Source organism: Agelaius tricolor, unplaced genomic scaffold (assembly GCF_023055355.1).
Source record: "Agelaius tricolor isolate 1412-34295 unplaced genomic scaffold, bAgeTri1.0.p SCAF_16, whole genome shotgun sequence".
Classification (NCBI taxonomy): domain Eukaryota; kingdom Metazoa; phylum Chordata; class Aves; order Passeriformes; family Icteridae; genus Agelaius; species Agelaius tricolor.
The window spans coordinates 12,271,954-12,343,291 of NW_027269276.1; the positions used below are offsets into that span (position 1 = coordinate 12,271,954).

The 71,338-nt window shown below is 49.6% G+C and overlaps 1 protein-coding gene across 1 annotated transcript; it reads right to left on the minus strand.

Annotated features, from left to right (window-relative positions):
* Positions 1-3,853: 3,853 nt before the first annotated feature.
* Positions 3,854-26,555, minus strand: ONECUT1 (one cut homeobox 1). The gene is made up of 2 exons (XM_071441564.1): positions 25,070-26,555; positions 3,854-11,896 (listed from the first exon to the last, which is right to left on the minus strand). Exons 1-2 carry the CDS (start codon positions 26,148-26,150, stop codon positions 11,604-11,606), a joined length of 1,374 nt encoding a protein of 457 aa, XP_071297665.1. The 5' UTR covers positions 26,151-26,555; the 3' UTR covers positions 3,854-11,603.
* Positions 26,556-71,338: the final 44,783 nt, after the last annotated feature.

A 71,338-nucleotide genomic window follows, 5' to 3' on the forward strand; every position in this document is an offset into this window, starting at 1 on the left:
GTGTTCAGAGAATGCCGGCATCAACACATCATAATGAGTAACTAATGATGTCTGTGGCCTAACGAGGTGATTAAAGCAGTATCCTTTGATCTATGTCACTGACTTGATTTAATGCCAGCCTGAGATTGAATCTCCCTGCACCACTGGGGAGATTCAAGTAATTTGAGTAATTCACTCGGCCTGTCCCTGCATCGCCAGGGCTGTTTGTGATGAACACAGTCACTGCTGTGGCTCAGTCACCCCGGGCAGCACACACTGCCAGGGAGGAGGCCACTGCTCCTGCCTGCTGCCAGCCCCTTGCAGGAGCCTCACACAACCCCCTGCCATGGCCACGGGTCTTCTTCACAGTGCTCTCACTCCACTGGCAGGCTTTGGAAGCATCCTCCACCAAGCAAAGCTCAAGCAAGATGCTCTGCTACCCTTCACCCAAGCACACCATGCAGGAGTTCCACTGTGCTGAAACACAGGGCACAGGGCTTGGTGCCAGGCACGTGCTGAGCATCCCGTTCAAGCCCCTGTGCTTGTCCAGCAGGACAAAAGCTCAGGTACCTGTTCTCTGGGACAGCAAACACTGTGCCAAGAGCCCAGACCCCAGAGGCACAAAACCTTTGACCAGGTTCACAACGTGGTGTGGCCTGGCTGCCAGCCCATAGCCTGTTCCCAACAGTGAAACTCCTGCTCACCCTTCCCAGGGCAGGGGATTGCTAACCCTGTCACACACAGCACAGCAGCTCTTCAAGCAGCCCCTCCTGCCTGTGCAGGCAGACCTTGGCTGAGCAGGGTTGCCCTGGGGAGACAGCTGTAAAGTGTGGGGTTGTATTTTCTTCATGAGGCTGCCAGAACAAAAGCATGGCCACCTTCAGCCAGGCCAAGGGTTCATTTCTGTGATATGGGGACAGCTGGGTGCCCAGGACAGAGCACACAGGCTGGGTTGGCATTCCTTGGTACTCCCTCTGCTGCCAACCACTTCCAGCTGATATTCTGGGCAGTGTGTGGTTTATGTATTAGCAGCCACTGTGGGTTCATCTCCACTAGGTGCTGATACTTTGCATTGCAGTACTTCTTGCTAATGAAGCCAATAACAGGGATTAATTTTCCCTCCCAATCATCTTTAACCTTAAGTGATAATTAGTACTGAAATCATAGCTGAGACTCAAATTCTGGGCACCTCCCTTGGGCAGGAAATTGCTTTGCTTGATGAATAGACCCTTTTTTACAAAGGGCTTTTTCCTGTACATAAATAACTGTGCTGGCTCCTAGATGCACGGGTGTGATACTGCCATCTCCATCCAAACAGGGATTGTCACCAGGGAGAATAATGTCCCCCCTGCCCTGGCACAGGGGCTGGGCACTGTGCAGCCTCCTCTCCCCCAGCAGTGCCCTAAAAGGAAGAAAACTGCTCAGGATTTGTGCAGGTCCTGTCCCAGTCTTCAGCAGCCCCAGCACCACCACCCTCCACCCCTGCTGGCCCCCCATCCCTGCTGCAGAGCCAGGCCCAGCTGCAGGCCCCAGCAGCAGCAGCACATCCCTCCAGCTCTGTCCCCTGCCTCATTACCCACCTCCCCTCCACGGCCCTGCTGGAGGCTTTTAGCATTTATTGGTAATTTATAACATTGACAGCAGCACTGCCTCATCACACACAGGGCACCTGAGCCATGGCCCAGAGCTTCCTCCCCCACACACATAAACACAAAACCCTAAAGAGCTCAAACCTGAACACAAAGCAGCCCATTCCCCCCCACAAATACACCAGCTCTCCCCTTACCAGGCACAGCTCCTCTGGCTGGGCAGGAGGGTCCAGCTCAGGCAGCCTTTATTGCCCTGGGTTAGCCACACAACCAGGCTGCAGCTGTTCACCACCCCTGCTGCCCCAGCTGCCGCCAAGGTGGGTGAAGGCAAGGTCCAGCTGCTGCTGCTGCCACCCCCCTGAAAGAGTCTGGGTGCAACAGAGGCAAGAGCAACCCCTCTCCCTGTCCTGGGTTTGCACTGCTCCGCTCCCCTTGCCTTCTGCCCGTGCTCAGAAAATAAAACTTGTGAAGCTCATTTGGGTGTTTGTGTTGTGGGCTTCTGTGAAAAGCCCAGCTTGCTCCCCTGAGCATGCTGGCATAAGTGGTGCACACACCAGAGTTAAATATAGCTCCTACATAAAGTTCTAACTTGATGAAGTAACTGGGAAGCTGTGCAGGCTCCTGGGCACCCCAGCTGGCCCTGCCTGTGACTGGCCTGTCCCTACAATGTGGGCTGGGGGCCAGGGGTGCCCCAGGATATGGGGTGGGTGCACCCCAGGGACACGCTCCTGGGCAGAGATTGGTGACCAAAGTGACTCATGTGAGAAGGAAACAAGGGACAGGAGGTGTGGAGAGAGGTCACAGCAAGGGGACCTGCTGTGGCTGTGACAGGCTCTGCCCACATGCTGCCCATTGCTGTCCCTGGCCCATGGGATGAGAACCTGGAAACATTCCCCATGTCTGCCTGATGTGCTTCAACCCTTGTGGCATCTCTGGATTTTTTTTTTTTTTTTTTTTTTTTGGAAAAAGCATTTTCTGTGTCCCCTTCTCTGCCAAGTGAGGGTGAGCACAGCTGGAGCCCTCACCTTGCACTGTGGCCCTGGCCAGCACCATCCCATGGAGACAGTGACCGAGCCAGCTGGGTTATCCCAGTATGAGCTGCAGATGAACAAATCCCAGAGGCACTCCTGCTGGCTTGGAGGACATTTCTGGCCTCCTATATCCCCTTTGCCTTTGTGCTTGCCCTGGACAGGGATTCCTGGTGATGCTTTGGTTTCTGACCTGCTCTTGGGATGCCAAGCCCAGGGGAGGCCTCTGAAGGGATGCGCTCAGTGCCTCTCAGCTTAGCAGTAAAAAGAAATTTTTACATCAGGGCACAGGCTGCAGGCATTCCAGAGATAAAATATTGTCAGCAGAGCCCAGGCCATCCATCAGAATAAATGTAGCTGATGCCATGATTTATGGGACAACGATGAAGGTTTAATCCTCCTCTCAGCAGTGCAACCTGATTTGCCACAAAACCCTGTTAAATTTTGTGGCACACGCTTCATCACTTCATTAGGAGATAGAGAGAAAATGGTTCAATGCATTCCTGAATCTTTTATGGCTGGGACTCTCCTCCCACCACTCCCGAGTGATGGGTAATCTTTCTGATCAGATCCCCAGGAAAAGACCCCGTGGGATTACAGAGAGCGAAGGCATTAACAACAGTGACAGGAAAGGAATACAATATCCCTTTAAACAATTAAATATTGATCCTGCAGGCCTGGGGTGGACTCCATCACACAAAGGAAACACCTCTGTGAATTAGTTTGGTGACATCCATACCCTTAGATGATATAAAGGAAACCAAGATTATTTGCTTCACTTATTTTTCTTAATGTTTTTCCCCCTCAATTAGAGAAATGCATCTGGTATGAGCCTCACTCGCCTCTCAGAGACTTGGCACTCATCCTTCCAGAGCCCACCATGACGGGATGGGATGGGATGGGATGGGATGGGATGGGATGGGATGGGATGGGATGGGATGGGGTGGGATGGGATGGGATGGCATGGGGTGGGATGTAATGGGATGGGGTGGGATGTAATGGGATGGGGAGTGCCTGCTGGGGGCAGGGGCTGCACAGCTGTGTGGATGGAGGGAAGAAGACAGTGCAGGGAAGCCTTAGGTGCCCTTCCATGTGCCCTCCCCTCTCCCCCCAGCCCGGGGATGTCCCTCCCCGGCCCCACCGAAGCTGCCCCTCCCAGGGGAGACCTGGGGCTGCCCCTGGGGCTCCCCTGCTCCCCTCGGCTCAGCCCGGTGCCTGTGGCTGCACACGGAGAAACAAAAGAAGGCAAGAAATGTCTAAATTTAAAGTGCTGGAAAATCCAACCTTTTATTTACTACATTTTTGTGACTACATAAACGCTGAAACATTGTAACGCTGAAACATTGTAACACTGAAAAGCATGATGACATCATCACTTGCTTTTTTCTTTTTTTTTTTACTTTTTCTCTTTTTTTTTGTTTCTTTTTTTTTTTTTTTTTTTTGCTTAGCAAACACAGCAGATGATATTGCACGGCATAAAGTGAGAACAGTAGCAAAGCTTAAAAAAAGTAACTTAAGGAAATCTTAACGCAGTACAGGAGATACTCATACCCAACCCAGGGCAATGCCTAGCGCACTGCACTTGTCATCGCTACACACAAAAATACAGAAGAAGCGCTTGACTAAGAGAGAGAGTGAGGAAATATCAGCAATCAACCGTAATTAGGTACAATAATCACTTAGTCTGAAATGCAGATGCAACGCATAAACTACTGCTGCTTCCTAATGGGCGAACTAAAGATGGCAGCAAAGGGCTTTAGCAAAATCTTCGCTTCGTATTCGTTATTTTTCTTTTTTTTTTTTTTTTAATTTCCTTTTTTCTTTTTTCTTTTTTTTTTCCCGTTTTTTTTTTTGGTTTTTTTTTTTTTTTTTTTGGTTTTGTTCCGTTGCTCTGGAAGAATTCCCGCTTGCTCTGGGAAGGTTTCCTAGCCCTGCGGAGCTGGGACCGGTGATTGTCTCAGGCGCCCTCTCTGCGGCGGGGGCCGGGCGGGGCGGGCGGGGGTCCCCGGGCAAGGCAAGGCACAGGCAGGGCTGTACCCCGCGTTCCCCGCCGCAGAGCTAACGCGGCCCCACGCTGAGGGTGCGGGGAGTGCAGTGGATGCAGAACATTCCGTGAAAAACCAAACTAGCGGGACGGGGCAGGAAAGCGCGGCTGCCCGAGCACGGCGCGTCCAGTGCTCGTGGCTCATGCTGATTCACAGACTGTAATGCTGCGCCTCCCCCTCCCCGTGAAGCACAATCATTGCACAGCATTAGCTCCTGTATTAAAAGCAGACACTGAGCTAATGCCTGCCAACAGATCATTTAATGATCCTTCATTTCAGAGCATCTTTATTGCCCCATTTCAACACTTGAAGTATAAAAATGTACCTAGAAAGTGTAACTTCCACCAAAAGCTCAGACCCTGCCCTCGTCCTTCCCTCCCTCAAGCCCTTCACTATCCCCTCAGAGGAAAACGAGCTACACCTGGGGCTCAGTTACTGCACGGGACAGGAAATATTTACAGCCAGCACAAACCGTGTCCGTACACAACGTTTACTTGAACCAGAATCTAGTCTTTATGCAAAATAAACCACAAGTGAGTGGCATCCTATTCTCTGTGCCATGATGCCATCATCAGCTTTGCAGAAGTATCATTGTCATTACCCTTCCTTTATTTTTTGGTTTTCAACTCTGAGCTGCCTTGTCCTCCCTGGAGCTGTGGGGCTGCTGGGGCAGCTCTGTTCCCTGTGCACTCCCTCACAGCTGGGGCAACCCCTGGGCCTGGCAGAAGCTGCAGCTTCCCTGGGGACCCAGCTGTGCCCCAGGGACCCCATCCCACCCCATTGCAGCCCTGCCTGGGGACCAGGTGGCCTGGGGTGGCCCTGAGCCCCCCAGAGCATCCCCATCCCATTCCTGCAGCCCTGCCTGGGGACCAGGTGGCCTGGGGTGGCCTGGGGTGGCCCTGAGCCCCCCAGAGCCTCCCCATCCCATTCCTGCAGCCCTGCCTGGGGACCAGGTGGCCTGGGGTGGCCCGAGGTGGCCTGGGGTGGCCCTGAGCCCCCCAGAGCATCCCCATCCCATTCCTGCAGCCCTGCCTGGGGACCAGGTGGCCTGGGGTGGCCCGAGGTGGCCCTGAGCCCGCGCTGTCGCGGCGCCCGCCGCAAAGGCCTTTCCATGAGCAAGGTTTCCAGATTCAAGTCAGCTTTTCTCCCGAGGCCCAAGGTTTCCAGATTCAAGTCAGCTTTTCTCCCGAGGCCCGCGCCCGCTTCTTGCTTGCGCTACCCGTGCGAATGGCGAAGGAAAATAAAAACTCAGCAAAATCTCTCACAAATGCCAGTGCTTTTTAAACATTAAACGACTTTTAAATTCTTTGGATGTGCGGGTCTCACCCACAAAGCAATCTTTCTAGAAAAAGACAAATAAATTAAAGAAAAAACACGCTAATAATGCCTTTCTGCTTTCTAAGTGACAAAAGTACTACCTTGAAACACTCATTTTGGCATGTACAAGTTGGGGGGAAGGGAGGCCTGGGGGGTAACCTGGCAGTGTTTGTAACACGGGTGGAAGTGCATGCCAAGACAAGGCTGAAGATACACCCTGCAGTCAAGAGAAGCACTCTCCTTCAGTTCATCTCAGCATCAAGAATGAAAAGATTGTAACATAAAGCTTTGGCCATTTTTGAATCTACTATATACAATTTTTTTTTTAAACTACATAGTCATAAATTAAAGCAGTGATTAAATAAGCGTATACAAAATGTAATTAAATTAAAAGTCACAGCACATTATAGAGAAAAAATAGGAACCATTTATCACAGCAGAGAATATTTTTTTTACCCTGTGAAAAGAACACCGACTAGCAAACACAAAGCATCCTAGCTGAAACAAAAGTAATTGAAGCCATGTTTCCCTTTCTTGCATTCATTGCAAACAGCAATCTTTACCCACTTTGAAACATTCCCAGGAATAAGATCTTCCTTGAGTATAACAGAGAAGTTCTGCCAAAAAAAAGGAAAAAAGAAGAAACCCAAACCCAAACCAAACAATATAAAAGGAATATACAAACAAAACAACCCCTACAAAATAAATAAGAATTATAAAGCTTTTTTTTCAGTAACCTTAACAATTATCAAACTAGTAAGTTCTGCCTTATCACATAGACTCTCTATACAACATAACCCTAAAGATTTATTACTATGAGGTATTTGGAGGAATTGGTAAAAGCGATGCACGGCCTGTCTGGGCTCAGGGACTCAAGCTGCTTTGGGGGAAAGGAGAGGGAACCTTTGGTTTGTCAGCAAGAAAGTGGAAAAAAACATTTTCCTTTGGTATCAAAGAAAGTTTCATTGCATGGTTGCACGGCAAAAAGCACCACGGTGAAGAATTATTCCTTTTTTTCATTAGTGGCCTTTCTAACAGGCTGAGGTATTCAAAGAGTATAAGGTGAGAGATAAAGAGGTCAACAGCGGTTTAACACTTTGGTTCAAGCAAGGCACTCGTCCTATGAGTTTACAAAGTTTGCAACATGTTTGCCAAGAGCTTTATTATTATTATTATTATTATTATCCTTATCATCGTCAGTAGTAGCAGTTGTAGCAAGAGAAGTATTCATAAGGTTATTAGCATTACCACTAAGAATGAAGACAAGGTTACACACTGAGTGAAGGTGAGGAAGGGGGTCAGGGGATGGGGGTAAGAAGGAGGATGAGTTCCCTTTCCAGACCAAGGCCGTGCATGAAAAATCTTTGGTATTCTTTGGTATCATCAATGTGATTAAAATCACCAATGGAAATCGAGTGAGGTAGCGTCTTTGGTTCACACTATAAATAGTAGATCTTTACACACTTTTTTTTTCTTTTTTTTTTTTCTTTTTTTTTTTAACACGTGGAAGTAGCTATTCCTTACCTTTTGCTTCTTTGTCTTTAGCAAATAGTTACCAAATGTATTGTAAAGCTAACCACACCACAATAATAAACCAGGAGGCTAAGCAAAGTCTCAAAATTAGCCCCTGGGCCTTTGAATGCACCCAAACGCAGTGAGATAGAAAAGGGTAAGTGCTTTCTCTTTGTTTGCTAAATGCATAGTTTTCATCCCTATGTACAAAGGAGGAGGAAGAGGAGGAGGATAGGAGGAAGAGTAGTAGAAAGAAGGAACGTTTTTTGGGGTAAAAATGTCCTGTTTACAACTCAGGTGAGGAGAGGTGTCCTAAGACTCTTTGGTATAAGCTCAGCAGTGTTTGTGAGCCCTCTGGGCAGCAGCAGCCCCGGGGCAGTGCCCACCACCACCGGCCTCTTCCTGACGTCCCAGGAGAAGCACAGTGCCCAGGGCAGCCCTGGGGCTGCTCTCATGCCAGGCCACCCTGGCTGCCTGGGAATTTGCTCCTGGCCTGGCGGGTGCAGGAGCAACTTCCCGAGCAGAAGCTCCGTGTCCGGCTGGCTCTGGTGGGGTTTGCTTTACCTGAGTAAGGAGAGGAGGCTGCAGCCCTGGAGAGCACACAGGGCTGAAGGAGCACTGTGGGGCAGGCTGAAGGAGGACTTTTTTTTTTTTTTTAAGTTTGTTTTGTTTTTTTCCTAGAAATCTAATGATGCCATTTACAATGGGGATGGATGAGGACAGTTCACCTCTTGGCCAGCCTCCCCCTGTGGGTCACTGCGGTCATGTTTGGATGCAGCCTGTTTGCTGAATGCATGTTCCTAATGCCCTCCTGCCCTTGGAGTCACCTTTGACTGAAGCCCCATCTCCTGATGCTCCCAGACTGTTTTGGGTTCTGCTCCCTCTCCTATTCCTTCCTGGCAGAGTTTTAGATCCTCTTGTCGAATTTGAAACTAATTTCCATTTTGTCAGGAATGAAATGAGCTGAAAGACTAACACTAACAGGCAGAGACAGGTTTCCTGGGTAATGTTAAATGCAGCATCAGAGGAAACTCCCCTTCAAGGATGCCCTGTTGGGTGATGGCACCAGTCAGAGCAAGGGAGCACCAGGTAACCTGTCCATGCTTCAGTCGGTGTGGCTGGGCAGTCTGCTCAGAGGTAACACAGCTTTCCAGCTACACTGAGCAGTTCCAGAGTTATTTGCTTCGTGTTTTGAAGGAAATTGTAGGAAATTGTGTTCTTTGCCTATTCAGAGTGTGAGGCGCATATTGCTCATGGGAAGAGTGGTTTGTTCCTAATGGCTTAGAGAAAACCAAAAGGTTTATATCTACTTAAACAGACATGTAAAAAACCCAAAACACTTAAAATCTACAACTTGTGCATTAGTTTTAGTGTGTGTGGACATGTGTGTGCACGTGTATACATACATACATACACCCCATCAAAATGTGTGTGCATGTACATATACACATCCTGTTTAGGGGCTTGCATGTGTGTATATCAGAGATCCTGAAATTGCATATTGGGTGCAAATTTAATGCTGGTATGAAAGTTCTCTTTGGTTTCAGCAAGTAGTCTATAAAGACAATACAATGGAAATACTAAAAATGCGGCAATGTACTTTGAATTTCCCTGCATTTTTAAATTCTCAAGTTTTAAATAAATAAGGCTTTATTCTTTAAACTATAGGTACGTCACAAAGCAGTGTTTTGCTGGAAAAAACTAAACCTTTAGTTATCACTGTCCTTTACTAACCTTACACTAATGAGACTGCATTCATAAGGTACTTTCTATGTGAGCTTATCAATGTTTCCATGTCAATTATGTCTCCATGGGGATGGAACACTTCAAAAGAAAGCTTGCTAAAATTTAAGGTAAGCTAGACACTCAAAAAAGTCCAGATTAGGTGCCATTTTCATAGATAATTGCCTTGTCAGCCTTAAAGTGGATTTAACATACTGAAATACGGAGAAATATTCAGTGCCAAAAATATTTGGTTTATTTAACTTTATTTTAATAAAGAGATATTTCACCTGTACTCTAAACACTGGGTGGAAATAAACTGTATACCCTGAACCTTGACTAGACCCTGTCCTCTTGGGAAACAACTGGTGCTACAAAAGTTGCTCTACTTTGGTGTCACTGGTATTTTGAGTGGGCTTCATCCCCCAAACCAGTATCTGCTACTGTTTATAGTGTTTGGATTCTAGTTTACCTTGAATTTTCCTTTGTCTTTTTTTTTTTTTCCTTAAAAACAAAAAGGTTGGAAGTTAGATTACCTATTTCTAGTCCTTGCATTGGGCCTATACCTGCATATTTGCTTATTTTGGAATTTAATATACCTAGCATAATTGCTACAATAATTTGAAATACCAGTTAGAAATCTAACAGGCACATGTATGATTTTTAAAGTCTACTTTCCCCTTACATTAAAATTTAATATGCAGATATTTCACGCTTTTCTCTTTAATTTTATCAGAGTAGGAACGGGATGATTTCTCTCCTATGGGTCTGTTAGCAACAGAGCGTTTAAAGCTTTTCAGCGACAAACTTCAAACTATTTCATGCATTATCCTGACTAAGAGATGAGCAAGAAAGAATGCACGGGCCAAAAGCTCAGCCTGCCACACATAGATACAAAGCCACAAAACACCGGGCTGTATCTCGGTGTCACGGGAATTTTGCTCTTGCCTTCAGAGAGATCACAATTCCTGCTTCCAAAAGCACTCCTGGAGCTCCCCTTGGAGCTCCTCCCGCATTAACTGATGTTGTGCCACTGCTTCCAGTAGGAAAGGACCACGAGCCGTCAAAGCTGTTACTATTCCTTTGCCTGGTAAAGTCGATAGGTAAAAAAAAGCTCACTAATGTCAATGAGTATTGATCAGACGCTGAGCCCTGTGGTTTTGCATCCCTCAGTCCCTTTCATTTTTGCATGCTGAGTGCCTCAGGTCTCCTGTTCGCAGGCTAGATGGCAGAGCTGAGCCACGCTGGAGCACAGCTGCACCGGGCTCCAGCCGGGACAGCGCCCGGGGACGGTGCCACACGCAGAGTGTCACACGCAGAGTGTCACACGCAGAGTGTCACACGCACGGTGTCACACGCAGAGTGTCACACCCACGGTGCCACACGCGGCTCCCTCTCGTGCTCCCGTTGGAGTCAGTGAGGAAAGGGCTCACTGAGTTCAATGGAAGCAGCATCCCGCTCTCGGTTCCTGTGATCTCCTCGGGTGACATTCTTTCTTGCCAATCACAGAAAGAAACGATAATGTGGTTTTACTAATTGCAAATAACAGTCTTGATTACAAGTTTTATGTGTTATACAGTTAGATTAGTTTATACCTATAACTCTACATAGTATTTGTGTAAAAATAGCTTTGGAATATTAAAATCATTGCAATAAAATACCTGCAATACAATTATTAAATGTGTTCTTTGGTAGCTAGTCGATTTTTTTATGGATGGAATAGTTTTCCTTTTTTAAATCTGAACATTCCTTAACAAACAAAGAGAATGCACTGGTTTAGGTACCATTCAAAATTTCTTTGCCTAGTTTGAACTTGTTTCGAGGCATTGCACCAGCCAAGTTCAAACTGTGAAACAGCAAAAATCACACTACCGTTCCAAGGAATTCAGACGACTCCACGCTCTGGGGGCTGTGCCCTGGCACAGCCCTCTCTGGAGACCAGCCCTAAGTCCCTACCCACTGGGTGCACGCAGGACGGACACACTGACACCTCCATGGCAACTGCTGTGGCCGTGAAGAGCTGTATCCAAAGAGATGTCTGCTCAATGACAGGAAATCACTATGCTCCAAACCACTACACAGCCAAGTATGGTGAAGATGATAATGGGCAAAGGTGTGAGACCAGTGGTCTGTTCCTCTTCTCTTTGCTTTCCGTTCCGTTCCCTCCATTTTGCTTCCTTCTTCCTCTCTGTTTTTTTTTGCAAGTCGTCATCCTACTAAAGTGTGTGTCTTAGAACAAAGTCATAATGCAGGTGAAATAAGTCTTTGGTTTCTTTGGACTTATAAATATTTTTTTTTCAAATAGTTTTAAGTATAAACCTGCTATTTTGAGGTCCTGGTCTGTCTTTATTTTATTTATTTATTTATTTTTTAAAGCTTTTCCACCGAGGTTTCAGTTCGTGGTTATTCCTTCATGCTTTGGTACAAGTGCTTGATGAAGAAGATGAGTTGCCTGAATTGGAGCTGCCCTCGTCTTGCCACTTATCCAGACTCCTCCTCCGTGCATTCATGAAAAAGTTGCTGACGGTGCTCAGCTCCAACCCGAGCTGCTGGGAAATGGTGATTTGTAATTCTTTGGACGGACGCTTATTTTCCTTGAATATTGCATGTAGAGTTCGACGCTGGACGTCGGTGAAGACCAGCCGAGGCTTTTTGGGTGTATTCCCTCTATCCTTGCCGTGCTCCTGTTCTTTCCTCTTGCACGCTGCAAGAAAGGGGAGCACAGTTAGAGGGGGCTGCCAGAGGAGTGGGTGGTAGCACAGTGCAGGGCAAATTAGGAAAAAAGGACTGTTCGTGTCAGCTTCTGAATTTGGACAGGATGTGGGACATTTACATCTCTAACTCATTATAAACTATTACAAGTATAAGGAATAAAAGTTAAAAATACCTTTGTTGTTGTCTGTTAAAACTCAGCAAATGCTTATACTAAGAACTTACATTTTGATACTACCCATTAGTGTTGAAAATTTAGCCATTTAATATCTTTAGGAGGTGGAGTGTAATTTGAGGGAACGCTAAAGTTAACCTTGGTCATACTTTCCACAATTATTAGCTGCTTTCAATCTATTTCTGTAGCTTTTTGTTGACTGAGAATTAATGAACTATGAGGAAGCAGTGTACTACTACAATCTTACAGGCCAAATGTATTCTGAACAAAATAAAACATGTTTTGTCATGAAAAACAATGGTATAGAAATCTTCTTTATAGAATTGCTCCTCATTTCATCTATCATCCCTTCTTTCCCTATCAGAATGTTATTTTGCTCTACATTAATAAAGGGTACTTGCAATTTGAAATCTGCCTCCCAGAGCATCTTCCAGGCAGGATCTGATGGGATGTGAAGGAGACTCCCAGATCCCTCTGTCAGCCTTCGACTGTCTGCCATCTCATCTTAGCATTTTGCTAGGATAAAAGCTTCCTTGGGAGGCCAGATTCGATTCCTCTGTCTCACTTTCCAAATGCTCTGAAGCTGTTTCCCTTCATTCTCTAACAATGTCCTTTAATTCTGATTGAGAGATGTGTTTCTGAAGGCAATATGAATGTTCTTTCTCTGGATCTGTCTAGTCCCGGCTCCTGTGGAGATCAGTACTGACTACATGAAGAATTTTGTGCAGTATCTCTACTTACACCATGATTATTGGAATGAAAACAACAAATTACTTTGCAAAGGTCCTTTCTACAGCTGGTACTACTACCAAGAGCTGGTCCTGGCATGAGGGTTTCAATGATCATGGGAGGTATGAAAACAGTCATCCACCTTTTGTACCTGAGAAATGGGAACTGCACAGATCAGGAGCCAGGAGCTGTGAAGGCTCCTTGTGCTGGCCCAGGCACGGACCAAGACACTGGTGGCTCAGTCCCCTCTGAGGAGAGGCTTTTGAAAAGGTCCCTAACAGTATAAATTCCAGCCACATACTCTTTCCTGAGAAATCACACATCAATCAAATAGACTGGGCTGCCAAGCTCATGTCTCCTACAAGTATTTTTATCTGAAAACCTTTGCAGAACACTTTGAAGTTACATCCTGACCTCTAAAACACCGTGGAGCTTCTGGGCTAAAAACCAGGTTTCCTGATGCTCATGAGCCCCTACTGAAGCCAAACTGCTGAATTCACTGTGGGGATTGGTTCCTGCTGAAATAATCTACATCCCCACTGGAGGGTGACATGGGCAAACCAAGGGTTGAAGATGCTTTTGCAAGAATAGTCTGTTATTTACTGCCACATATTCAGAATGAGGATACTAACAGCATCTCAGTCTTTTATATATGTCTGACCATTTGATAATCAGAAATTCCTGGGAGCTCAGCTTTACAACAGCCTCATCCTCCAGCTCTGACTGCCCCTGCTAACAGGCTCAGGCAGAAAAGAAGACAAACCAGATGCAGACAACATTTGCTGTGCTTCATTTCTGCTCATGCTGCTTTACACCTCCCTTTTTCAAAGGCTACACAAATTCCATCTTCTGCTAGATACTCCATCCAGATCATAATTTGTCACAAAATCCTAATGGCACAGCTAGCGTGATCCAAGTCAGTGCTGTGCAATGCTTCAGTGTGAATCATCACATCACAAATGACAGCCACAGCAGTAGGTGCAGAGCCAGCTCAATTAGTGATGGGAGCCTCTGGGGCTTCAATCACAAGCTGCTACATGAGCTTTCTGAAATAGCAGGGAATAACAAAAAAACAACCATCTATTGGGAAACTAGCTTGCATGACGCATTTTCTTCCTGAACTTGTGCTCATTTCCTGAAATGTAGTACTCCTGAACAATTATTTCCATGGACAGTGTCCCAAGAGTTACAACATACCTTGTTCCTCAACTTTAATTGTATCAAAAGCCTCTTAATTAAAGCTAGTGATATCACAGAGGTAAGAAAATAGCTCATTACTAGGGAGAAAAAAATAAAACCTATCCAGTCTATGATATAAATAAGCCTATTTTACTTTTTTTGCAAATATTTTCAGCTTTACTTCCATTAACATTTGCCAGAGGCAGATTGAGGGCAAAAATTTCCCAATGCACTCAATTGTTCCAAGAGCCCTTGCACTGCCAGGCTCAGGTTGTGAGCAGCAGGAGTGGATACCACCTCTCATCTTCTGCCTTGTCCAGGCTCAGGAATATTAATAGCACTTAAAAATAAATAATAGTGATAATGAAAAACTGTAATAGGGTTTCCTTGCGATCGTTTTCCCTGCACTGGAGCCAATCAATTTTAATAATAAATTGTAGCTTCCAGCTTGCCAGAGAACAAATGCACACCACGGGATAAAATCTGTTCCAACAGGAGAGTAGATGCAGAGCAGGCACAGAGATTGGCCTGGCAAGGTGGGGCTGCCAGGCTCTCTGACAGCAGCCTGAGCCACGTCATGCCCAGGCAGAGCAGCACACCCTAGTGCCAGGGCTTCCCCTAATGCCCACTGAGGTCAGAGATGTCAACTGAAATGGTTTTTTTGGAAAAACACCAGAGCCTGTCTTCACAGCGATTTATCACACACTCCATCTCTCTTTTATCTTACACAGCAGAAGATAATAACAGTAATTTGCACTGATGTCCTTCTTGTGCCCCTGCCCTTGAGCAGTGTGAGAGGACCCTCTCCCAGAGCACAGACACTGGATGTAGGTGCTTTGCAGGGTGCTGTGCTCCCTGGAGGGGTGCACCTCCCCCAGCACACACCTGCGGGCACCCAGCCCTCACTGCCTGCTGCAGGAGCCCTGCTCTTTGTCTCCAGGGTGCCCCAGCTGAGCGATGCTCCATGTGATGGCTTCTGAAAAAGCCTTTAAGAAAATCTTGTTAAGAAAAAAGAAAAGCAGAGGATAAAGGAAGAGTCACCCTGACTCTGGCAACACGCGTGCAGATATGACAATGTAATATTATCAGTGCCAGAAGGAGCCTTATAAATCCAGTCCTGAACTCTGGCCTCTCCCAGTCACTTCCATCTTCCTCTGCCCTGAGCAACAGATATTTTTGACACTTGCAATTCTCCTGACACAACCCATCAATCTATTTTTGCCTCCCTTTGTTCCTTCTAAGTCACCCGAGGGATTTGGTCAGGCAAGCTTGCCAGGCCCTGTAAGGTCTGTGCATGCCAGGGAGGCCCAGGTGTCTGGGCATGGAGCAGAAATGGGCCCCCAGCTCTGCAGCTCCACTGCCTGCTGACACTGCCCCAGCTGGGTGCAGCACAGTGGGATCAGTTCTGCCCTGTCAGGAGTGTGAACAGGACCCTGTCCCTGATGAAAATGCACTAATTGCATCTTTAGGTCGAGACAGTGAAGAGGATGTTTTGCCTATCTGTGATACAGCTTTATTCAGTCAGAGTAAAAGTCAAGATTATAGTAAGCTCAGGTGTTAACCCTGATGCTTGATCTAATGTTTCATCCCTAGAGGATGGATTTCTTTTTAAAATTGAAGGAAAAAACCCTGATTACTCTACATCAATTTTCAGGAGCACTTGGTGTGCACACATGTGCCTAGCTGTTTCTGGCAAACTCCAGTTTTCCTTTCTAAAAAACAGAAACAAAGAATAAAACTGGTGATGCTCTCAATAAACCTAATTTCCCATGGGTTCTGGCTTGGTTTGTGAACAAAATAAAATATCACCACAAGTTCCGCTGGTTGCTTTTCTGGAAGACAGTCACTGAAGCAGAGGGAACAACAATGGAGAATTTTACTTGGGCAAGTCCTGCCCCAAGCCCTGTGGCTACTTTTGGTGTCAGGGGGCAACTCTCCCTGAGAGAGGCATTGCTCAGCTGCTGGCCCACTGTGGTGCCAGCACAGAGCAAGCTCTGACAGGGCATGGAGGGGTGCAGACACCAAGGCAGATGGTGGATTTGGGGTCTCAGGCCCAGAGAGCTGTGCCCTCACAGGCACAGCCAGGCCACAAGCCACTATTACTTGATGGCCACCAAGTATGAGATTATGTCCTTTACCCCTCCTCCTGCAAAAGCCTTTTGGTTACCCCAACCTCATATGTACAGGACTGTCTTAAAGACATAAAAAGCCCTTTCAGAAGTCTCTCTTTACATGTATTTTCTAATCTCTGCTGTGTCAGGTCTAGAAAGCTCATCTACAGTCTGAACTGCATCCACCCAGGAATCCCTTTCCAAATCATCTTCTTCTAGTTTTGAAACATCACACAGTATCCAATAGCATGTGTGGAGAGTGAAAATTTCACTGGTATTGACTGGAGAATATCCTGAAGGATATTCTTCTGTAGGAGGCTCTAAATTCTGGTGGAGAAAGCAGCAGTTTTTCTGCTTCCACAGGAGACTGAAACTGCTGGAGGACTTTGGCCATCACAGATAGTTCTAATCACACTGGCTACAACAGCTCAGTGGAAACAGGTAGCCAAAAGCTTATGGTAAATTCATGGTGCCAATAACACACAATAAAGTGTGATAAGTTACATCCTTATCACGTGAATAACACCTCTGGGGCTTGCAGGGACACACACGAAATTATCAAATTTGTTTTCATATGCCCCCAATTATCAAAAACTTCATATTTGGGGGCATATGAAAACAAAATAAAAGGGCATAGGAGACACAGGCTACCTGAGGGTTAGATGTGCCCACATGAACTAAACCCAAGCAAATCTGTTAGACCTGAATAATAACCACAACTGCTGGGTGACATTCACTCTGATACATCAGAGTTTAGTGGTCCCCTGCACTGCCCCAGGTTCCTCAGAGGCTTGGGAGAGCATTCCCTTCAGCTCCAGCCCACTGTGGGGTAAGGCCCTGCACAGCTTTTCAGGGATGAAAGCCTACCTGGGTGACACAGGTTATTCCCCAAAGCTTTGTCTTTTTAACTGAAAAGAGCATGGTCTTCTCTGAAATGTCTGAGCCCAACACTAAATGATTTCTTTTTAATCCGGGCATTATTCAGCATTTGGCACTTGTTTCTGTAGTGATTTGCATTTATGCTTATTCAGGGTGTTGGTGTTTCCATATGCCCAGAGATCTTTTGATCTGTGTCCCATTTCTCTGCCATCAAATCCAGGGAATAGTCTTTTGTTGTTTCATAGCATCAAAAGAGATGAAAATACCTTTGTGTATGGGAAGCTCACAGGATGACATCACCCCACCAACATACAGATCCCAGCTGAGCCAGAACGGTAAACATCTCACTCCTGGGCACTGTATTAAAATGAGTGACCTTAATTTGCTGCCCCTAGAATAATGAAGTGAATCTGACTGAGGAGTGCTGACTCAGCAGTTGGGGATTCAGGGGTTTACACAAACTCGGTGTTGATGGATCTGTAACCACTTCAGCAAACTGACATCACCGTTACACAATGTGTTGCTAAGTGGATCAATCAGGGGAAAGCACCTGATTTCCCTGCGATATCATTTAAAGCAAATGTTAAAATTCTTTAGCTAGCTCTTTAGTTAACCATATTACTGTGACAAATATTTCTTAGCGTAGCATAAGTAATTAGAATTTAATCACTTAAACTGCATCTTAATTACCCCAAATGAATTGAAAGGACATTTAATAGCAAAGATTAAATTGCCTTAATGAACGATTTTTGCGACTACATCAATATTTTAACCGCGTCAGCCGGGCCCGGCCCCCGCCCCGCGCCGCAGCGGCACCGCCGGGCCCCGGCCGCGGGGGGGCGCCCGCTCCCCGCCACGGGAGCGCCGCGGGAGGAGCGCAGGGCAAGCGGGGCTCGGCACCGCATCCCGTATCCCGCATCCCGCGGCACCGCAACCGGCCGCACCGCATCCCGCATCCCGCATCCCACCGTATCCCACCACACCGCGGAGCTCCGCGCCACATCCCGCCGCGCGACACCACACAGCACCGCATCGCATCACATCCCACCGCACCGCATCACACCGTATCCCACCGTGCGGAGCTCCGCACCGCATCCCACTGCGCCGCATCACATCCCACCGCGCCGCGGAGCTCCGCGCCGCATCCCACGGCACCGCATCACATCCCACGGCACCCCGTGGCGGGGACTGTACCACATCCCACCGCACCGCACCGCGGAGGCCGCGCCGCATCCCATCACAACCCACCGCATGGCCCGCACCGCATCCCGCGGCACGGCATCACACCCCACTGCACCGCATCACGTCCCTCCGCACCGCGTCCCACTGCACCGCACCGCGGGGGCCACACCGCACCGCGGGTTCCGTCCCTAAGGCATCACAGCACGCCGTGGGCTCCTCACCCGCGCTACCGCTCCGTACCGCACCGCGGCACGGCATCCCGCTGGCGAGAGCCAGCCGCTCCGTTCCGCTGCACTCCGCATAGCGCAGGCTGGAAAACGCCGCCCGCTCGTGCCGTGCCGTGCCGTGCTCTGCTCTGCTCCGCTTATGCGCCGCGCCCCGCCTACGCGGGCCGGCCCACCCGGGCCGGGCAGCACCGCCCGCTGCGCACCTGGCCGTGCCCCTTCACACCCTCCTCATCTCCCGCCCCGGCAGCCCCGCCCCGCGGGACAGACCCCGCTGCGGAGCCGCACCCGGCCCGCTGGCCCCGGCTCCGAGCTGTGGGAGCGAATCCCCTCCCCGGGCCTCCGAGGCGCTCGGGTGCTGACTCCGGCGCATTCCGCCCCCTCCCACATCCCCAGGCGGAGACTTTGCTACAGCAGCCGAAAATTGAGTTTCTGAGCGCTGGAAACGACGCAAAAGCTTCACTGCAACATTGAGTATGGCCTGGTTCACTGAAAAGGTCATTTCTCTGGTTCCGCTCCTAAGGACCGGCCTGCCGGCTGCCGCTCCCCCGGCTCCAATTTTTAAGTTCTCCGTCAATTCCAATATATTCAAAATAACGAGATATGTTTCAAATAAAGAAGAAATGAGTCAGTGATGGCATAAAGAAGTTCCTCCGGTTGGGGAGGACAGTAAGGAAGCCTTTTGGCAACCTGCCTGTGCGGGGGATAAACGGGGGCAATGGGGCTGCGGGCAACTCTCCCGCCTGTGGCTCAGTTCGTATCGACGGGTTTCTAATGCATGTGACAACGAGTGCAGAATTCTGCACCCTAAAAACATCCAAAACCCGAGCCCGGGCTCATTTCAGTGGCTTTCTGCACCCAAGTGTTAAGGAAGAGCCCCCCGTGCCATCCGATTCACGGCTTTCCTCTATGGGAAGCAGCGGCATTTCTAGCTCCACCAGCCGGCGCCGCGCTCTGCGCCCCGCGGTGCTGCCCGCAGCCCTGCGGAACAGCAGCCGGCCATCGAGCTTTAATTCCGTTTGGGCTGCACGGAAAATGCCACCACTGAGGCTTTCTATCGCCCTAAAATAAGGGGGGGGGGGAATGAAAACTACTGTTCCGTTAATAAATAGTTCCTACAAATTAATCTTTCAGCGTCATAAAACTGACTTCTTCTTAAGCAAAACGGCTCAAGTCAGCTGCCTTTCCAAAGAGAGTCTGTCAGCATGGGTCACTTCTCTGTCCGTGTATGATTAATCCAGGTAGATTTGTGTCTGAAACGCGAATCTACATTTATCGATTTGATCATGGAAGCGCCCGACACGCGGCCATGCTGGGTCCCGGTCGGTCCTCAGGAAAAACTCCCCTCGATGCCTGTAGTCGTCAGGTGAGATTCACCAGCACCTCAGCAACAGCTCCTACGCTTCAGTCACCTTAGAACTCCCGGAGTTCTCGTCCCTCGTGTGGAGTTTATGCGGACCCTTCGGCTACACGGGCAGGTGGGGGCTGCCTGAGGCAGAGCCGGAGCGGTGGTTTAATGCCTGTACAGGCAAAGCCAGGCACCGAAGCGTACCTGGCCTATGGATTTCCATATGATTTTGTCTCAATCTGATTATCACATTCCTTCCTGGCTATGTAGAAGGCAGATCGCACACGCCAGAACCCAGCTGCGCACCGGCAGGAGCCCGGGCTCCCTACCGGTGTCACCTGCGGCGGGCACAGTCCTGGTGCCACACACCTCTCCTCTCCTCCTGGGGCATCCCGGCCCCCCTGGCTGAGTTACCGTGCTGAGGGAAGCTCGCTTCCCCTCTGGCCACGCAGTTCGAAGGCACTCATGCCCAAAACAGGCGCCCTCGGGGCTCTGCCCTGCCGGGAGCCGAGCCGCCCCCGCCGCGGGCAGCCCGTGCGCTCGGCCCGGCGCTCGCCGCAGCACCGCGGCACTAATTGCCGGCTGCAGCTACGTATAATCGATGCGATGCTGCTCCCCATCGGGGCCGGCAGCCGTGGGGAGGCTCAGCAAGCACCTGCGCCCGAGCGGCCTCGTCCATGAACCGGGAGGGGGCCGGCCCGGGAGCGGGGCTCGCCCGGGCGGAGGCGGAGCTGGGGCCGGGCCCTGCCGGCGGTCGCTGTTCGTGGTGCTGAAGTCCAGCGGGGCCTCACTCGTCCCGCGCGGGGCCAGCCCGGTGGCGGCGGGGGCCCTCCGCTCGCAGCGCTCCCCGGAGCCGCCGCCGCTGCCCGGTGCGGGTGGGTGCCGGGGCCGGCGGGGCCGCTCCCGCCCGCTGGCGGTCAGTAGATGGCGCAGAGCCCCCGGGAACCGAGGGGCGATCAGCGAGGGCTGCGGACGGACCCACCGGTCGGGGCGGGCACCGCGCCCGCAGCCCGGCTGTGTGACCCGGGGCGGTCCCGGCGGCGCCCACGGGCGGGAGCCGCCCTGTTTCGAGGCTGTCTGATTCAAACGGCAGCGAGGGTGGGAGCGGGCACGGCCCCTGGGTGCCGCCCCGCCACGCGGCGGTAATTAAAACAAACAAACAGCAGGCGAACGCACGCACGAACAAACAGCGGGGCCGAGCCGCGCTGAGGGGCGGGGGCTCTGCCAGGACGGGCGCGGGGCGGGCCCGGCCCGGTGCGGAGGAACGCGGCTCGCCCGGCCCCGCTCCTCCTCCCGCTGGGCAAACATTAACGAAGGGCAAACGCGGCTGTAAATCAATCCCGCCGAAGGACACGGCCGGCAAACAAGTGCGCCCCAGCGCTGCCCCGGCTGTGCACCGGGCACGACTGCTCCGGGTGCTCTCCCACCCTCCGCTGCCTCCGGGCCCCCTGCCTCGGCCCAAGCCCGCACCGGCAGCAGCGGAGCGGCCGCTGTCCCGGCCCGAGGTGCGCCGAGCCAGGCCCGGGCCGTCCCCGTCCGGGCGGCCCGCAGGGTCGGGAGGGGCAGGGCCTCTCCCCCGGGCCCGCTCCGCGCTCGGAGTGTCACCGGTGAAGGCCCCGGTCGATGCCCCCCGCCTCCCTGATGCAAACGCCTTTATGCAAAGTGCCCGCAGGGTAAATATTAAACAGCCCCTAATGAGGCCACCGGGGCCGGGGCGGCCCAGACCTTCCCGGTGCGCTCGGGGGCGGCGGCGGGCGAGAGGTGCAAACGGCGTCATTAGATTTCATATTTAATGTGGAAAACGCTCTGATTACTCCATCGATTTCTTTACAGTTAATTTGGCGAGAATTTCTCGCCGGCTTCCCAAGGCTTCAGCTTAGCCGGGATTCACACTGGGAGGGAGAAAGGATAAGAGGAGTGGAGGAAAAGAGGTGCAGCTATGAAAAATAGCAGTCAGGTCGCGGGCAAACATGGAGCAGCTTTGGAGGGACGGGTCTGTCCCCTCCTGAGAGCCGCGGGCGAGCACGGGTTCCCCAGGGCGCCTCTCGCTGCTGACGCGCTCGGGGAGCCCCCACGGGGGAACCTTCGGGACGGGCCCGCTCAGAGGGCGCCCATCGGCGAAGGACCCACTCCGACAGTAGGTTCTAAGGAACCTCGGGCTCGCTTACACTCCTCCGGCGCCTTCACAGAATTTGTCTCTGCCGCGTTTTCCCCGGCGCTACCCTTCCTCCCGAGCGGCGGGCCCGAGCGAGGCCGGCGGGCAGTCGCAGTTCCAACAATGAATGGCTCGAAGCAGATTATTTTTTCCTGAACAAGCCAAAGTCGGGGTTTTTTCTTCCTTTATCCTCTCCTGTTTCCTCTTTCTCACACACACGGAAAAAAAATCCAACAAACTGAAATGAATTCAGCCTTAAATCCCAGCAGGCTGCAGAAGGGATGTACTTTTTCTTTTAATTGTATTTATTTTTTCGGCGTCCCTTCACAGCCCTTCCAAATGTCAATGAAGGCGAGGGAGAGGGAGGGAAGACTAACAGAGAGACAGTCAAATAGATAAATATTCAGTGATAGAGAGGAGAGAGAGAGTGGGACAGACAAAGGAAAAAAGAACAGAGAAGAGAAAGGAGATGGGATGAATAAGATGGAGGCTGGAAGAGGTCAGCTTTGCAATTAGCAGTTCTGCTTACATTTCAAGAGACAGCCCAGGAAGTGTCAAGACCTCAATCCTGCTTCCATGTAACTACCAATTTTTCTTCTATTTGTCGGAGCTTCTGTAATCTGGGAGGTAGGAATCCCCCAGGGACGGCTGGAAGGGGCAAATACTCAAGATAAAGTGCAAGGCGAGACCGCGAGGCCTAAAATAAGCAGGCTGCATCCCCCTCACTGCCTCCCGGTTGTTGTCTGCAGGAAATCAGAAAGGGAAGAAATGAAGGCGGCTCTGGGTATTTATCTACCTGATAATTCTCTAAACGCCCGGGAGTGAGTTATAATTTGGACGTGAAATTTAATTTGCGTCGGCCGCAGTAATTTATGTTATTTTGAATTGATGTTCATACATCAATATCAATCGGGGCAGATTTTTACCACTTAGTAAGATCATCACACATTTAAAACCTGCACAAAATAAAATCGATACTTTATGCATTTACAGCCGGTCGCCGGCAGCGCGGCGCGGAGGGGCGCGGAAGGGCGCGCAGGCTGCGCGGGGCGGGGCGGGGGCCCCGGGACCGCCCCACTGACAGGGACGCAGCTCTATGCAAATGCCCACGTGCTGCCGGCGCCCGGGTGGGCAGCGCCCGGCGAGGCCCGGAGCCCCCGGTACGCGGGGAGAGCTCTGCGGGCCCGGCCCGGAGCCCCCGGTACGTGGGGAGAGCTTTGCGGGCCCGGAGCCCCCGGTACGCGGGGAGAGCTCTGCGGGCCCGGCCCGGCCGGGAGGGACGCGCGGACACCCCGGTGCGGGCGGTACATCCCGACCCCCCCCCGCTGCCAGCCCCTCTCGGCCCCGGGGAGGCTGTTTCTGTAAGGTGCCAGCTTTGGGGTTTCATCGGAAAGGGAAGGCGGAATAATGAGGCTTTGTCTCTCTAACGGGATTACCGGGATCCGTTTATGAGAGGGCAGCGCTGAGGTGGCTGGAAGAAGGGGCGGTCTGGGGGCAGCAGCGAACAATGGGACCCTCCGGACCCGGCAGCTGGGCAGAGCACGGCCGCCTCCTTCCTTCCCTGCCTCCCTCCCGGCCTGCAGCAGCCGGGGCTGGCAGAGCTCCCCGGCCGGCAGCGCCAGGGAAGGGATGCCAGCAGGCTCCGAATCGAGGGGTTGTTTCCAGTATCGATCTATGCAAATGAGCGGAGATTCAGGTCGACCAAATTGTCGTAAAAACACGCTCCAAATCGAAGAAAGTTCGCCTTAGCAATCGTTACGGGGATATTGGAAACACAAACTCCATCCTCCTCTTCTGGGTAGCACCAGCAAGACGAGGGTTTTTCGCTGGTGGGGTGGCTGCTGAGAAAGGGAAGGCGGAAAGGGCAATTTCTGAGAGCTCAGACCTTTGAAACCGACTCCGCAGGAGTGGAAGCCAAAGAGAGCAACGTCCTCCCACCGGCGGGCACCTAAGGGCCAGCTACAGCGGGGAGGGAGGCCCTGCCCCGGACCCTTCCTAGCTCAGCTTCAGGTTTCTGGAACAAGGTGGTTGACTGAAAACAGGCACGGAGCACGGTGGTGGCCCAGCCGCGTCCCTGCACACTCGGGGAACGCTCGCAAGCTCTCACCGTCTCGGTAGTCGAAAGCGCAAGACCCGTTGTGCTTTTGAAAGGAGAAAGATTTGGCCCTTCCCTTATTTTTGTCCGTGAAACGGATCAGTGACCCTGGCTCCAACTCGGATTGACTGTCTTGCGTTCTCCAGGGACAAATTAATGGAGACCTATCACTTAATTAACAAACCCTCACTCGCGGTGTAGTAAAGCCGGGCTCTGCACCCGGAGCGCAGACGGGAGGGTTTGGGGAGGCGGCAGAGCACAGGTCCGGACCGGGACGGCCATCTCTGAGCAGACAATACGGGACCCGCTCGGGAGCACCCCGGGCAGCGAGCACCGGCAGCGGGGCGAGCCTGCGGGGCAGCGGAGCCGCGACACGGCCGGCTTGTGTCACGCAGAGACATCCACGCGAAACTAAAAGTGCGCGGCCTAATGATAACTACAACCAGTTAAAAAGATTTAGAAAATGAAATCAAACGATTTTAGCCACCAGCATTTCTCAGGCACCGCTCACCCGCCGGGCTCGGCTCATTCGAACCAAACGCCTGTCCCAGCTCACCCAGCCCCAGCGGGACGCGGGCCCCGAGCCCCGCCGCGACCTGAGCCCACCGCCCCCCACACAAAGCAGAGGCACCGACTCCTCTCGGCGGCGCATTACCGGGGCTCCCCCGTACCCCGTCCGTGGGCCCGGTTCAACCGCCAGTTCAAGCATTTCCGCCTCGCCCTCCGCGCTCCGGGCAGCGCTGCCGCCGGCCGGAGCGGCTTTCGGCGGCGTCCCGTTACCGGGCGCGCTGGGCGTCCTCCTGCCCGCGACAGGCGAGCCTGGCCCGGGGAACGGGGAGAGCCGGGGCGCCGCACTGCGCTGCCCGAGCCCCGAGCCCCGGCTCGGCTTTGTCTGAGCGCGGCGCGGAGGAGCCGGACGGTGCCGGTGCACTGAGCAGGGAGAGGGAGAGGGGAAGGGAGAGAAATGGAGTGGCGGGGCGGGGGATCGGTGCTGCTCTTCAGGGACGGGCAGGGACCGGGGCGGCCTGCCCAGGCCCGAGGCCCCGCTCTGCCGCTGCCGTGCCCCGAACACCCCGCAGCGGGCTCACCTGCAAGCCGCAGAGCAGACATCCGCTGAAACTCCGGCTCCTGGAGCCACTTCCACATTCTGCGGAAGGTCTCCCGGCCGGATTTGAGCTTGCTCCAGGGCTTGGGGTTCCTCAGCAGGTCTGAGAGCGTCCCTTGAGAGCGGCACAGCACCCTCTGGGCGAAGATAGCCTGGGGGATGCTGTACCGCTTGAGCTCGGTGGTGATCCTCTGAGCTACTTCTTTGGTATTGATTTCTTCCATTTGCCCTGAATTACTTCCACTGTTGACCTGCGAACCAGTTACAGAAGGGTTTTGCTCCCTGGCAGAGCCCAGGATCTGCCCGTGGCTCTGGGCATTCAGGTGGGCATGGGGGTGGTGTGGGATCCCGTTGATAGGCACCATGCCAGCGGAGGTGGGGGTGAGGTGTTGGTCGCCATGCCTGGCTAACATGGCAGGGTGGTGGGCTTCAAATCCGTTTGGGGTGAGCATTTTCTCAGCGGGCATGGTGGCACTGGGATGAGCGTAGTGGGGCAGCCCTTGCTGGGAGTTGTGGATGCTCCCCAGGCCCGATCCAGACAACGGAGAGAGGCTCTGCCCCATGCCGGTAACATCCTTGTGGTAGGGGGTGTAGAGATTGTTCATAGACGCCAGACCCCTCTCGTCCCGCATGAGCGTGAAGCTGCCGCTCACGTTGCCCGGTATCCGCTGGTGGGGATGGTGATGGTGGTGATGGTGGTGGTGGTGGTGAGGGAACTTGTCCGAGACCGTCGAGATGGGAGGTAGAGGCTGCAGAGGGGTTAACGTGGTGTAGGTGCTGCTCATGCTCATGCCGGGGGGTGTCTCGCAGGCCATGGTCATGGTGGGGTGCAGGGGGCCGGTCAGGGCGTGCTCGGGCGGCCGGTGGTGGTGGTGGTAGTCGCCGCCGTCGAGGATGGACGCCATGCCCATGGAGCGCGGGTGGGCCGGCAGGTGGCTGCCGCGGTGGGCCACCGCGCTCCGGTGGTGGGGGCTGCCGCTCATCAGGTCGGCGGCGGCGGGCACCGGCTCATGGCTCACCCCGTGCAGATCGCCGATGTTCTCCATCGCCAGCTGCGCGTTCATCGTCGGCCGTGCGGGCGGCGGGACCGCACATCTATCTGGTGGGCGGCGGGGCGTCCCGGAGCTCTTGGCGGCGGCCGGTTGCTCCCGCGGGCCGGCGGCGGCGGGCGAGCGCTGCGGGCTGGTGGTGGCGGTGCTGCTGCTGCTGTTGCTGCCGGGGCTGCTGGCTTTCCCGGTTTCGGTTGGTTCGGTTTTTTTTTTTTTTTTTCTTTTTAATTTTTATTTCGTGGCAATGTATTTATTTGTTTTTTCCCGCTGCTGGCTGGCGCCGCCGGGCCGTTCCTAGGGCCGCCGCTCCCTCAGGCCGGGCCCCGCAGCCGCGGCCGCGGCGGGTGTGTGGCCGCGTCCCTCGCCATCCCCAGCCATGGCTCTGTCTCTGTCTCTGCCCCGCGCTCCGGCTCCGCTCCGTGCTGCAGCGCCGCCGCCGCCCGCACCGCGCCTGCGCGCGGCGCCCCCGCCCGCCCCGCCCCGCCCCGTGACGTCAGCGCCGCTATTAAGCGGGCGAGCCCCGCGCGGCGGCGCTCAGAGCCGGCGGTGCCGCCGCTGCTGCCCCGGGCCTGCCGCCCCCGCCCCGGGCACAAAGGGCCCAGAGCCCGCCCCCGCTGCCGGCCAGGGACACCCGCCCCGCCCCTTCGGTGACTCCGCGTTTTCCGTGACCGCGGAGCCTCCTCACCGGGAGCTTCCGGAGGTGACACCGGACCGCCCTGCCCCGCGGCGCCCGCGGGCTGTGCCCCCTGTGTCCCCCGCACTCCCCGCCGTATCTACCCCACGCTGTCCCGGTATCGCTCCTCTCAGGTGCCCTGCGGGGAAACTTCCCGTTGCCCGGCCTGGGGAGGGCGGTGGGAGCCGCACGGCGCCGCGTCCCGGGGCCGGCCCCGCGGCGCAGCTCCCGCACCCCTCCAGCGGCCCTGCCGGGGGTGCCGCGGGTCCGGCCGGGCGGTGCCATGGGGAGGGACGACCCCCTGCAGCCCCCGCCGGGGACCCCGGGCGTGCCCGGCAGTGCAAGGCGAGCATATGTCCCGAGGCGCCCAGCAGCCGGACATGCCGCTGGTTTTCTTTTATTTTTTCTTCAAAAAGAAAGAAAAGGAGGCGGAGGAGAAAGAACAAGCGAGCTCACCCGCCGGCCCCCCTCGTTAGCTAAGGTGCCTTTATGCTGGAAGAAAGGGCAGATGTGCCTATTGTTCGCCCATTAACAATAACGAACCACGCCGGGCAGAGTGCAGCGTGTGCGCGGCGCCGAGCGGCGGGAGGGACGGGCCGAGCCGAGCCGAGCCGCGGGAGAGCCGCGGGGCCGCAGCCGGGCGGCACCGGGCAGGCAGCGCACAAAGGCCGCCACCGCTTCCCCCCGCACTGCTGTCGGGGACCGCGCTCGCCCTCGGCACCCTGCGGAGCAACCTGTCCCCATCGCCCCGGCCGGGCCCGGGGACAGCGAGCGGATGGGGCTCAGGCCGGGCTCCCGGTGTCTTTTCCATGGAGCGGGGAATAGGAGCTGAGCACCTGTCCTGGCAAAGCCCGCACCGGCGGCACGCAGAGCGGGGCCGAGCTGCTGCGTCCCGCGGGACCCGTGCGGGGCCGGAGTCACCCTCCTGCGCTCCACTGAGAGCTCCGAGACCCCTTCCCTGCTAGGAGTCAGGAGTCGCTGCCAGCGGCCTCCGGGGAACACAGGGACAGAGACAGGAGCCGCTCCTGGGGCAGAGTCCCCCTGGCAGCGAGCTGAAATCAGCCCCTGGGGTTACTTTTCTCGGAGTTATGGCAATAACTTTACGGACAGGGCCTGCCGAGAGTCCCTTCGGGTGCGAGGAGATGGGCATGGCTCGGGGTCCCGTGGGGTCTCACTGTTCTCCGGTTCACCGAGGCAGCGAGACCCCTCGCCCCGCGCTTTGAGCCCGAAGTACCGCACCAGCGGCCTCGGGGCCTCGGTCGGAGCCCCATGGCCGGAGCCAGGCCTGGCCCCGCTCCGTCCCTGCTGCCCGCGGGAGTAGGTGCGGCCCCGCCGCGGGGTGCGGACCGTGCCTCGCACCGAAGCGTCTGGCCCGTCCTCCCGCACCCCCGCCCCGCAGCGGGACCCGGAGCTGAGCGGGAGCCCCCGGTGCCTCTCGCACGCGTGGGCGCTCACGGGACCGTGCCCGGGGAGCCCGGCGTGGGGGCTGCACCGGGACCGGCCCCGAGCGAGGCTGCGGGTGCACAGCCTGCGTGTGCCTGCGCTCGGAGCTCAAAAATCACCAGGCGCTGGGAGGCTCGCAGGAAACTTTTAGAATCTCAGCGATCATCTGTGTGTGTGTTGCGAGTATGGCCCTGCAAGCGAGTATACTTTTCGCCTCTGTAAATTCAGAATTTCCACAGCGGTTTTATGTATTTCCCGAAATTAACACACATACACACATACATACAAACACTTTTAAGAATTCTGAGCTGCTGAACCCCGTCTCCGAAAGAAATCAATTGCTCACTACCATTTATTTTCCCTGGGCACAAGGAGTTCCCTGTATTTTATTTTGTGCTAAAAAAATCCCACGCACAGAATACTGTTCCTACCACCCTAGCCACCCCCAGTCCTAAACGCCTCCACAACTCTCTAAATTTTTGTAACGTTAACGCTGACGGTATCTCCATTTCTGATAGCGAGGAATAGATAAAGAAATGTTTATCTGCCGAAGAAGAAAAAAATAAACCTGAAACCTAATCAATGACCTCAGAAAATGTTTAGGATGAATAAAATAAAATACAATAGAATACAAAAATAAAATACAATAAAATACAGTAATAAAATAAAATAATCGAGAACGTTTTGAGACCGAAGTGAACAGCTGTGATTGTTTCCCAAGCCAACGCAGGTGATGTCACAGATCCAATCGAAACATTGTCAGCTTCTTCATTATCAATATCTGTACACAATTTACAGTTTAATTAAAAATATTTAATCTCCGTGTATTTAGCGATTAGTTATCAAAGCAAACGTCAGAGCGAATATGTTACTTCCTCGAGTTTGTAGGAAATTGCAACATCCAATTTTTCTTCAAGAAATGAGTATAAACCCGACCGCAAACAATTTGGAGAGTCCTGTGACACGCCGGCCTCCGTCGAGGTTCAATATCTAACCTTAGAAAAGAGTGGCCGTATAAACGCACCCAGCTCCCCCCAGCCCTGCATGCATCTTTTATTTTTAAAATATTTTTTCCGTTACTCTGGGGTGACCCAACGACGAAGCGGCTCTGGTGCGCAAAAGCCGCCGGCGCGGAGGACAGAGCAGCACCTCGGGCCCGACCACCCCGGTCCCGTCTCAGCTGCAGGGTGCCCCGGGAGCCCCGCATGGGCTCGCAGAAGCCCGGGACGGGGCAGACGAGGCCGGCACTCTCCCCGCAGCCTCCCTTCTCCGCCGTCGGGGGTGCCGTGCGTGGGCTCCCCTCGTCGCGGAGCCCGGCGCGGTTCCCCCGCGGAGCTTCCCGCCCCACTGGCGAAGGACGAGCGCCGGAGAGAGCTCATTTCGGTGCGCTAATCAATTACTGCTTGTGCAGTCAAGTACCATATATTTAACAGAATAATCGTTACCGCCCTTAAGTCTTTATTTGATCAGCAGATACTCGGAGCGGACTTAAAACGCAACTTTGCTTGTTTGAATTGCGTGGCGTGTGTGTGCTTTTTAAATCCGAGCTAATGACACCATGAAACGGCCGTAATCTCCCGCCTGACGCCAGCAAACACCGCGCGGGCACCGGGGCCCGCCCGACGTGGCGGCCCGGCCGGGGCAGCGACCACAGCGCGCTGCAACCGATCGGACACAATTGGTTTTCTTCCCTTTTTCTTTTCTTCTTTCTCTCTTTATTTTTTTTTTCTTTCCTTTTCCTTTCTTTTCTTTCTTTTTTTTTTCCCTTTAATTTATTTTTATTTGTATTATACTTTTCCACTTTGATTTTCTTTTAATGGCGTGTGAGGGGGCTGCCGCCGCCCGCGCCCTCCGCGCCTCCTGTGCGGTGACAGCTTGCGGCACCGGGTCCCCTCGCACGGGGAGCGTGTCAAAGGTGACGCTCGAAGGCTCCCAAAGCCAACAGCTGCCGGGGGGGATTAACTTTTCCAGACTTTCCCCTGTCGAGCTTCTTGGAAACTTGCTTGGCGACAAAAACATATACATCTGTCGGGGGCAGGCAGAGAACAGAGGGCTGCGCCGGCCGGGGCAGGTGGGGGAGGGCCTGGCTTTCAGGGGAAGCTGCGGCGCGGCGGGGGCTCGCTGCGGGTGCCCGCCCGGGGGGGTCCCGCCTTTCCCCCTCTCCCCCGGGCCCGGACTTCTGCCCGAGGGGAGCCTCGTGGAACCCAGGGTCGGCAGCGCGGTGGCTGAACTCGCTCCCAGCCGGCCCCTGCCACCCGCCTAAGGGCGCTGGGCTCTTCCCTTCTCCCCTCTGGAGCCCCCGTGGTGGGGTCTGGCCGGCCGAAGGACGCGGAGCTGGGAGAGGGCACCGAGCGAGCCCCGGGCGCTGCCCGGCCGAGCCGCCGCGGTCCCTCTGCAGCCGCGCTCTCCCGCACCCCCCGGAGCAAACCGCAGCGCTTGTTAATGAAGGAACTTATGGAAGATTGCAAAACACCGTAAATAATTTAGCATTGTATTTCAGGAAAAAAAAATAGCTTTCTTAAATCATCTCCTCAATATAACTTGCAGACTTACAGTATGGCCCTGGTAAGTCTAAATTTTTAAAGTAGCAATACTCAAAGAGACAGAGATGTCTGTATTAATTATTTATCCGCTGGTGCCTTCCTTCGTTTCTAACTTATTATTAATTAGGCGCCTCCAGTCTTTCGCAGAGAGCTCCACAGAGCCAGTTGCAGCTTTAAATATGAATTAAAAGCAAATCCAAGCTACTGTAATGCGAAAATTATTCCGTGTCTTCTATGGCAGAGATGAATAGCTGCGCAAATCAATACTGTGAAGCTATGCTCCAAACGACAGGGTTATTGATAGCTTATATTAATGATGTTAATGATGGAAAAAGGAAAACAAGAACCCGACCAACTTATAAACTTTTTATCTGCTGAAACCCCGCAATCAAGAGGACAGGAGCATGAATTAAGGGGGCTGCAGATAATAAGAACATTATTTATGAAACCGGATAAATGACTTCTGATAGTTTGATGCGTTTGAACTCTACACTGCCGCCTTCTCGGAGGCAGGCTGGGACCGGCGGGGCGCTGCCCCTCGCCGGGGCGGCCCCCGGCCCAGGGGCATGTGCGGTCCACGCACGATCCACGCACGATCCACGCACGAAACACGCGGTGGCGGCACGGCGGGCGGCAACCCTGGGCTGTAGATCCTGCGAGGATGCCCCGGGAAACCCGCAGGAAAACACTCTCGGGGCGCAAAGGACGCGCTCCTCACGGGCACCGCCGCCGGCTGCTCCCGGCCGATGGCCCGCGGAGGCTCCCGGCAGGGCCTGGCAGAGCTGGGGGGAACGGGAGGGAGGAGAGAGGGAAGGAGCCGCGCTCCTCCTCCCCTGGAGCCGCCGCCCACGGCGCTCCGCGGACCCGCGGGACCGGGCCGAGCCTTGCCCTCGGAGCGGGGGTTCGCGGGCAGCAGCCGCCGGCGGGGTCCGGCCCGTCCCACGGCGGGGAGCCGCTGCCCCGGTGCCCCCTCCCCTCGCCGGGCCGAGCCAGGAGGGCCGTGGGGGCTCCTGCCCTCTCCACCGCGCCTCGCCCCCACGGGTACCCCGAAACAGAAGAGATCCTTGGGGTCACAGCGGCGCGGGCTGTCCGAACCCACGGACGGGAACACAATGGGGATCAATAGCGCTTTGGGGAACACTAGGGGTTCTTCTGGGTCATTATTCAGGGAAAGGTGCTGTTCAATCCCCGCGGGTGCACGGAGGCGATGCTGTGCCAGGCCCCGGGAAGGGCACCTGGCCGCGCAGGCAGCACGTGGCGCCGAGTTAGCAATTAAGGCAGGGACACGTTTTAATCTGGCAGCGCTGCTCGCAGCGCCCTGGGTTCTCAGCTGAGATCTTTATTAGTTACATGTATGAGCGAATATAGTCCGTCACTTTTTTTTTAATCCTTTTCTCCCCTTCCGCGGACGCCAGACCATAGGTTCTGTAAAATCTTCGCCTCTGTAATTATTCGTATTATACATTTTTCCATGCAATGCTCTTCCTTTGCCTGTCCTAGCGCATTTTATAAAATTCTTTGTCTAGATGCCGTCTCAGATATACATGATCAATTTCATAGATAATTTCCCCCGTACTTTAAAGACCTAATGGTTTAAGAAATACTTTAAAAATATATATTTTTTGTAATTACTATTTTTTAAAAAAGCTTCCGCCAGGAGAAACTCGCACTTGTTTCCAAAAACAATTCACAGCAGATAGTGTAGATATCACTTAATTCCTACAGAAATCAATGTGAAAATTAGATTTATTGGCTACTTACATTGTTAAAAATGACAAAGTGCTCCCTTTTATTTTCATAAAACCACAGAAGACCGAAAATCATTTAATAAAGAATCCACCTAGTTTAATTTCACTGTGGGTCTCTTGCATTGAAACCAATTCTTCGAGCCTCTCCCTCATAAACCTGCCTTCTATTCTAGTATTAAGAGCAAAAATTATATTCTCAAAGAGAGTTAAAATAGTAGCATTTGTTTGCTGGCTGAAAAACCTTTCACGCCGTTAGCTGAAAGGGGTCATGTAAATAAAACAGAATCTGCGGTTTCAAATCGTTCGGTGTTCTCTATTAGCCCCAAAGATTTGGTGATTTCTGTTTGTATTTTTTGAAACAAAATTCCCCTTTAAAAAATATTTAATTAGTGTATTTTTAAGAAATGGGAGGGAGGAGAGGAGAGCGAAGGGCCGCCTGGCTGCCGGCGCTGCCGGGCGTGTGGCGGCCGAGGCGGTGCGGGGCCGGCGGCGCGGCCGCTTCTGCTCCCGCTACTTGTTGGGTTTGGCTGCGAGGGAACGAAGGCAGCGGGCAGGGGCGGCGGGCAGCCCCCGAGCCCCGGCCGCTCCGCAGGGCCCGGCGCAAGCTGGGGGTGCGCTGCCTTCCCCCCGAGCCCTGCTGCCCTCTCCTCGGCAGGGCCAGGGCGGGGGGAGCGCTCCGGGCCGGGCCGGGCAGGGCCGGGGGCTCGGGCAGCGCCCGCCCTCCCGTCCTGGCCGCTACGCGGCAGCGCGCCTAACGCTGCCGGGATTTAGGATCCGCGCCCCGGCCTGGGAGAGCGTCGATAAAATTCTGCGTATCAAATGAGCAATCATTTGTTGTGGTTACGTGTTGGGTAATGAAAGATGTTAGCAGGATCAATAAAAATGAAAACACTTTTACTTACATCTTGAATTACTGTTTTAAGGAGTGAGCTGTGGTGATGCAACAAACCAGAGAAAGATCTACAACCATCAAATGTCTTCAAATGAAATCAAAATGAACGCATGTCACCCTGGGCTCAGCCCCGGCCCCCGCCCGAAAGCTCTCCCTGGTCGTGCACCCTGCGAGGGCAGGCGAGCCCCGGCCGGCCCGGGCCGGGCCCCGCTCCCCTTGGCCATGTCATCCCACCACGTCGGCTTATTTCTATTTCGAAAGAAAAACCCAGCTATCTTCCGGGGTGTCTAAAGGTCAAATAACAGGTCGTAGCCCGAGGCAAATGGGAATTTTAGAGGGACGAGGAATCAGCCAGCTCCACGGCATCCTAAAAACTTTCCCTCGGCTGCCGCTAAATAATAAAATATCTACGCATCTCTATGGTTTATTCCCGCGTACAGCGACCCGGCAGGCACACGCTCGGGAATCCGTGCGACTGGGCTGTGCAGCGCACGAACCTGCGGAGGAACCTGCTCGCAATCGATCCCCCGACCCGCAATGGCCGTCGCAGCGCTGCTTAGCCCAGCTGAAATAAAAGCGGGGCCCTTATTAGCAGAAAATTATCGTCATCGATTTCGGGGACATTCACGGTGAATTTAGCAAGGAACAGCCCCAAACATGGAGGCTGCCGGTGCTCCGGGACCGCTCCCGCTTTCGGACGCGCCGGCGGGCAGCGGCCGCAGCCTGCGCGGGGCTGCGCGGCGGCGGAGCGGATGCGGAGCTGCCCGGTGCCTACGCGCGGCCCCCGCGCAAGGAGCGAGGGCCGCTCTGCAGGCGCGGAGGCTCCGGACGAGGCTCCCTCCCCTCGCTGCGCGCACCCCGCTCCGCGGGCGCGGAGGAGGCCGCGGGCGCCGCTCGGGCCCGCTCCGCTGTCGCTGCGCGGCCGCGGCCGCCCCGGCGCGCCCCGCCCCGCCCCGCCCGCCGGCCCCTCCGCCCGCGCCGTGCCCCGCTGGGCACGCTTACCCCGCCGTCCGCCGCACGCCGCCGGGACGGCCATCCGCTGCGGGCTCGCCTCCTAGATTTGTCCCTAGGAGGAGAAAACTCAAAGTAAAAAAAAAAAAAAAAAAAAAATCTATCTGCATAATTTCAAATGAGAACGAGAGGAAGAAAAAGAAGAAGAAGGAAAAAAAAAAATGGGAAAAAAAAAAGGCAACCGCCGCGGCTGCCACGCCAGTCCCGTTAAAAAAATAAAGCACCAAACCCTCACAAGGTGTAGGAGAGATCTTTTATTGGACCAACTTAAACGCAAGAATTTACAGCCAGAATTACACGATCTTCATCAGCCCAACAGGCACCAGAGGCAGAGGCACAGGCAGCAATTTGTGTATTCCCTGGGTCTGCTGAGATGGTTTTGGTGGAGAAAGGGGATGGGAGAGAGGATGGACCCTCTTTCCCTCCAAAGAGCCTCAGTTTGTGGCTCAGGTAAAAATAAAAATAGGAAAAAGAAAAAAGAAAAAACCACAACTAAAAATCTCTTCAGCGCCCCATTTTGCTCCATCTTTAAGTCCAGTTCAGGATCAATTCTTTCCCTTACATCCCCAGCCATAAGCCAACAGCTTCCAGCTAAACCCTTTAAAGGTTAAAAGGAACAAAAATAGAAATAATAATCAAGGGGTTTTTCTTCTCCTCCTGCTTGTAGGACAGCGCATTTTGGTCAGTCTAGCCTTGCATTTAGGGATGCTACTTGCATTTGAATAGCTGCCTGGCTGGTTATGGATCGGGAGGCTATGAGAGGAATCAGTATGCAAATTGTTTCAGTTACAATCGAAGGGTTCGATCTGGAGAAGGTGCCTGAGCGGAAGTCGCTGTCAGCCAGCGGTGCATTAGGCTGCCATTGCCTCCGCCGTCTGGGCCTGCTCTCCCTTTCCCTCACCCTTTTTTATGCTTGTGTACAGGTTTCTCCGGCGGTAATTAAAACATACACACAAATCAGGGGCTGCTGCATATCACGTTGGTGCCTTTTGCAGGCTGCGGGCACAGGGAGAGGGGGAGTGGAGAGAATATATCGCCGTGCTGCTGGGGTTATTATTATGCAGCAAGGGTGAGGCGATCAGTGAAATAAAACATTTATAAATGGTTTCGTGCTTACAGTAGGAGAGGTGGGTTGTGAAGGGGGGTGGGGGGGCGCCCGGGCGCTGATCACACAGTGCAGGCTGCAAATCGATAACCCTTTCCTTGTAATCCCAGTAATTGTGGGAATCACGGCTCTCCGTTAAAGGGACAGCGGGCTGCAGCGGGGGCTGCGCTTGCACAGCCTCTGCTCCCCAGCGCCCAGCCCGGGCTCCCAGCCCGCCTGCGGGGCAGCTGGCACGGTAAGGGCACGGGGCAGGGGCACGCTGGCACCACCGAGCATTTTCGCAGAGCCCGCAGTGGCTGCAGCGAGGCCCTTCCTGTCACCTGTGGCATCCTCCTCGCAGGGCAGGACACGTTCGGAACCGCGGGTAGAGGCACGGAGGGGAGCGAGGGCAGCCCCGGGGGCGCAGCCAGGGGAAGGGGCCGCCCACAGCTGTGCCTGCCCTGGCCAGGCTTCCTGTGGCTGCCCCATGTCCCCACGGAGCCCCGGCAGCCCAGCCCAGCTCCTTCCTCTGTCCTGGCACTGCCAGGAGCAGCGGGAGGCCTTGGGCGCTCTGCACTGCTCAGGTCTGCCCGGATTTACAGCTATTTTGTCGTGTGGCAGAAGGATGAGAAGGACTGGCGAGGTGCTGGCTGGAATCAGGCTGGCCTGAGCTGTCCCTGCCCTGATTCCCTGGGCATGCCCCGCGTCCCCCAGGTGCGTGCCTGCGGCTCGGGGTGCCAGGCAGCCTCGGGGCCGGCCGGCGAGGGGGCTGCGTGGGCAGGAGCAGGGCCCCATGCCCCCGGCGCTCCTGCCCTCTCCCTGCCGCTGACCATCTGTCATTCAATTAGGGCTGGGAGGCAGCTGAGGGGCTGGGGGGAGCGGGGCTGGGGGTCAGCGACCCCGCGCACAACGGCCTGCTGCCTCGCCGGCCGGGAGAAGTTCAAATGTTAAATGCTCTCCGGCCCCGGCTCATCCAGGGCACTCGCCTTTGGAGGCAGCCGAGGGGTGAAGGGCATCAGTCATTAGCACTTAGATTTCAGCTCCGAGGCTGACCCTGCCTTCTGTTGGGGGATTTTGGCCTGAAAAGCCTTAACCCTTCCAGGGCAGCCCCCTCCCTCCTCCAGCCCCCACCCGGGTAGCCGCAGGCTGGTGCTGCCTGACCAGGCTGCTCCCCACAGCTCTGGGGCTGCCCCCCTCGGGCAGGTGGGTCTGGGGGAGAGCGGGGATCCCTGCAGCCCTGCCCGCTTCCCTGACCCCGTGGAAAGGGCGAGGCAGGGCACCAAGTCAGCGGCAGCAGGAGCCGGGCCGCGGAGCCGGCACACGCGCCCTGCCCACCCACGGCTGCGCCTCCTGCCGGGCCCCACACCCCCGCTCCTTCCTACAAACACACCAGAACAAATTGATGAATTGAGTTTCCACTATGCTAATTTGGACATTATAAATATTTAACTATCAACCCTAGCAGCCAGCCAGAGAGGGCTCCTCTCTTCTTTACATGCCACTTAATCTAAAGTAAATGTTTGCCCCAGAAGAGGCTAGGGCAATCTCAGCATCTCATTCCCTGCCCCTTCCTCCCTCAGGGGAGCCCTGAGGGTACAAAAGGGGGTCTTGTCACGTTTGACTCCTTTTGCAGAGTCTCCCTGATAGCCTTCCTCCTTGTTTTGCGTGTGTTAAGAAGCTCAGCTGAGGCAGAGATCGAGCTGTGGCTTCTGCCTAGGAGGATTCTGACATGGTGCCCCAAATCAGAGGGCTCTGGCCACATCACCTGACACTGGGCTGCTCTGCCTGGAGCAGATTTCACATGTATTCAGAGATGGAGAGATTCCTGACTTTGAATCAAGACAATGAAGAATGAGTTTTCATTCTCTTTCAATGAAAACAAATTCCTCTGTCTCATGAAAACTCAACGATATTTATAATTTCAGTGGGATTATACCTAGCAAGTGAACCCCTCTATGTCCTTCATTTAAAGGACAGATTGTATACCCCTCATGACATCAGCATTTGGTATGTTTGGTAGATTTTCATGTTTGATATACTTACTGTTTGCTGCTGAAGTGTAGTAATTTTCTCTTTCAACATGGTAACACATCACAAGTGTTTGTTAATGATTGCAGAGCTTTGTTTTTCTGAAGGGCTTGAGCAGCTCTTTGGAACTCTTGTCTGTAACAGTCTTCCAAGTTATTCACTGTAGAGGCTGTGGAAGCAAAAGAAAATGTCACCCAGAGTAGTGCAGGGATTTGTGGAGCTCCAGACAGCTCATCTGGGGCTTGGGCTGGCATTTTTAAGGCATTTGTGTGGCAGCAGCTCACTCATATGATGGTAGGTCCTGGGAAGCTGCCTTTCTGTTCCTGAGCTCTGTTAATTTGTTAGTGAGAAGCTCAAGGTATCTGTTACTTGTGCTGGCAAAAAGTGAAGTTCTCCTCTAAAGAAGAGTGCCCAGGTGCTTTGGTACCTCCCTGGGGCAGACACAATGTACCCCTGTGAGCTCACATCCCTCCTGACAGCCCCTGGCCCAGCACAGAGCATGGCATCAGACAAAGGCAAAAACTGTGCTAGATGTGTCCAGAAAACATGAGAACAGCCATGGGTGTTATTAGTTGAGCATGCACAGGAACATGACATCAATCCCTACATTAAAATACACAAGAACAGATGATGCCTTGCCTGCAATGAACCTGCAAACCTGTGTGGCTTCCCTCACAGCCTCCTCCCTCAGCTATTTAGAAGTGCAGGGAATGCTGGTGTATTTTTGTGCTCTCTCATTCTCCCTTGCCTAGGAGAAGCTGGTGAGGTGCTGGGAGAAGGGACAGTGCAGCCCATGAGGGTGTAAAAGCACTGTGGGTGCTGCACCGGAGATGTTTGCTGTAGGGTCAGATATTGGATTACCAGCAAAAGTTGATCCCAGTCACATGACAGATCTTACATTTGCTGTCATAAAATCTATCATTATTTAATAGGCATGGAAATAAAATTCTTCTGTGGACTATGAAGCAAGAATCTTTTAAAAATGTCTGTTTACCACAACAGACAACATATTGATCATTAGTTTTGAGACCTCACAGACGATTCAGAGATGTGTGTGAACACAAGCTGGCAGCTTGCTTTGCTCTATTCACTGCTCAAAATCAAACCCCACCAACTGCCACACGCTCAGCTTTGCAATCAGGTAGATTTTAATTTCTTTACTTAAAGACTATTGTTTTGTTAAAGAAAAATAACAAGAAAATCATAAAGGACCAACCTGCCTTCTGGTGATGCTGCTTCAGTTTGCAGTGATACTGACAGGTATACACAGTGAGGAGACACTCCTGTCTTTTGCCACAGAAGAAAAACTGCCTTCTCTGAATGCAGCTGACCTGGTATTTACCACTGTGAACAGCCTTATCCATTTTGGCAGCACAAAGGGGCTGATCTCCTCCTGACTTGAGTCATTATAATTTTTTTCCCTGGTATTAGGGGTACTGGGATGGGTGGAAGGTGGACCAGGTTGCTTTATTCTTTGCAAAGTCTACAAGTACTGTTTCCATCCTTCAGCCTCCCCATTTCTGCCTTGGGATCCCTGGATGAGAGTTGTGAGATGAAACTGAAAGGAAAAGCTGCAACGCTGGTGTGGAGCAGGCAGGAACCTGGCAGAACCTGCTCTCCTCCAGCCAGTGACAAGGGTGTGTCTGCCTGTCCCTCCTCTGTGCCCTGGCAAGGCAGTTCAAGTCGTGTCAAAGGGCTCCAGGTAAGGATCATTAACAGCAAATCACTGACTTGGGATTGGTACTAGATTTCCTGACAGAGACAGTAAGTCATCTCACATGGGTTGCTGTGGAGTGTTTGTAGGTGTGTTTGTCCATCCCCATGAGCTGCCATGGCCCCGTGGTCCCCAGGCTGAGCCCCTCTGGCCCCAGCAGCCAGTGGCACCTCTGTGACACCCAGCACTGAGCAGAGGAGGGGGAGCAAGCCCTATCTCCCTCTAGCTTTAGAACTAGCACAGTCTTTAATCTGTGCATATTTTAAGGTGTGGGGATCCCATAAATCCTTTCACATCTGGGATCACTTGTAATGGCCAATGTCAGGAGTTTACAGAGGAGCTTTCCTAAGATCTAGTGCCCAGAATCAATAGCAGCTGCAATTCCAGCCAGAGGGATAGGCTGAATCCCGATTTGATTCTCAGGTGTTTTCAATTGTATTTCCAGCAAAAAATTACTGTTGTTAAGTGATTCTGCTGGTCTGGTCGTGCCTTTTGAAGTTGCCTTTATTTCTTTGAGCTCAGATTCCTTGAGATCCTCTAGGTGCTCCGTCCCCAAGCCCGCATGTATCTAATAAACCTGACAGCTTCCCAGCAGATGTCTCTATCTTCTTCATTTTCTCCTTTATCAAGGGGACAGACTTCACTGGAGAGTGCATCTCCGCAAGTGAGGCCAGTGCAGGCTCTTTAGAGAGCTCCCAGAGGCCCAAGGCATCTACTCCAGCCATGAAAGAGCCAGGGGACCCTGTGTGGCAAGGCAGGGTTTGACACACACACCCTGCAGCTCCCATTTCTTCATTCCCCCCTTCCCCCTTGCCCTGGCATAGTGCATCTGACAGCATCAGCTCCCATCTGCCTGCAAGGATGCAGGCTGCTCTGGGGTGAATTTTTGGAGGTTTCAGCCACCCCAGCTCCCTGTGGGGAACACCCCTCATCATTAACAGCATCCCCATTCCTGTTTGTGCTCTGCCTGGGAGCACCAGGAAAATGGAGTCTGGAGAAAAGGGCTCTGTTGTACAGCCTGTTTGGCCTTGGACACAGTGTGCTGGCCAGGACTGCTGGCTGGACTCTGCCCTCTCCATGAGGTGCTTCTGGGTCTGTGCTAAATCACAGGCAAGTTGGGGCCAGACTTCTCTTGGCTGTCCCTGTTTGCTCTGAACTGCCTACATCTGAATTCCTTGTGGGTGGAAGAAAGGAACATGGAAGTGATGGGCAGCATCTGTAATAGGAAATTGCTGTCTGCAGATGTGTGTGTGAAGGAAAGCCTGTGTCAGAAAATGGTATCAAGGGATAAATTCCACAAGTGAGTGAATCCATCTGAGTGTAAGACACAGGTTGTGCATTTTCCTCAAGAAGGAGCTGAACAGCTTCAAGGATATCAATCCGTTTTATGAATGACATGGTTTCCCTAGCATTGCCTATGCTTACTCTGTAGGAGAGAAGACAACAGGCAAATAAACAGGTGTTTGGCCTATCTTGGACCAGGTTTTGAATCCTTTCTCCCTTTGCATTTAGGTGGAGCTATGCCAGCAGTTTTGCTTGAGTAAGGAGTTTGATTACATTCCTCTTTGGAAGGAGCAGTGTCCAAGCTGAAACACCTCCTGAAAAGCACAACATTCTCTCCTGGCTGACTCTGCAGGTGCGTGGTGTGCAGTGGAAGATGCTCCTGTTCTTTTAAAAGAAGGTTTTGCCTGTTGACTACAATGGGAAGCAGCTTGTTACCACGTCTAAGCATAGAAATTTCTTCTGCCTTTGCTTTGCACAAATGGAAATCTGATTGCTCTTTCTAATCTTCCCCAGTACACCTGGTGTGTGAGGGACCAGTGACAACCTGGCCCTGATAAAGACTTCAAGAGTGCACCTATTATCTATACCCCAGAAAACTCCCATCATGTGGGAATAGTTAAAAGTAGGAAAATATATAACAGGTGATCCGTCTTTCAGCTGCACTCAGCCTGGAGGTGGGAGCAGATTGACACAGCTGGGTGCAGCCATCCCCCAGAGCCTGCAAAGGCTGGCAGGCAGAGCTGCAGCTGGACAGAGCACAGCCTGCACCCTTCCCTGTTCATCTGCCAGGCCCGGCTGCCGGCTCTGGGGCAGCCACAGCACTGGAGCTGCTTTCTGCCAAGGCCACTCTGATGAGGCACTGGCCCTGAGGCTGGGTTTGGTTCCCTGTCCTGGAGGTGTGTGCAGTGATGTGACCTTTCCCTGGTGCAGCCCTGGCACGGGGCAGGAGCTGGCTGGTGCTGGCACAGGGCTCCTGGGCACTGCAGGCAGTGCCAGCCCTCCCTGCCACCCAGCCGGGTGCTGAGCAGTGTGAGCCTTCATGTGTGCACTGCTGTCTGGGTGCTGCCTGTACACAGTGTCATTGTGGGCAGGGTGTAACCCCTGGCCCCCAGTGCACGTGGCTGCATGAAAACAATTAATCTTTTGGAGAGCAGTGAATGGAAACATTAGTGCCTCGACCCCTAACACAGGTGAGCACCGCTGCCCAGCGTGAAGGTTTGCGTGCACAGGGAGCTTTTGCTGACTGCAAGCTTTTTCAGGCTTGTGGGTCTGTAAGAAAAGGCAGAGACAGATGGAGAAATGGATACAGGGATGCAGAGAAGCATTGCATTCTCCTGGACAAGCACTGAGAAAAGCCAGTGTGTCCTGATGGGTGCAGGCTGCCCAGGGGGCTGGGAGAGGAGGGCAGCAAACACTCCTTGCTCTGATCCCTGCTGTGGAAAAGGAAGGGTGGCATGGCTGTTTGCTCCTGGCAGATAACCTGGAAGCCATCTAACAAATACCCCAGCTTCACCTATTATCCCAGGAGGAATCAACCATCTGCAGCTTTGCTAGCTGTGCTGGACAGGAAGGGATAGCTCATTAGCAATTTATACATTTGGTTTGTCTCCTAAAATGGATCTTTCCAGCAGCAGGGATGTGTCATTTCCCTGTTGGGATGCTCCTGCTTTCACAGTGCTGGCTCCCAGGCCAATCACTCTCAGCATGAGCTACCAGCGTATGTAAATGACGTAAATAAGCTGCAGGAGCAGGGTCACATAACTGTTTTGTTAGGTTCTGCCCTGTCAGCCCTATTTCATGCATCCTGCCAGAATATTAACATGTTTGCATATGTAAATGTGTTAAAGAGAGCATCAGCTGAGGGAATACATTAAACCCGGTTGTCCTTCCAAGTTGATTTAATCTGACAGCACCTCCATTAAAAAAATAAAAAGCATCAGTTTTCCTTTTGTGACTTGATGTACAGTAATTAGCTTGTTAGAGCAGGAAACACCTCCTTTCATAATTGATTTTGCACCCCTTTTACTTGGATATCTCTGACAAGCTGTTTCTTGCTCCCCAAGGACACCATCAGTACTTCCCATGTGTTTGGAATTTCATGAATGTGAATAATGAATATGATTTATCCCTCCCACACTCCCATGCACAGATAATATATGTAGCCAATTTGTGAACTGGACCTCACATCAGAAAGATTGGTGTCAAAGTATTAATAGTGTAGTGACCAAATGTGCACAGGAATCAGGGCCCAGCTAAGCAGAGATTTTTGGGGCATTAGTGAGGTCGGAACAGGTTGCACCATGTGTTTGTCACTGGGGAGGAAAGAAAGAATGAAGATTTTCTGAATGGTCCTGTGTATCTAAGTTAGCATGCCAAATTGGTTGCTTATTACAGCTGGCACAGTGCCTTAGTGGGCTAATGTGTTAATAATGTGTAATGTTTCTCTTAGGCAATGGCACCACTCTTCATTAGCACATCTCAAGCCCTGTCACTGTTGCTTAGCTCGACATTTTGTTTCTGATGTTCCAGCGAGGGTATTTGAAATCAGGGTTTCAGATCTGCTAATACATGTCACACACTCTTTAAAAATGGATTTTAAAAGGGCCTCAATAATTTTATGGCTACTAATAACATTTGTAGCTATGTGAGCTAAGCTAATGATAAGAGTAATCAAATTTCATGTTTCACGGCATAAAATGAGCAACTGTAGGGGTCAGGAAGGTATTCACTCCCTGCCCTCCTCCCCTGGGAACTCTGTCTTTTCCGGTTGGCTCAGTAGATGAGCAGTGTTTGGGACATGAAATAGCACAGTGCTGCAGGGAAGTCCAGGCCTTGCACTGTACATGGCAAGGACCTTCTCTGTAAGAATCAGAATTCTGGTTTCAGCCGGCAAATGGAGCAAAAAATTTGGATGATACATTTGTTTCACACTGATTACCTCTCACTCAACCTCTAGCACGTGGGTTTGAGTCTCCCCATTTTTGTGCCTGTTTACTCAAGTCCCCTGAACTTGGACATTTGAGCCTTATGTTTCTGAGAGGCCCCAGCACAGCCACGTAATTCACATCTTAATTTTTCAATCACTAAAGGTGCTCGCTTAGACTTCCCTCAAATTTCTGGTTTCACTCGCTGTATTAACAAGTTTGTTCAGAGCATTTCTTTAACACTGAGAGTAACTGAGAGGCATCCAAGGGTGCCTGGAGCTGTCAGCAAACACCTTCCCTGGCAGGATTGCAATGGGGAGAGGCACCAGTGCCCTGCCCTTGCCCACAGCCTGGTGGCAGGTGCCCAGGTGCTGAGAGGCAGGGCTGGAGCCTGGAGCCTGGCACTTGGCAGGGCAGCAAACTGTTTAACTGCTGCCTGGCTTTGATAAAGGCTTCCCCTCCCTTTGCCAAATAGTGCCAAGAGCACTTTCTAGCACCCATACTCTTAGTGTGATGTGTTTTCTAAAGCCTTTCAGTGCATTGCACCAGTGATGAGCCTAAAAGGACTCACTTAACACAATACCTTATAAACCAGATTGGAGATGTGCTGAATAAAGTAACCCAGCAGAGACAGCCAAAAAGCTATCTGTATTTTTTTGAACAGGAAAGCAGCTTTTATTTTTTTAAAAAAGCTATTTTCCAGAAAACCTTGGCATCAGGCATTTTTTGAGGCTCAGACTAGGTTGCCATGAGCAGGGGGCTTCCTGGTACATCAGGGAACATAATGGGAAAGGCTGAAGTTAAAGAGCCTTTAATTGAGGCCTTCAGAATGGTAAGTATAACACTGCCTCTCTCTGTTTAGGGGATTTTGAGTATCTCTACCATCAAGGCTACATTTGTCTGTAGGATTAATCACTTTTTGATCCAGAGGGTTTAAGACAGACAGCTTACTAGGAATGTGCTGCATGGCTCTCCCAGGCTGGCAATTAGCTTTGTTTCTTCATATTGTCTTGTTTATTATACCCTTGTCCATCTCTTTTTCTTTTTTTTTTTTTTTTTCTGAGCAACATGTTAATATACAAATTCATTTTTAATTCATTTTAAATCCATTTTAATCCATCTTTAACTGTGCAGAGAGTTTTTAATAAAGTCTCTGTGTCAAATACAGAAAATGAAAAACTCCTGCTGCTGAGCAGAGAGCTGGTTTGCATATAGATGATACTGTAAAAAACGTTGGAAAAACTCAAACACATAATTTTGCTCTATTTTAGGGCTTTATCTCTAGACTGGCTGAGGTTCTCCTACTTGCTGGAAGACCCTCAAGAATCTGAATTATACCCATTACATTTGACCTGAATGCAAACAGGTTTTTTTTGACAGTGTTTGTACCTCACATGAAAGAAAAAATAAGTCAAGGTAGCTGTGTGTGGGCACCCACTCAGGCTCTTTCAGAGGCTCAGAAATTATCTCCTATCTCTTGACAGGCTCTTTTCCCCTGAATATCAGTGGCCCTGAATGGCAGAGGAAGCACATACCCCTGTGTCCCATCACACAGCCTTTCCTCCCATACTCCTAGTCCTCACAGGCTAGCACAGAAGATGGATGATGTCTCTATTTCCTTATCATGTGTGCTGTATGAATGGGAGTGGACAAGCAGGAAACAGTTCTTGAGCTCTAGACCAAAAATACCCCTGAATGCTGTGTTTGGGAGGCATCCATGTGAAGCTCTCACATGGGATTGCACATGTATGGGACCTGTGAGCTGCCAGCAAATAACACAACACCAGGCAAAGCCCCCCCAGACCTGGGAGCTTGCTTTGGGCTGGAAACAACCCAAATATACTTGAATGCTACCTAAGGGCTTAGAGTCTTCCTGTTTCCAGAAGTGGCTTGGCCCTGAATCTGTAGGGTGGCCTTGGTTAATCAAGTTCACTGCTCTGCATCCATTTCCCAGCTGGGTACCCACAGGAGTGATGCTGGCCACTTTGACCCAGCATTTTGCTCTACCCTGAGGACAAGCACAATCTCAGGACTGAATATTGCTGTGTAGAACAGCACACAGTTGATGTAAGTACAGAGTCCCCAGCCAAAGCTTACTGACATACATGGGACTGCAATGAATTGACTTTGGTCAGTTTTGGATCAGATCAAAGCTGTAAAATGTCTTTGACCTTATAACATCCCCAGTGTGAAGTTACTAGCAGGTCAGAACTAGATGCAGCACATACTGTGCTTTTCTGTCACAAACAGTTTGTCTTCCTTTTTCTTGGCTCTTCTTTTAATAAATGTAACTCCTTCTCCTATGGCTCAGGCATTGTGTTGAAGCACGCCGACAAATGTTCTCAGGTTTTAAAATATTCGGTATTAAAGAGATCAGGCCAGATGTGCTCTGCTGCCTTCATCACTCTGGGTTGTGTACTCTGTGCTGAAATGATTATTGTCATCACCCAGTGAAAGGCAGCTGATGAAAGACTCTCTCCCCCTGTGATGAGCTATCTATCCACCCCTGCCTGATGCAGAGTGCACGGGTTTTGTTTTTAAATGATCTATTGCTGTGTCAAAGTGGCTTATGTGCTGCTTAAACTTGCACTGGTGAATGATAGAGAGTGTGCATTAAACACTCTCCCTGCAATGGGAGCTGTATTTTCTCATCTCCATCTTTGGGAGCACCAAAGCCCATCCCTGCCGGGAGCCCAGCAGGAGCTCCTGGAGCAGTGTCTGGGTGTGCCTGTGCCCACACTGGGCACTTCTATAGAAATACTGCTGGCTACCATTTGGAGTCTTCCTAGGAGACACAACTGTGCTTTTGTGCTTTTTGCCCACCCCATTCTGTTGATAAAGGAAACTGTTCAACATGACACAATATAAAATGTTTTGTGTTTGGGTGCATTTCCCATTAATTCTTCCCTGTTCTCAAGCAGTATAGCTTTTGTTTTCCCACTTGTCCCCCTTTTACTCCACTTTATTACTTTTTTTTTTCCCAGTTTTTGCAAGGTTAGCAACAATTGCTAAGAAGAGATAGAAAAAGGGAGATTCCATTTTGGGTCTACTGACAGACTCCCAAACCATCTTCCAAGGAAGTGTTTGATAAACAAAACACATTGAACCAACATTTTGCCTTGAAAAATGTTTTGATTAGAAAACTCAAAGCCTTTCACACTTCCACAGTCCTTCAGTACATCTGGTAAATTCCAGCATCCCTGAGCAGAGCCCAGAACATGAATAAGACCTTTCCTAACAACTGAGAAAAATTAAAAAACCCAAGACACAGATATTTTCCTCGTGTAGTGACACAATCGAATACTTAACCAAAAATAATGTAATGAAAAGTCTAGGTCAGAAAATGGAGCGCTGCAGCCTGGAAAAATAGTTTTCTGACCTTCTGGATTTCCTCTATTAGAGGACTACTGTGCAGTGAGCAAACCCTATTTCTTACAACAAAGAAATTTAGCAATCTGGAGGCTGTGTCACCTTGCTGGCAGAAACACTGAGCAGCAATAGTGCTGAAAGTCAACACTAATAGCTGACACCAAATTAAACTGCCAGGGTTTGTGTGATGTAGTTCTGTCACCCTTTGACACATTTGATGTGAATTCAGAGGCTTCTGCTGTAAACTCATCAGCAGAGCTCATGACGCATCATCTTTACATATCTGTCCATCCACATTTGTCAGCAAACTGTGAGCCTCAAATGACTCCAGCCATTGGGATATAGATTGCTTTACCTTCACATATAGTAAATAGAGTGTTTTAACACTTGTGATACCCTCAGCTGCAGCTTTTAACTGACTAGGTCTTGTTAGCTGCACTCCAGCCCTGCTGCTGAACGTGGTGATTGATGAGGGCTGATGATGGCAGTGGGGTGGCCCAGCCCTCCTTCACTTGTGCCTCAAATCATCTCCAGTTTGCCCATGCAGAAGAGCAGCAGGCACACTCCTAAGTGTCTTCATGAAGTGCCTGATTGAAAGGCCACAGCCAATTAGGTAGAGCTGAAATGGACACTTGCAGGATGTCTTTGCCTCTCAATTCCCTGCATGGTGCCTGCAGAGAGCAGGCACTAGGAAATGCTGCCAGCCCTCACATCTGCTTGCATCACCCAACAGCTCTCAGGCCCAGTGTTCCAGCCTGGGAACCATGCAGGGTGCCTGTGCCCCCACTTCCCAGCTTTGGGCCAGGAATGGCCCCAGCAAGTGCCAGGGCTCAGGTCCTGATGCAGCAAACTGCTCACAAATGCCAGTCATGCTGCTCAGGCAGCTGTTGACTGGTGACAAATAAATAATCTCCAGGTAAAACAACATGGCATTTCAAAGCACAAACAACCCCCCACTCGTGATTCTCCCTGGACAATCCAAAAGGGATGTCTAACATTTGGTTTTCTCTAAACCAGTTAGTATTTTTGCAGTTTCAGATTGAAGTCTTTTGGTTAAGAGCTCCTAATTTTCCTGTTAATTTTGGACTTACCAAGGTAATGAAAGCAGGTCCCCTCAGATGACAACAAATTCTGCTGGGCTGCATGTGAGTGCTGGACTTGATGTGATGCTCTGAGCAATGCTGAAGAGACTCTCCAGGTTTGTGCCAGGCTTGTGTCTCCCCTATGGACCAGAAAGGAAAAAAGGGTCTGCAGTTTCTGTATATGTCTCCATGGTATTTAACATATTTTCTATCTTCAATAGCATCTGATTTGCCACATATTGCCCTAGTATTGTAACATCTTATTCTACTGACTGGCTTTGCTATCAGTGTAAATTACCATGGACAGAAAGCTGTATTTAGGCTCACAGGAGGAACAAACAGACCAAGAACAAGAAACCAGATTCTGTTTTTATAAATCCATCTTAACATATGACTTAAAAGACTACTTTTATAAGGTAGTATGCATTAAATCACACTTATTCAAGTGTGAGCTGTAACAGAATAGGAACAGAAACATGATGTCCTACAAGAAAAACCACTTTATTTTCACCCTGTGTATCCAAATCTCTTGCTTGCATAATAACTGGCATAAAAACATTGCACAGTGTCCCATGTTCCAATAACACTTTGCACCACTAGAATTATTTCCAAAAATGGTGATGGAAGATTACATTTCCTCTTAAAAATTATAAACTCCATAATTTTGTAAAAAATTAGGGAAAAATGTGTAAGATTTAAAAATATTTCCCATTAGCTTCCACTGATGCTTTGTGAGCAGCTCCATTTGGAAACTGCTGTGGAGTGCCACTTGGCTTGTGTGATGGAAGCAGCTTGAGTTCTCAGACTGAGCACCTGGGATTTATTGAATTTGACACCTTGAACATCATACTCTTGTCCTCTGGAAATGTCTTCTTGTCAGGATTTGTTCCAAGGTCTGCAAGAACTGAGTGCAGCATTAAACCAGAATTTGGAACATCCTTTCTTTCTCTCCTTGGTGTGGAGTGGCTCCTACCCTAGGTGCCACATGTGGGTGGCCAGGAGGGACCAGCCTGGCCAAATGATGCAGCTGAGAGTCACAGCCTCAACCTGCACGAGCCTTGGGGCATCTGGGCCTCATCCAGGCACAGGGGGATTGTAATGGAAACGCTGACAGCTCTTAATAGTTATGACATCTAGGCATCCCTGTAATTACTGCACAGAGGCTTCTGGCATGCAAACAATATTAGGCTGCATCTTGTGCCTGACTTGTTTTATCTCTGTGGCAAAGCTCCTGAGGACAGGACATCATTGCTTCTCCTCACGTTTTTCAACCCCTGGTTGTGCTCTCAGGAGCTTACAGGTACTTACTAGCAGCAGTGGCAATTGGACTGATTCAATGCTTATTTCAGTTGCCAGATTTCCTGTTAATAGGCTGTAGAGCCCAGATACCCAGGGCAAGGTGCTCAGTGGACAACAGCTCTCCCTGCAGTGTCCTAGAGAAGAGAAACCTTAAACCTGCACCTACAGAAACTATTTATAAATGCACCTGACTTTAGCTTTTGTGTCATGTCATCACTGGCACCAGGGCTCTTTGTCCTTCCTTGCACCTTCCTGGTTGGAAGCAGGGAAATATAATTCTCTGCCTGCAAAGGGACTTGTCCCACCTCCTGTATTTGGCACTTTCTAAAGCAATGAACAATACAGGTCTTATGAGTACATTTTATGGCACTCTTGGCCAGGTAAAGGTTTAAATCAGATGAGTTAAAATGGGTCATGAGATGTAAAGCAGCCATCTCTGACATTCCCTGGACTATGGCCAGTGCACCACAGCACCCCTGCAATGTGTGTGAGCAATAACCAGCTGCAGAAAACACTCCAAGACAAGCAAAACCAGCAGCTGAGCAGCAGCCCCTGCCTGCCCTCACACCTCACCCCCAAACCCTGGAACCACCAGTGCAGGAAAGGCTGCAGCTGCAGGGAAGCAGGCCCTGGGGACCAGGGAGTGAGGCCCAGAGATGTGTTCCCCACTCAGACTGCAGCTCTCAGGGTGCCAGCTTTACCCTGCATCTCCTTCCCCTGGTGCAGGCTCCACACAAGCTGCAGCAGCCAGTGCCACGTCCCACAGCCACCCCAGAGGCAGCTGCATGCACAGCAGCAGCCAGGGGGTTGTGTGCCTGGCAGATGGAGGGTTTCACAGCCCATCAGAGGAATATTTAAACTAATTTAAATAACTTCTCTGGATAATTAGATATCGTAGCACCCTCTTCTGGCTTCCTGCATTCCCTGGGCTCTGGCTGCCTCTCCTCTTTGAGGCCATTTGACCCACATGGGTTTCCTGGTCGCAGTTTTGAAGTTGCATCCATCCCAACCCTCTCCAATTTCTATAACCTCATGGCTTTCTAGGAGAAAGACTCCTCAAGCTCATGTTCATTTCCCACACAGAGTCCCTTCACAATTAACCTTTTTGTGCAACCTTTTTAAAGCAGAATCCCTTTTCTTATTTTTTCACTGACTGGTGATCATGGAAAAGCCCTGACTGAGCACATTTGGTGCAGCTCTGGCTGTGCTGCTGTGGAGAGGGTTACCCCTGAAACCAGAGAGGGATCCTTTGTGAGGAGAGGAACTGCCCCAGCCCTTGGAGCCTTGGGGAGCAGCAGGGTGGGCAGGGCCCCCACCACCCCCAGTGCTGCTGCTAAGGCAATCAGGGGCCTTCACACAGGCTTTGGGGGTGCTGCTTCCTCTCTGGTGTCCTCGTTGTGAACCCAGAAACAAGCAATTATAATTCATAATGTGGGTGTGCAAAATTCCCTCTAAGAGCTAATTAACTGTGAGGACCAATATTTCTGGTTAAGGGGCCACAAATGTCATTATACCATTATAAAATAAACTCTTGAAAAATAATTCACTTTTAAAATAAAACATTGCTTTCCTTTTACCCAGTAGGTTAAAGTACTTTGTTCCACGGTATCAGCTTTAAATTTTTCATGTCAGGGTAAAAAGTAATTTTTTAATTATAATTTTAATGCAACTGACCATATTTCGTAATGATACATTTTGAACCCAACTTGTAAAGATGTCAAAAGAAAATATGTCTATTCCATAGAACAGACATAGAAATATCTGAATCATAAGAACACAGTTGAAATAAAATAGTGCTTTTAGAAGTGCCAATTATTTATTTTAACTGTGATATTACAGCTGTCATTAGCACCGTGGGAAATATTTTCTGTATTATTAGGGAAGTCTCAAATTCATCAGTTTCAAAACTGACAGAATTTACAGGAATACAAAGTAACAGGTTATGGCTCCTCTGAAGCAGGTCTGGTGGCAAAATTCAGCCTTAAATCCACTTTAACCAGTTCCCTTCCCTTTGTCCCTTCAGGTGACAAAGCCATCCTCCCCTGCCCTGCCCACCCAACATCTTCACTTCATCCCTTGGGGCTCTGGGCAGGGCAGACCCTGTCAGGGAAAGGGGAATTGCCTTTGCTTGGGGGGGTGAAGGGCAGGAACCATCAGCACATCCTGCAAACAGGGAGTGCCACCAGCACCCAGGGAGTGCCACCAGCCCCAGGGAGTGCCACCAGCCCCAGGGAGTGCCACCAGCCCCAGGGCAGCAGTGGCACTGGCACACCATGGCCCCCCGGGACCCACAGAGCAGCTCTGTGCCCCCTGGTGCTGCTGTGGCTCTGTAAGCTCTGAGGCCAAGCAGGTGACAGACCTGGGGCCATGGGCTGCCCCTTTCAGTGCCAGGTGTGGGCAGGGGACACACTGCAGGCTCAGCTAGGACTGAGGAGCTTCCAAATGCCCTTCCCAGGCTGTCCCTGCTGATATGCACCTCTCACAATCATGGGCTGTGGGTTGGGGGGTCTGCCTGGAGCTGGAAACACTTGGCCAATGTCACCTGTACTAAACTCTGTGGAGTTTTTAGGCTGCAGCTTTGTTTTGTACTTCCATCAGTGAGCCATGTTTCTCCTCACTCTCTCCTTGCAAAAGCAGCAAAACTGTTGAAGTTATTTTTTCCCATGTTAGTTGCCTGGCTCCATCCATGGGGCTCTGGAATGCCCCTAAATCACAGCATAGTCACAGATCAGTGATGGCAGCACCACCCTGCAGCAAGAGGAGATTGCAGTGAGTGTACCCAAGGAAAAGACATTCCTACCAGGGGGATGCTCTAAGCTGTGACTGCAAACACAGCTTCATCACTTTCCTGAGGACAGAGTTAGTGGGAATAACTGCTCAGATGCTCAGCAGTCAGACAGGAAAATGAGGGCCTCTTGGAGAGCAAAAGAGGAGAGGACTGGGATAGATATGGTGAGGTTTGGTTCAGCACAAGTGAAATATTATCAGTAGCTTCTTCAGCTATGAGATAACAAAGAGGATTGCAGAGGATATTACAGATTTAGACCTTTGTTATTTATACCCTCAAACTTGGACCTCCTTCAACCTTAAGCTAAATCAGAAGTCTCTGGTCCCTTTTATTTTCTTAATATTTTTGTACCCAGCTCATCAAGGTTCTTAATAACCTCTCTTTGAAGCACTACTCAGAGGCAGCACTTACTCATCCTTTTGGCTTAATTCTGGTGTTCAGCTAGCCCAAATCACTCCTCAGCCCTTTTTGGTGGCTGCTTTTTGGCATCTCTTGCTGTCAACTCTGTATAATTTGTACACCCAAAAGGTCTAATCGGGGTGCTCTGCTCAGCTGTCTCCCTCAATAGGTTTGGTGCAGGCATCTTTAGGTGTTTCTGTCTCAGATATTCCCCTGCAGCCTTACATCCCTCACTGTGGGATGTGTGAGCCCCATGAGGCAGTGCTGGAGGAGCACAGCTGGCAGGAGGTGCTGCCTTGGTGACAGCAGCAGAAGCATCATCCTTCCTGCCTTGCAGACAAACATCTCTTTCCCCATTTATGGTGGTCCAAGATAGCTGCTCTACCACTTCCACAGCTCTGCTGAAGTTTTATGTCCTGGAATTGCTGTCAAGTTTAATGTAAGCATTTTATATAATGTAATAGCAGTTGTTACACCTCTGCAACCTGCATGAATTCACACTGAAAAGATTGAAAATTTCAGGTGAATTTTCCCAAACTCCTCAGACCTTAACCAATGGCCTTGCATTGGATTAAAAGCAGAAGTAAGCAGTATTTACTTGGGAAACTGAGCACCAGACATACCTGGAGAATTCTTTCTGAACCTAATATCAACGTATTTGAGAGGAAACCATCAGAATATTTACCCTTTTGTACAGCTTCATCGACCTTTTCTTACAACCTCTTGTTAGCTTTTCCCTTTACAGGTTTTTGGTATAGATCCTTGGGTTATAAGTCTGCAGTTCTCTGACATGTTATTGCTTTGTAGAAAGGAAGGTCTCTTTGTTTTACACTTTTAAAATACAAAACCTTGAAATGATTGCCTCTTCTGTAGTATTTTTACATAAGCGTGGGCTCATTGACAAAACTCTCATTGACTTTGATGGTTACAAAAACAATGTTTGAATTTAAAAACAAAACATTATTATGCTTAAAGGTGACAGTCTGATGTTCCCAGTACCTTAAAATCTGATAGAGCCAGTGGTTTACCTAAAAGCCAAACATATGTCCCCTATGGTAATGAGCTCTAACTGGAGGCCCCCCTGAAACACCTGAGGACAATTTCTAGCATTTTCAAACACCAACGGAGAGCTGATGGGTTGCTTCACAGTTTTTTTTGCATAGTTCATTTTATAATTGCTGTGAGCAGTCCCAGAGGAGCCCACTCCTCAGTCTGGTGGGGGAAGCTGCACCTTAAGGTCTCGTTACATTTGCAGATCTGAACATTTTAATTCATTCTCCTTCTGGCAAGTGGAAACTGAGCTAAGCCTAAAGGCACAAGGTGTAGCTGTGATGCTGAAGCAGAGCTGATGAGTGGAGGATGCAGAGCCCCAGAGTTGCCTCTGGTCCCTCTGCATTCACTTGCATGCCCACAGCAGCGCTGGGGGTCACAGGTTCAGCGCTGCGGCACCAAACCCTCTGCAGAGCTGTGCCTGAGCCCGTCCCTGGGGTGCCAAAGGAGCTTATGCTGCACTAGGAAGAGAGCAAGAAAAATGCCTCCGTGACTAGTAAGTCTAAAATCTGTATTATTGTCAAAGAAACAATAGGAGCATCAGCTGCTGCTGCTGCCCAGGAGCAGAGCAGTGTCATTAGAGGCACAGGGCAGGGCACCTCGGGGGCAGGCAGTGCTGCTGGCTCTGCAGCCCTGGGAGGCACTGCCAGAGCAGCTGAGCTTCTGGAGCAGGGGCATGGCAGAAATCTGCCACTGGGAAATGCTCTTCCTTCTCCAAAGAACACAATGAGCTAACCATAACTGACCAACCTGGAAAACACAGCAGGCTGTGGTGCTCCTCTAGCTCTTATTTAGCTGGCAATTTGCCTCATGTTTTTCAGTGACCATATTTTCAAGTAGCCCTGCACTGCTGATTGCTACTGCCATGCTTCAGACATGTTTGAAATGTCCTTATTTGAATTATGACTCGCAACATCTGTATTTAAAACCATATACTTCACCTTCACTTTCCACAATCAATATTGTTAACAGGGATAAAGACATGGAGGGATGACAGAAAATATTTACTCATTTCTCCCTGCACAGTCCTGTCCAGCCCTCCATTAGCCCATCCCTGATCTCACTCATTCTGCAGCTCTCACTGGACTCTGGCAGCAGAGGGATGTGCTGGTGGCAGTGCTCTCCAAGCAGCTGGGACAGGTTTTTCCAGAGGACCAGGTCCTCCTGTCCCTGCAGCCCCTGCCTTTTGTCCAGCAGTACACTCCCTGTGGGGAGGGCTGCTCCCTGGGCTGATGCTCAGTGTCACCCTCTCTGCCAGGTGCCAGGGAGCTGCTCTGCCTGCTGCATATCTGGCTGCACTGCCCTCTAAAACCACATTGTGTAAAGATCACCCAAGTCCTTTCCAGATATTCCAGTAAGACTTTTAAGACCAGCCTTATCTGATGTAAACTGATGCAGCTCCATCAAGTCAACAGAGTGATGTTGTATTATAGCTAAAGCCTTCATTTGTTGGTTTTTATAATTGAATATACAACTCTTCCAATTTCAGGTAACAGACACCTTCATTTCCACATTGGCAAGGGGTTGATTTATTCCAATAAATATTGACCTGCTGTGATGAAGCATTCTTATTATCAGGATGTATTGGTATAGCACAGATATATCGATAGATTTTCAGCTCAATGTTGTATAAACATTTTACAATGACATATCTTGAACTTACACTGACACGTTTCTGAAAATATTTGTGGTGGTGAGGAAGCTGTGAGCTCAGTCACTTATCTCTGACATGGCAAGGGCTGGGAGAATGACCAAAGATTCACTAGAGTTTTGGGCTCTTATCAGTTGTTTTGCATATACAAACCCAAGCACAGGTCAGGAGTCTGTTTGCAGTGAGGACCCACTTGCAAAATTTGCTCCATAAATCATCCTTTGTTCTATCCATAATAAAAAAAGAATTCATGAAAATTGTCACACTGATTTGTAGAGAAAGTTTGGTTAATTCGATTTTCAGAAATTTCCACACTGGAAAATAGTTCCTAGTTCCACTGCTTTGCTCCTCCCAAGGGCTGGGTGGTGGAGCTGGGCCCCCACACCTCGTGCCCACAAGCAGCCTGGTAATTCAGTCCCAAAGCATGCTGGTGGGACAGCTTTCTGCCCCTGGTACCTGTGAAACACAGCCCCTGAAGCTGCAGTGCAAAAGCTCTCTGAGATGACAAGCAAAATGGTGAGTAGAGTAAAATATGGGACCTGAATGGTTTTAAGCGTTCGTTCCCTGAGAGCAAGATACTTTTCTTTTCCTTTAAGTGACAATGAAGCTGCCAACCCCCTCCCCAAGCAGGATCACTCTCCTGAGGGTTGCTGGCCCGGGCAGGGTTGGAGCTCCTGCTCTGTCCCACTCTGCAAGAACACACTGAGCACTGGGGGAGGAACAGCCTCTTTTTAATCCCCTAATGGGTGAATTTTAGCTGCTCATTGGTGAGAGGCAATTCCCTAGTCCCAGAAGAACCAGTATCATCTGAGCTGTCAGCAAGTGGCAGGAGGGATGGATTGTGCCTCTGGCTGTCAGGAGCACTGCAAACCTTGCAGGATTCCCCCCGTGATGGCACGCGGCATCCCCAAACTTTTCTGGACTTGTTTGCTTTATCTTGATTAATAAGCTCAAGTATTCATAAAGCTGAGACCTGCCATTAAGGAGGTGATAAGCCATAATTTGTAATAAAAGAGCTACCTTTTCCAATTGTCTTCAGCTGAAGCTCAGAGTCCCCTGTAATGATTTATTGCCTTACTGCCAGGCTCTTGATAAGTGGACACCAAATGGCTCCTCATTACTCAAAAGCTCCTATGCATTCTTGCACCAAAGTCCCTTCCAAGCTCCACTTAGTCCACTTTCTTTCCAAAGAAAATGAATCAAGGCCCTTCTCTCAGCAGCCTATAAACTATTTTAGCATAAAAAATATCATAAATGAGAAAGGAGAAAATCTTGTTTGCTAAAGGGCTGCTGGATGAACTGCCTCTTGCCCTTTTGATAGCATCTTTGAAATGGAAATGGCCAGCTGCCTGACCTTCTGTTCAATGACCCTTTTTGTACAAAGTCAAATTGCAGTGGCTTCACAGCAGCAATTCACCTATGGACATAAACTAGATTTCAGGGGGGTATGGAAGAGGAGGCTTCTATCTGCAGTTTCTTTAGAATATTTCTTCCATGTTAGTATTTCCTACATACACACCAAGAATCAAGCTTATAAAATGAATTACTGTTCATAAAAGGCATTTAGACTTATACTTCAGTAGCTTAAATCTCTCTACTTTTTATATTATGGATGTAACAAGCTGTCTTTAAAAATCATTAATCAAAAAGATTTAGTATGTGAACAGTGCTACATGCAATTTTGAAAAAATTCTATAATCAGTTATTGGATTGTGGCATTAATTATTTAACTCATTTTATTAGAACTCAAAGAAAAATATCATTCTAAGCAGAATGAAAGATCAGCAAAAACAGAACAGGAAAAAATATCCTATTTTTAAATATGTTGAGACTTAGATGCCCAAATTTAGAAACTTGCTGGCCATGTGAGAAGTCCAATACTGTGAGAGCCACATTTGCTGTCCAATTTCTGCTCTCACAGCTTAGCTTATCCTGTGATACAATTGCTTTTTAGGAGCGCTCATTCGTTGTTAAACGTATTTGCCAAATTCAAACCCATTCTTCCAGCTGGGGTAAATCACTCATGCTCTATTATACCAGCTGAGAAGTTGTCCAAGGAGGTTTTGCAGATATCCACAGGAGCATCAGGCTCAGGGTGCTGGCTGGCAGGAGTGGCTGGAAATGTGTCTGTGCCCTGCCCTGCAGCCTTTACCCTCCAGCCTCCTCCTCTGCCTCTCTGCCAAGTGCCAAACCTCCTCCAGCCGAGGAGAAAAACACTGGGATGTGTTTGGTTTCACAAGCAGTAAAACCATTTACATTTAGCAGCATTTCAGCTTCATCTAAAATTATGCCTGGATCATGTAAGCATAAGAAATCACTCATAGCTGTCAAAAAAATTAGACCCTTAAGGTAGCTAGTACATTTTCTGACTAAAGAGCAGCCCTGATTGTTGGTTTACAGCTAACAGCTGGTATGTTAAAGCTAAAATCTGAGTGTCAATTAATTCTGTATCAGATCAGCTGAGAAAGACAACTGTGCACAAGCATATGGTCATTGCAGGAATAAGGCTGCTGAAAGCTGAGGGTGTTTGATGGTTTCAGCCTGTCGCTCCTCACTTATGATATTGTAAATGAGGCCAAAACAGTTTAATTCGTGTAACTGGCAGTCAGAGGGAGTGTTTAATTGAGGGAGAGGGGAGGGCTGGCAGCACTGCCAGGTTCTCCTGCGGTTGCTTGATGCACAGTGGATTGTGCCCAGTGGCAAGTTGCCCAGTTCTGTAGCACACACAAAAACAGTTCATAATTACACCATAATTCAATCTGAAGTCTTGTTTCCAATAAATCCCTCATGAAATTAGCATTCTACCCAGCCTCAGCCCAGACAGCCCCCCAGCCCTGCCACCCTTGGATGTGGCACGGGAGGAACCCTGCAGGCTGAATGAGAACCCTTGGTGAGGGCATGGTGGTGGCCAGGGCTCCTCTTGGCCACTGACTGGGACCCTGCTGTGCTGCCACTGCGCCCTGTCCTGCTGCTCTTTGGCAATGGGGAGACCTGGCTTTCCTATCTGGGATACGCTAATGGCTTGGAAATTTTCCACTTGATTGGTTACAACACAACCTCAAAGGAGAAGGAAAACAACACTCAAAATGAATAAATGGAATACAGCATAAGAGATGACCCTCCTTCTGTTCCTGCTGGCACAGGTCAAGCCTGGCATACTCTTGGGCCCCCAGGTTCAAAAAAGCATCTGTGCATTTGCCTAAGTTTTAAACATTCACTTATGCCCATTCCTACACAACAGTGCTCTCTAATCATGTGGCAACTCTGTCAAACCACAAAGAATAAATTTTTATAATATTTTGTAGAAACTGTCAAAGGTTTGATCCAAAAATTAAGTTTAGGTGAAATTCAGGTTCCTGATTTTAGAAATACTACCTGGTTTTAAAGTTAAAGGTTGTATTAAAGGTTCAAGTGGACACAGGTTCATGCTGCCAGAAGATCCTCCAGCATGATCAGGCTCAGTAGGCTGGCACCTCCTGAGGTCCAAGAAGGGGATGATCTTCCATCTGCTCTGCTTTTGTTCATATCCCCCAGCCTTGCCTGTGCTGTCTGGTCTCTCTTTTCACAGAGCTGGGGGAGAGGTGCTGCCATTCCCTTGGCTTTATTTTTCCCAGTGAAGCCCTGTGGTTAAGGCAGAGGGAGACCTGGGTTTCTCCTCTTCTGCCTGAGAGATTTGTGTATAGGGAGTTGTGGCTACTGAACTGTACTCTTCTACAGGAAAAGCCTGTGAGGGGACCAGGAGGGAAATTGCTCTTCACCCCTCCTGTTGAGAAATGCAATTTGGAAAGGTCCCTGGAGGCAGTGAGAGCAGCCACGAGCCCGAGCTATTCACTGAGAGAGTAAGGCACTCACCTAGCAGGCAGGATGGGCCCCACTGGCCCAGCACTGCATTCAAGGACTGATGTAATTAAAAAAGACACAAGCAAATAGTCATCTCCTGTTACCTTCTGTATAAAAACATCTGAAATACTACTGACAGAGAAGGAACTGTCTTTTCGAGTCCCATACGTGGAGGTCTCTAAAATGGCCAAGAAGTATTTCACAGATGTTTAGAGGAAAATAAAATTCCCTCTTTGAGCTGAGAACAAGGATGAAACACTCAGACCGAAGGTTAGTGTCCTCCCATATATATAAACCTCCTGGGTCACTGGCTGTTAAGATAGAAATGGTTCCTCCATACTGAAGCACCACGAAGCCGTAGGACTGCTGCATTTACAGGAGAAATAACAAAGTGTTCCTGAACAGAGTCAAAGCACAAACTCAGAGATATGAGGGGAGCAGAATGTGAACCCAGGCTCGGGGGTCCGTACATGGCATGGCCAGGCAGGAAGGTTTTTAGAGTTTTTAGACACTTTTCCAGAGAGATAGATAGATGGATAGATTGATTTATTTTTGCCTCCCTGTTTGGAGTTTGTCCCTATAACCCCTGCATGTGAGCAGCTCCAAGGAAATGCCCACCTATATGACCAACACAGGTGTGGGGAGCCCCTGAAGGGACACTCCCCCCTCAAGGTGTCCCCATGATCCAGCATCCAAGGACAGGCTTGCCAGGAGTTACCAACCAATCCCCCTATAGCTATAAAACAAAATGCTTATGCTTTTTTTTCACCCACGCTGTCCCAGTGAACATGAAACTACAATAACCACAGCAGTATGTTGTTTGAAATGAAAATGGCAGCACATTTTCTTCAGGAAAGTCTTTTATCATCTGCCTTTTCACCAGTGGCACTGTGACAGTGAGAATCAGTTAATGCAATCCTCCCAAATCAGCACTAACCCCACAGATGCTGGGAACCTTTGACAGAAGAACTTCATACTGTGGAGGAAGTTACCTGATTCCTAAAGGTCTTTACAAGTTCAGCACTCCCTGTTGTTTCTGCACAGTGGCAGAGCAGGATTAGGGGCACGACACAGACACCACTGCAGATACAAGTGCTGTGCTAATTCCCCTCTGAAAATTATCTGTTGGCTCTGCTTAAAATCCAGGGCTCCTCGGTTAGGGAACAAACACTGTTGTACTCAGATTAAACATCTTTGTTTCCCAAAATAAAATAAATGATGGAATATGAGATTAATGAAATCATTTTGCTTGAAACAACAAGTTGAATCCTGCAGTGCAGCTTTACCAGACTAATGAGCACAACAGCGAGGCCGAGCAGAACGCTAGCTAGGAGAAGGGAAAAAGTGGTTCAAAAACCAGTGTGACAATATGCAAATAAAACACCTCCCAGGTTTTATGCTTTGCCCTTATAATCACTGCACTTGCTTTAAGGGATTCTGAAATGCACAATTGCTTATGTGCCCTTATTTTCCCCCAAACATCAGATTGTTTATTGTTTATGGCAGAAGTAGCACGCAGACCACAGCATATGGATTAAAGATGCTGCATCCATATCTGCTTGTTGCTATTATTCTTGGCTTGTGAATATTTTAAAGCACATGCCAACTCTTTGCCTCTGAAAATCAATGCAAGTTTGGCCATTGACTTTACAGAGCTGGATCAGAACTGAAGGTCTGTGCCCCCCACCCCCTCTTTAAATAAGTGGGAATTTTATAGGATAATGGTCCTGGAGCATATTGATTGGCCTCAGCCAGGCTGCACATCGCCCTCACTGGAAACTGTAAAACCTGTAATGGGCTGAACACAATGGGGATGTGACTGACATGTGCTGAGGGCATTTGAGGCTCAGGGCTGCACTCAGCTCAGGGTGCTGCAGGCTGGGAGGTGTCACTGGAGACACCCAGCAGGCCTGGCATGACAGCACTGCATGGAGCACAAACATCCATAACCCTCTGTGGGGTGGGTGACCTCAGTGTGACAGGCTCTTGTGCTGCTCTGCAGGGACAGCACACCAGGCTGTGTCCTGCCCACACTGAGGGGACAGTGCCCGTGCTGGGGACAGACAGTGCCCTGCACAAAATGCTGCAGGGCTCAGCAAAATGGTGATGTGGAAAACCAGCAACAGCAGTTTGTCTTACTACCTCCTTCATGTATCAGCAGTGGTGAACAAGGCAAGTACAGAGAGACCTGTGGGGTTTTGCAGAGGTGATGTGAACCCTGCAGAAGTGCTGATGAATATATCAGCCCTGTGCCAACCTTGTCACCTCCCTTAATCAGCCCCTGCTTCATCTGGTGGCTGGGTATCTCTGTTGCTCTGTGCAAAGGACATTCAAATCAGAACTACATTCAAATCAGAACTACTGTCCTGGAAAAAAATCTTTCCACTATAACAACTGATGATGTGAGCCCACATCAGTGGGAGCCTTATTGACTGGTGAGGGTTTTGGATCAGGCCCTCCCCTGTGGTCATTTCCAGAGACAATTATTCTGCTAGCTCCTGCTTTGCCTTCTGTGACGTAGGGCCATTGCTCTGGGGCTGGCCAGGCTCCTGTGCTCTCCTGGAAGCCATTTCCCTTCACTGAACTTTGATTGTGAGGAATGGGTTATTGTCCAGGCTTTGAAAAGCAGACTCTGCAGAGCCCTGGCTGGACCCAGACACCCACTCTTTTCACACTCAAAATCAAAACAAAACACTGCTGCATGTGACTGCAAAACAATCTACACATTTGTGCCTGTTCATCTGAATATGGGGATATGCTGGGTGAGATTTTCTGCTAAAAACATCATGTATTGTCTGCTGCTTCCAAGGTTTCAGAGTGCACGCACAGGAAATAAAATCTTAGTTTTACAAAAACCAGAGGATCTTTACTTTTCCTTTTAACCTGACTTCACCTCACTTAAAATAACGTTTCAGGTACAGTATTAATGAAAAGCTACTGCCATACGAAAGGAACATGGGTGTCAGCCAGAGTAATAATTGTAATGTAAAAATCATAGAAAGTTGATGTGTGACATGTACTAGCCCTATTACACAGGCTGTGCATGATATTCAGGACACCCTCTTATCAGGTTTAATTATATTAGTGCCCACTGCTCATCTGTATCCTGTATAAAAGCAGCGAGGCAATCATTAGAAATAAGCATTGCAAGGTGGAGCAGAGATCGGAGCACAGCGGCAGCGTCTCTCTCGCGGTTTGATTTGACATGCTTGCATAATCATGTATGGGATGGCTCCTTCTTGTTTCATTTTCAGGAACAAACAAAAAATCTCCTAACCTGAAACAATATAATGACAATTTTCCATAAAGGAAGAGGCTGAACTACTTATGGCTACAAAGACAGAGGAGATTGTATTAAAGGACCGTGAATCTAGACCTCTTTGTTGTGTTCGCAGGGATTTTCAGGGTGATTTAGTGTGGATTGATTTGCAGTTTATTCTGCAGCCATTGTTTGTAATGTGCTTTGCAAGCTCATGTACTCTGAACCTTAATTGTTCTAAATTAAACTATGGGGACCAGACAGAACACATTTCAATCAGAATTACAAAATATTGCACCAAATTCCTTTGGGATACATAATCTCTTGCTATGTCTGCAGTGCTTGTATACATGAAGGAGGAGTGAGAAAGCATATTTAGGAAGACATTTTACTATAATTTAATTTACCCTTTTCCATTGGTAAAGCAAACAAGGACAGAGGTAGTGGCAGGAACAAGCAAGGGAAGTGGTTCTGAAGCTGCCTCACCGTGGTGTTTTCCGCACCCTGCGAGAGCAGCTGCTGGTGCACAATGCTCTGTGCAGGGAGGAAAGCACTGCCAGCAGTGAGGGGCTGGCACTGCCTGGGATCACAGAGATTGGCAGGGCAGGGAAGGCAATAAAAGCTTATTTGGGCTAGCATGGGAGAAAGGAGCAATATAACTTGCATTGATTCGAACGATTCTGAGTGAAAGAAGCTCAGATATTAGTAGGGTTGGAGCCCTTTTAAGCCAATATGCCTTCACTGAAAGAGCTCTGTAATATTTGCTTGAAAAATACCTTTGTGTATCCTTGCTAGCACTGACCTGGCTCCTGGCAAGTTGGCAGACAAGGAAACCCCCTTTTTTTCCTCTTATTTTTGTTCAGGTAATTGCTTCCCCAGCTGAAGCTTCTCTGAAGAACCATGATAAAGAAGTTAAATATGAAGATTTAATCTAGGAGAAAAACACTCTGTGAGGATGAGAAATAGTGTGAAAATGCAGGAGTGGTGGCAAAAGCAGGAAAGGATTTTGGGGAAGGGCAGGTGGTGCCAGAATAAAAAGCATGGCCATAGGGAAATAAGGGCTCAGGACAGCTCTGCCACCCAGAATCAGATATCTGGCCTCACAAAGCTCTTCTGCTCAGTGTGCCAAAGCTCTAATAGAAGTTTCCTTTTCTATTCAGCAGTAAAGTGGGTTAAAATCATTAAAGAACACTATTTTTGGAGTTTACCAAAAGAATATTCTTTCTATGCCTGTGTTAGAGCAAGGTAGAGAGTGGCTGCTCCAGAGCCTGGTGGATACTTGAGTATCCCACACTTGGAACAGTCTCATCATAATTTTAGGCCATATTCTGCATTGCTATTTGGGTGATTTGAGCTGGGACCTCCCAGCAGCAGGCTATCTTAGCACCTTTGGGGGCAGAAGTGATGTCAGGATGCTAACGTGCCCCAGGCTGCACCTCCAGGAGACCACCTGAGCCTCCCTGGTGGGGGAAGAGGGGGAAAGAGAAAACTCCCAGCTAATGAGGGGCATGGTGCAAGACTTCCTGAGATGGTCCCTGGACAGCAGCAAACTTTTGTGGCAGAAGTAAGGAAGGAGATGTGACGAAGGACAGACACTGACAAGCCTTGGCCTCAGCAGAGGGGTGAGGAGCTGTTTACATGGCCAGCCCTTGGAAGGCACCCTGATTTTGGGATGGGAATTGAAGTCCTTTCAAGCTCACGAGTATCACTGCCTCTTCCTGTCACTTCCAGTCTGGAGAAATACAGATCAACTGAGCAGCAGCTCGACAAGCTCTGGAAAGTCACAAGTGATTTGTCAGAGCTTTTTTGCTGGGAGGTCACAATGAGCACAAGCGTGTTTAGGCACCGTATGTGTCCCTATTTATCCACTGCACCTGTGCTTCCATGCCGAGCCTGAAACAAACCCCCTCATACTCAATTTAGCATAGCAGTCTGAATTAGTTAATTTTAGTCAGTTGGTGATTGTTATTGCTAAGATCCACCACTGTTCTGCATTGCACAGGCATTAAAATTAGTGTGAAGATTGACAGCCTTTTCCCAGAAAGAATAAAAGTATCTGCACATTCATGATGAATATAAACAGAAAGGTCAAGACTCAAAAGCCAGCAGTCACCTATATAGTCTCCAAACAGTAGACTGTCTCATAAGGTCACAACTCATTTAAGCCCAGTGCTTCCTATGAATGCTCTGGCAGATGTACATAAGTGAATGGCTTATTTATCATCAAAGCCTCAGCTCAAATATAACTTTATTAAAAACACAAAGTTTTTACTCCTGTTTTAATTTAGACTAAGAAATTAAATTCAATAGTATTAGAAGAAATGATTTTCAGATTGAGATAATGCTGGCTGAATATATTGCTCTCAGTGCCTGCAATGGTCTGACAGCCTCTTTATATCAGTGATTCTCAATCTCTTCAATGTTTATGTATCTAAAATCTTCTGCTGGAGGTAGGGACCCTTATAGTGAAAATTTAAGCCAACTGACAAGAGATTTGCTATCCTTGCTTATCTTTTATAGTACTCTCAATCACAGCCCATGGACCCCAGGTGAAAAAACACTGACTGAGGTATTTACATAGCCCTCCTTCCCACAGCACCTGAATACCCACCTCACCATGGATTTATTTTTACTGCAACAATGTGAATAAGAAGAGCACTGGTTTTTCTCATTCCTACCTACCCAAAGAGCAGAGACATCAAGTAAAAGATTCTAAAACCAGACAAAAAAATCAAAGATTATGTGCCCAAATCCATCCTTATGAACCTACTTAAAGTAAAGAAATCCAGTAACTCTTTTTTTCACACTATCCACGGGCAGGACTCTCAGACATATTTATCCTTTGCACCAGTGATTTGATCTGCTAGATCCTTATTTACATGTTATTATTTTTTCAGCTTTGAGATCTGACTTTTCAACATTTCAGAGTGTAAGAGAAGACAGATAAGTGATGAGTTTTAGGGGCAAAAATGAGGTAAGAGCCTTGTTACTGCTATAAGTGACTGCAATCTCATCCAGAGATTTTAGGTTTGGTGCTAAGTTAAAAAAAAATTTAAATTAAATTAATTTTTAAAAAATTAAAATCTTTGCTTACAACTAAAGGCACCCTGTGTGTCTCTGCAGTTGGTCTTTGTGGGATCTCAATGGCAGCAGTGCTTCAGAAAGGCTGAGTCCTTGTTTTAACCACTGGCTTATTTAGAGGCACTCATGAATAAAGCCAGCTACACTGAGAGACCTCCTGTGTGCTCTGCTGGTAACCAAATGAGATCGTAATTTGGGGACTTAAAAAAAAGACATCACAGTGGGTCCATCCCAGCGTGTGCCCGACGGGATAAAAACCCCAGTGGCACAAGTGGCAGCCTTGGCACAAAGTAAAGGCCTGGTGAGCACAGACAGGGATTTGCCCATGCTAAATGCTGCTGAAATCCCACTTCCAAAGGACATTCCTCCTGTTCAGAGAGCCAATCCCACCCCCACTGCAAGATGCCTAGGACAATCCACGGGTAAATAAAATATATGCTGATTACAGAACTGCTTCCTTTTCTTTCCTCTAGTATTGCCATTGGGATAAAAAGCAAAAAATACTTTCGTGGAGAACAACTCAGCAGCTACAGTTTTGAAGTAAAGCCTATCATTTGTACAGCAAAAATCAAAACAACCTTTTATTTGTCACTGCAGGGAGAAGAAGAAATATGATTCTTGTCTCCTGGCTCTGTAATGTTGTCTTCAGCTGTGCATTTTGTCCAGTTGTGCCTTATCATGTCAGTGAAAGGAGGGTTTCTGCTCCTTTCTTTCTTCCCTTTTCCCAATCTTCCTTTCTTTCTTTCTCTGCCTCTATTTTTTTAATATCTCCCTGTTCTTCACCTGACCTCTTGCTCACGTAACATCTGTTTTAAAATGGTCATTCCCTATCACCATTTCTTTTGGGAAACACGTTTCTAAGCCTAAGCATACAAGATTATAGCAGATTTCTTAGCTTACTGTGTAGTGTGTTTCCCATGTGATAGCTTCTCCTCAGGAAAGCTATTCTTTCATGCAGCCATAGCACCAGCATTGATCAGTGGAAAAGTTCAAGGCAGCAACTCATCAAGCACAGCTTCAATACTAGATTCCAGACAAGGTCTGCAATAAATAAGACCAGTAACAAAGCATCATATTTCCTCCTTACACAGAAAACCAACAGTGACACTGTTCTAAATTTCAGAATATAAGGACAATTTCTTCTCTGCATTGGAGCAAGATGAAAGCTGGAGGTATACTCTCTTTTAATATAAACTATCTTTAAGTAATCATGAATTTTTAGGATGCTAGTCTTTGAAGTGTGCTAGCATATCATTTTAAATGCACAGGTTCTTACTGTAGGAGATTTTTCAGTGCCTTCACTGACTAGGACTTTGCTGTCTGAACACTGTGATATTACTGAATATGAGTGTTTAGAATATATTATTCTGACCCCAGTGTTGGATCCTGCTTTTTATAAAATATAATAATGGTTCCAGGATTTCAATGTTAGCTAACAAAAAAAGAACAATCTAGTGCTGTAAGCAGATAGGAAAAAAATTCCAAATAGCAGCGCGATAAAAAAATATACACCCTATGAGGCCCTCACAGATTATTGCTATTGATTTCTTTCCTGGAGACGTGGAAATGTTACCAGATGGGGTGTTAGGCAGTAAGTGTGTGGGTGCAAACGCAGTTTATTGCTTGCTGTCTAGAAATCACTGAAAACCTTCACAATTCTGTTTGGCTGTGTCACATAAAAAGGTAAATTTTTTGCCCTACACCAGTCCTTACAAAAAGCTACATGACATGCCATGCAATGAGCATACAGTAAATTTGTCTCTAAGGAAAAAAAAAAGATCAGCAAGGGAATTAAACACACACGGATACATGCACACGCTTACCAGGGACCATAAAATGCCTTGCACATATTTGAGTATTTGTCCTCATCTTGGTCATATCCTTGCACTATGTTGATTTAAATTAATTTGAAAGACTAAATTGATTTATTTCATGGTTTTTCTCTTTTACTTCTGCCTGGAACATTGGGCTCTGTCCTGTATTTTATGCTTATGGAAGTGCTAATAAGATTTGCTGTAGGTTTCTAAAAGTCAGGTACTGGAGCTGGAGTATAATGCACAACTGTGTCTGACCCCCTCGGGGATGCACCCATTAAAAAAAAAAGGCTGACCTTCTGTCACTTTCTTCCTCCTCCCTTTTAATGATTCCTTCTATATCCTTTTGAGAAGATCTTTACAGCCCTTTGACCCCTGTTAGAACAGGAAGACTTAAACAGCTAAAAGTACCCTCAATATCAGCGGTTGCCAACAGGAGCTCAAGAGGCTTTTTAGGAAATGCCAGAAGACAATAACCTACATTTTCAATGCATTTAGAGCCAGGTCCACATTCAATATTGTATAATTCCCCTTTCGTTTGCTTTAGCACAGCACAGGCTGGTGCTGAGCAGGGGCCTGACAGTACAAACAGACATTCCCTGGCAGCAAAGCTGCTCTTCTGGCAGCAAAGCCACTGTTAAGGACAAAACAGCAAATCTCTGTTAATTCTGCATGTTACACTACTTCTCATCTAGCCTTCAGAAGGATCAGGTGGTACTGGTTTTGCTCTGGCAGCACTGCCAACCTCCCCTCCTGTGAAACTCCTGTCTTGCTGCTCTCTGAGCCTTGTAACATCCTCCACCCCGAGCCTGGCATGTGCCACTGCTTCCTGTGAAGAGAAGCAGCTCAGCAAAGCCAGGTTCTGCCAAGCAAAAACCAGGCTTTGTCTGTGGCTGTTTCAGGTGGCAGGGAGCACCCTGGCCATCTGCAGCAGAGCAGCCCCGAGCTCACAGCTGGAGCACAGCTGGATACTGAGCTCCGGCATCAGGAGCATCTGGTGGGAGGGAGCAAGGATGGGCTCACTAAAACAACACCAAGATGAACCCAAGGGGTGACAGCAGCCTGGCAAACCTTTGCTGTGCTCAAGGAGGCTTGGCCACAGAATGCAAAGGAGTCCTTGTGCCTTTCTGCAGTATTTAGATTCTTGTCTCTCTGGAAGAGCAGTCTCTGATTCTGCCCAGAGCCCCTGCCAGATCAAGGCAAGCAGAACAACTCTCTGAGCAGAGCAGCAAGTGGACAGTGCTGAGCTGAAGGTGGGGCCCTGAAGAGCAGTAAAATTACAGTGGAATGAAAATCCCATGGACTGTTCCAATGGTATCATAATCTCACAGGCATCTCATTATGTGTCACCAAATAAAATATCACTAAGCAGTGTGATGTAGCCATCAGCTTTAAAGTTCAGGGAAAAGTCTTTTGGGACAGCAAAACAGAAAATAAGATAAGCCCACTCAAGTCCCTGAGTCTTATTTCTTTCGGGACACAAACCATAGGAGAAGAGCTGGAGCTGTGCTAAAATTAACCTGAGCCATCTCTCCAAGAGTTTGCAAAATGTTCCCTGATACAACCAAGCCCTTGTGCTGTCCAAAACAGCATCCAAAAAAGAAAGTCAAACCTGAGTTAGACTGAGCAAATCAAGTGAGCAATGGGGATGTGTAATAAAAAGGCATTTCAAGAAGGACAATTAAACACAGACACTTAGTTTTCTTTTGGTATCTCCCAAGACTGGTTAATGCTCATTGCTCACAGTGCATACTGACTTTGATAGGTCAAGCACTTTTTCTGCTAAAAGAATTTAAAAGAATTTATCCTGATGCAAGCGTGCCTGTGTACTGCAGTGGAGTGCAGCCCCCTTGGCTGCTGAGGGTGAAGTTATTCTTGTAAGCAAAGAAAACAACTGCCCCTGGGCTGAGGACATTCACGATATGGAGACTGAGCTGAGTGACCTTACTGGGTCATTTGTAGGCCACTAGGCTTGGAAAATTGATGAAACCAGTCTTCATGGTGGGGATTTCAAAGACATAACAAGGAGATCCCCATATGAGTGATGTACAAGCCCTACAAAAGGGATGGCCATGAATATAATTGGGCAATACTCCACATAAAGTATGATTCTCTAGACAAGGAGGCATTTTGTATACAATTCACTATCAAGGAAAGAGAACCTTCTGCATGACCTGGTGGACAATGCCATAATAACCAGGTGGCCTCGGTGTCACACTGACAAAGGATGAAACTTAGTCTAATATTTTTCATAAGGGCAGTACTTTTGTAATTTCCAGTGGAAAAAAAGTAGCAGCCTCAAGGAAGAGGAAAGAAAGAAAAAGGTAAATTTTTCCTGCAAGCTTCTTGCTGCAAATGAAAAATGAATCACAACATGAGTCTGATAAGGCTTGTGGGCCAAAACAAAGCACAGCCGAGTCCCCAGCTCTTGCTTTGTCCTCTCTGAGGCACTGTGTCCCTTGGGGACCAATTGTGCAGCTCTGAGTCCTTTTGCCTGGTGGCCTGTCATGGAGTCTGTTAGACTATAACTCACAGCTGCTCCTTCAGAAACATTTATTTTTGTTTGTTTGAATTAATTTCATACACACAGATACAAAAGCCTGGCCCTGTTCTTTCAAGAGGCCTGGAGTGCCCAGGCATTTCATTGTTTTCCATGCATTAGCTTCAGAGGACTTCAGGAGTAGAGGAGTATTTATTTATGGATTAGATTGACAGAGTGCTCCCTACAAGTGCTCCAGATTCATCTCTATTGAACTCTGTGCACTCACTCTGAGGTTCTGATCCTGCAGAGCAAAGGGAACCCACCCCAGTGATGTTCTCAGTCCAGATGTTAAAGCTAAGAATATGTTTAAAGTGTTTGGGGACTGAAGCTCCAGCCTCTAAATATCACATGAAAATAAATGCCCTATGATTCTCACCGGCTCCTCAAGCTGTAAATCTTTTAAGTTTATCATGAAATATTAAATAAGTAAAGCCAACACTACAGTCAAGAATGAGTCTGACACTCAAGTCAGACCTTCCAGCCAGCAATATTCACAGAGTTTGCATTTACATAACCTGCAGAAATTATAGTATTTAGACATATTATAAAGCTCCTGATACCATAAAAAGGCAGTAATATTCTCTCAGTTTGCATCACTACTTAACTAACCATGAGCCACCAAATCTTAAATTTCTACTAAGTACATAAATCTCCCATATCAGACAGAATAGACTTCATGTTAGCAAAAAGCCCCCAGTAGAAGCAGTAATTGCAGTAGCTTGTTAATGAAATCCTTCCTTCAAAGGAGTGATTTTAGAATTCTGCAATAGCCAATGAAAATTACATGCAAACATTATGGTCATTTGTTATCATTATAAATTGTGATAATGTCATGGCTGACTTACAAAGATGATGACCTGAAAGGCCATGACATTATGACATTACATTTTATCAATAATGAAAAATTGCTTCTTTTGCATGATTGTACTGGAGGTGAGGCAGGACCCTGGAGCTGCTGGCTCCTGCAGACCAGCCCCAGCTCTAGAGAGGGAAACAGACCAATAAAGAAACACTTGAGGAAAATAAACCAATCAACCAGCTGCAGCAAAACTAGAGATACACATGAAGAACACAGAGTATATTTACCTCACGGTATTTAATTTGAATTTCTGAAGGCCTGGATGATCTATGTCTTGAAAACAACACAGAGGAGATTCACCCAACACAAGGAGCTCACAAAAGACCCTTTCTAGCAGTTACCTGGCACACTGAAAGCCTTGGGGAGCAATGCAGCTCCTAAAGAGGAGTCCAATGTTTTCAATGGCATTAACTGACAATTCTGTTTTAGGTGTTTTCTAATCCAGCCTCTCTCTTCCCTGCCTAAAGTGCCCCTCCAACCCACAGCTCTAACCATCAGATGCATGGGACCCTGAACAGTGTGCCAGGGAGAGAGCTGGGAGAACAGGATGTTATTCAAGGAAAACAGCTCAGCTGCTGCCACTGGCACACGTGCTTCAATTTGACAGCTCTACCAACAGCCAAAAAGCTGGAGCCTGCAGGAGATACAGCTCTGCCATGCACAGACACAGGATTTCTCCTAATGCACTGAAAGCTCAGCTCTCAGCCCCCTGACCCTGGCTGGGTGTTGACACTGAAAGAACATGTAAAGCTGAATCTCCAGTCCCACCTTTTCTGAGGCATGGCAGAGCTGAACATCCTGAAGAATTGCAGGAGATGTGGTGACC

What these genes read in the sequence shown, in the direction of transcription:
- ONECUT1 (XM_071441564.1), bottom strand. Translation starts at nt 26,150, where the DNA reads ATGAACGCGCAGCTGGCGATGGAGAACATCGGCGATCTGCACGGGGTG. An exon ending in GTCTGCTCTGCGGCTTGCAG is followed by an intron (nt 11,897 to 25,069) that starts GTGAGCCCGCTG and finishes CCTTTCTTGCAG; the next exon opens with CGTGCAAGAGGAAAGAACAG.